The sequence below is a fragment of the Bactrocera dorsalis genome, chromosome 5, assembly GCF_023373825.1.
Source record: "Bactrocera dorsalis isolate Fly_Bdor chromosome 5, ASM2337382v1, whole genome shotgun sequence".
Taxonomy (NCBI): domain Eukaryota; kingdom Metazoa; phylum Arthropoda; class Insecta; order Diptera; family Tephritidae; genus Bactrocera; species Bactrocera dorsalis.
This window is the reverse complement of record NC_064307.1, coordinates 2664082-2736170: the sequence shown is the minus strand read 5'-3', so window position 1 is coordinate 2736170 and position 72089 is coordinate 2664082. Positions and strand designations below refer to the sequence as shown.

Below are 72089 nucleotides of genomic sequence, written 5' to 3'. Positions count from 1 at the left end.
ACTTCCAACCATGTCAATAAGTGCTAAAAGTGTTTGAAAATTTTATCGAAAAATTACAAATATTTATAAAAATCAAAAAGTGAAGTTTTCTAAACCTTAAAATAATAATAAGAGCTAATTAGTGGAAGCCATACCTTTTTTTTGAAAAATTAAAAATCATTACAATATATTAATTATAATATTATTATGTATTTAAATATATATAAAAATATGACTTTTACATTAAATTAAGTTCCAAAATTTAAACAGAATTCAAATAAAGCCTTTTTAGAGATTATTATAATTTTAGTAATTGTTAAATATAAATTATATTGTTTTTATTTATTTTTGTTATTTATCATTTTTTATTTTATGTATTTAATTTTTAGACTCTAATTCTCATTTCCATTTTTTTAACATTATTATAATATAATATAACTTATTTTTTACAATGATTTTTTTTATACAAAATAAATTATTTATTATTAAAATTTATTTATTTAATGTTTTTTTATATAAATTTATTTTACTGTCATTTATTTTCTTTAATTATTTATTTGTCATTTTTTGATGTATATATTTTATCCACATTTTATAATTTTATTTTTACAAGATATTTTTAATATTATATAAAAAAAATTGCATATATAAACAACCACTCAGCATTTTCCCGCACACAATCACATTTTACTGCGTCTCAAAACCCATTTTTCCGAGTGCATCATTAGCATTTTTACTTACTATCATTATTCATTTGCAAAGTAAGTGCTCAATCTTGAGTATATTTTGCAACAGACAGATATGCACATAAAAACAGGGAATTTGTGCAAATGTTTGTACTAACCGCTATTGTTGTTGTTGTTGGCGTTGTTGTCAAAATGCCGTTGTTACTATAAGCGCCATTGTTTTTGCAGTTTATGTAGATTTGAAAAGCGCATGCCAATATCCCGCATATAAAATGATAGTCATTGCAAAAGTGAATTGTTAACGGTTAGTCGAGAAAATTGTTCGAAGCACAAAGCCAAATAAAGCAAAAGCTTAAACTGCAAAGAGTTGAGTTGAGTAAATAGTGAATTCTCGAAAGAATGAAGGCTCTATGGCAAAATATGCAACCAAAAACGAATATTGGTATTTTTGCCAAACAGTGTGTGTAACGGTACATTCCAGTGCGCATATTTGCATAAGAGCATAAATTATGGCGAAACTATCTAAGTAGCGCCGAAACAAGTACACCAAATATTTTGGCTTAATGACTAATGCAGCAAAAGCAACTTGCCACTGAGTCAACTATAATCAGAACAAGCGTGTTGCATGATGACTTGGTGAGTGTGCATTGCATAAAAATGTGTTGCATGCATCAGGTGTGCGTTATGTTGATACTTTGGTGTGGTGTTGTTTGCTTGTTTACCTTTTCGATGTTTTGCATTGATTTATTTCTAAATTTGTATGAATATTTTTTCCAGTTCTATTTTCTGCCAGCATATGTATGTATATACACTTGTTCAGCAAATAATTGCATGCTTGTTACGTATCTGTGCCGCTACTTTTCTATTTGTTCTCAACTCACTTGGTGACTGAAGCCGCACGAAACTTTTTGTTGTTGATGGAATATTGAGTGCAGAATTTGTTTACATCAGGTGAACGTCAATATGTTGAGGGTGCATATATATAGTATATTTATAATTATATTCGAATAAAATAATTGATAAGCTCATTGAGAATTACAGCGGCATTATGAAATGCAAGTGTTTTTGGTTATATGATTTCAACGAATAAATAGCAAATCTATCTATTTTCAAAACAAGTTTTTCATCTGAGATTTCTTCCCATTGTACATCTGATCAAATAAAGCCATTAATGACCGCCTTTTACAAAATTAATTTACATCGGAACGTCCCATGTCTTTAGGTGAACAAAATGATTTTAAGAATTTTTATTTATTTAACTCTTTCTTTAGTGTTCAAAAATTGCGCTCCTAAATGTATGCCATCCTTTTTTGGTTTCAAAATATGTTCATAACTTCACTTCACTTTCATTTTCTCAATTATTCCGAAAGACTTCTTTAGAACAGAAAAACTTTTCAACCTCAAGTTTTTACAATTCAAAAGTAACAAATATAATAGCAACAACCACTATTAGTTTTTGAGATAACACACACACATTTCATAGCTAAAACTGAACCAGCTCAGCGTCTTTAATTTCTACTTGGGTATTACGAAGCGAAATTTTCTCATCACGCCCATTGAAGCGCTACATTTTCTGTTTATCAATGAAATATCTTCGAAATGTTAGTCATCAATTAAAATTTGCTGATTAATATTTATATGCGATTTAGCTATTGTTCGACTTAAAGCGCTCGAAAAGCTCAAAAAATAGAAAATTATATAAATATACAGGTTTCTCCTAATACTCCTGCTTGTTGTTGTTGCTGACGATATCTTTACTTAATACAACTGAGTTTTGTTAACACATGTAAAAATTAATTTCCACTGTCTCGTTTATCTTATCGCCAGCCGAACTTCGTACATGATCGAACAAGCAGCGTTCAAAAGCCGAACTAGCCAAGCGCCCAAGCGGCAAACGCAACGAAAGGTGTCAACTGATTTTAAAGTTTTAGTAATAAATTTTGTTTTAAATGGTTTTAACACGTAAGCAAACAGGAAAGAGAGATAACACATTTGAATATACATTAATGCGCTGCCTATGTACATGTGTGTGTGTGAGTTAGGTTCACAATGGTCTATAGAGCGTTCTGCATATGTGAGTTGGAGGAAAGAGTTAAAAGTTCACGAATAGGCGAGAAAAGTGTCAAAGAACATGTGTTAAACTCCAAATGGATGACCACAGCTTATAACTGTGCTGTTGCACATAAACAATGTACACACATGTAGTTATGCAGGTGTTAGTTTTTTACTAATGTCTTCACATCCATTAATATTAATTTCAATTGTCACCTAAATAGGCTTAGACATCGGCAGGGCCGCATAAATTTCCTCAAGACTTGCACGTGTTGAGGGCTGGGGGTCAATGCTGTGAACCTCAGCTAATCTGGAGCATGTTTTTTGGGTGTTATGGGAAATGTTACAACCTTTTTGATTGTATTATATTTATTTGTTCTATATATGTATATTTATTTTTTGGAGTAATTTTTTTCTGCCAGAAAATATATACTATATATGCGAATTTATTACTAAAAAAATTTGAGATTATTAATTAAAAATTAAACAAAAATTAAAAATATATTTCAGTCAAAAATTAAATTTTAAATTAATTAAAGTTAAAAATTAAATTAATATTTTCATAATTAATAAATACTATAATTTTCATTAATTAAATTTTAATTAATTAGATTTTAGTTTTTAGTTAAAATAATATACTATTTATAAATTTTTAATTGACGCAATTTTTATTTACTTTCGTTTACAATTTTTAATTAAATATAAATATTCAATTCAAAATTTCAAGCTAAATTCACAATTTTTAATCAAAAAAATTTTAGCTAAAAAATTACAATACTCAAATTGATACTTATGTATGTATGTAAGTTAGTAGTTTTTTGACCTGAAAATTTTTCAATTCAAAAATTTTGATAAAAAAATTGTAAAATTTATTAACAATTGAATTAAAATTAATATATTAATTTAATTATAAATTTATAATTTATAGGTTTTAAATTAATTAAGTTTTAATTTATTCAAATTAAAAATTTAATTGTTTAATTTAATTTTACATTAATTAAAGTTTTAGTTGGTTAAAAATTTAAATTTTTTAAATTTTGATTAGTTTTGTTTTTAAATTTTAGTTAGATTTTCCATTCTCAAATTAAAAATTTTTTAATTTAAATAATTGGAAATTTGATTATAAATTTTAATTTATTTTATTCCTTTTAATTTAAGTTTCATTTTTACATTATGTATTAATTTTATTTAAAAATTTTAATTCTTATTTTTCTATAAATTAATTTTCAAATTTTAATAAAGTATAAAATTTTTAAATGTTTAATCTAAACTTTTCACTTTTTACAAGAAAATACGCTCCTTTACTGTAAACTCAAAGAAAAAATAATATAAGTAAGTCTTATATTACTTATAAAAAATGTAGAAATTGGCCAACAAAATCTCTAAAGCATAAATTGGAATTATAAAGATATTGGCTCTGGTAGAATACGAGGTGCGGCAGCGAGAAAAAATTTAAATTCAAAAACACTTTTTCTTTAATTTTTTAAATGTAAACTAAATTTCTTCTTTTATAACACAAAACTCAGGGTATGTTAATTTCTACATTTGTGACTTGTGTGATTCCAAAGGGTTAGCCTATTAATCCTTAAACAAACAGGATACCAGGTATTAAACAAAAATATTTTATAAAATCTTCACCATTTATCACTTCCCTCCTTCAAACCTTCATTTATTTATCCATGTAATTCCCGAACACCCCAACTCCTGCTGCACGCATATGGCAGCTCATCCTTTTAACCTCAATTCACATCTACTCAACAATTTATCAATTTCTCCGCTGCTGCACTAATTAATGATAACGTCAAAAATATGTCCACTTCATCACACGTCGCACGCACGCTATGTTATGCAGCGCTAGGACGCATTGTTAGAAGTTAACAAAGTCATTAACCGTATGTCATATGCGCAACATATCAGCGAAGAAGATCGGAAATGTTCCACAAAAAGCGTAAAGAGCAGTAGGGAAGGAGATTTGTATGTATGTGTGTGTATGAGCGCACATTCAATTTACCCTAATTGACCTCTAGTCGACATGACTATCCGCGTAATCACCACCGAACTGACTGAACTGGAACATTATCCTTTGCGCATGTGTCCTTTCATGTTGCCATCCATAATTTCTGCCGTAGCACCAGTTCAAATTAAATTATGTGGTCGCGTGCCCACGTACGATTTACCTTTCGTTTATTATTACACTTTTGTACTTCTTTCATTTCTTTGTTTTTTATTTCATTTTTTGCTTTTAGTGGACTGACCACTCACTCGCCCCGCTGAATAAGTGGATATAAAAAATTGCCGAGGGCGAAGGACTACCGACAGCCGCAAAGAGTCCATAAGGCACAATGTGGATTTAAACACACTCACCCACACAAATGCAGGTATATAGCCGGCCAACTGTCTCGCGGCGCGCTTGTGACTGACCGTCAGTCATTCACGGCCGCTAAAAGGATGAGTCGATTAATGGTCGGACATTACACGTTTGTTTATAGTTCACATAAATTTTGCGTTTAGGGCGCATTTTTCCATTCCGCACCAAAAACACATGTCTGAGCATAAGTATGTATGGATATGTATGCGAGTATGTGTGTTTGACTTCATGACTTGAACTTTGCAGGCAAACAAATATTACTCTGCTGTCTGCTGTCTGCGTTGTTGTTGTTATTATAAAACGATAGGCTTTCAGTCATGAACTGCTGCCCGCTCCCGTCGTTCCACTGTCCTTGTTGATTTTACTACACACAACTCCGCTGCCTCCCCTACTGTGCCCTGCTCTGCCGTGCTGTGGTGGCCCGACCGCTGTGGCTGCTGCTAACTCGAAAATGCTATTAACACCGTTTAAACAGCGCATAAACGTGTGCACGCGCTAAACCAACAACAACAATGACAACAACAACCATAAAAATCAGTCAACAAAGTAATGACACGGGCGAAGAACAGAAAAAAGAAGGCGAAAATAAATATGGCAAGTCGACAGGATAACGTTTCATTGGCGTAAAAGGTGCTAAATGTGTGGCAGGATATGGTTTGTGGTGGCGACGGCACAGAAGATCCCCAAAACATGGGTAATGGCGATGGCAATTGTTGTTTTTGTCCGAAACAAAAAATTAATGAAATGTTGCACCACTAATGAAATGAAAGAGCAGCGAAAGCCCAGCAATGACGTCAGCCCAAATTGCCTTCTTCCACCACAAAGCTTCGGCGTGTAGGTGTTGGCTTGTTACCCGCCAGTATACAGTATCTCTTCACAACTGTTTTTTTTTGCTTATTATAAAGTTTTGTTTCTGTGCCGTTGACGTCGCCTTTCGAGGCTCACTTTGTGGCACAGCCTAAGTGTTCGGGGTAACCGCTGCAATTCTGCAAAATTTATGGCATGATTATAGCTGTTGTTGCATTGTTGTTACTGCATGCTCGTACAACTTAAAATAGTTCCTATTTGTATGCTTCTGCCTCGGCGGCGATCGCGTAGTATTCGTTGCGCCTGTGGCAGCCGGCACGCGATGCCGTGTGCTGTTGCACGGTCATGTCGCGTGCGCATACATTTGATAATAAAAAATTGGTGAAAAGTAAAAAATCCAAATCGACTTGGTAACACTCACACACAACACCAACAACCATAAAAAGGTGAAATGTCAGAAAAAGTGTGGCATATGGTTCTTCCACTCAACATTGTGTCGGCCTAATAGCGAAGCGACTGCATTCCTTTTGTGTTGAAGCAAAAAATAACGAAAACAAAAATCTATCTTATTATTATTTGTTGTTGTTGTTTTCTAGTTTTCCGTTCTTCTTTAATGTGCGCTGACTTTGTCGTTTTATCACTTTTTCAACATTTCTTCACACACACATACCCAGAGCCATATGCCGCGGCTTACTGCATTTTTATGAGATTTCCAATTGCTACACACGTCATTTTTCACATTTATGTCTGCGAAGCATACATTTACTCCCTATACATATGCTTTAATAATATGTTTCCCAATCCGCTTGGTTTGAGGTGTTGATGTTTTGAGCAGTTACTGACGAGCAGCTGATTTATTAAACTTCAATTTGAGGGTGTCGAAAATGTTCTTCTGATACAATATAATTTGCTTAGACATTTGTGTATCTTCTTGACTATTTTGACGGCTGCACTAACAATTTTCGTTAAGTAGTTATTTATTAAAAGTTCAGGGTAAGGCAAGCCCCTTGTTAGCAGCTGCTTCCTTCTGATCTTCACATAAAAAAGCTGCGTGCTTTTCAGCTTGATTGAAGATGTTTTAGCTATAGAGTATGGTTTCACTCCATCAGTCGGCATCAAAATATGAGTAAAACATTGTATATGTGGACTGATACGTATCGACGCGCTATCGCCGCTGTAAGCAGAATTTATCAAGCCTTTCTTATTTTGCCGCCAGACAACTTTTCATTAAAACTGTTTATCTTTCGATACTAAAAGCGGTATTTGTAAGCCTTGAACTTCGCTATGCTCAGTATTTATCTCGGCGTAAGAAAGAGATAGCCATCTATTATTTAACACAACTAACTATATAAGCTATCGATGTCAGTAAAAATTTATGAAGTGTGAACTGTTATATCGTATTTTTCATTCCTTATAGGTTAGTGAAAGCTTTTTTCCTATTCTTATTGATTTATTTTATGATGTTATAGACAAATTATAAAATTTATCGAATAAAAAGGTAATCAATAATTATATAAATGATTATTATTACGGATGTTTCATTTGTTATAGACGAATCTCCATCACTAAATTAAATAAGGTTTCTCTAAACAGTTCGTCTACTTTAACAAAAGAACCACATTTACTAATTAGTCTGAGTGTAATGATCTTGTCCGCAATGTGGAACTTTCAAAATCTAAGGCTCAACATTTAGGTTCGAGATTGCAACAATGGAGTTTGTTAAAAAATTGTACAATTTACTAACTTTTCAGACATTTTCCGTTTTCTCAATTGTTTATTTCACTGATCCTCTAAAACTTCTGCAAGAATTACAGCTGCTTGAAGGTCTTTCGGCTTGGTGGCACTGTGATATTTTAACCAAGGAAATATCGTTCATTTTTGCATGGGAAAATGTTTGCAAACTTTTAAGCAATTTGATTCAATACGCCAAAAAAGCCCTCTGTGTTAGAGATGAAAGCCAGACAGCTGTGCTCTTGTAATTAACATTTGTTGACATAGATCTCTAGCAGAGTCCAAAAGACCATATGGTCTTCTCAAAATCTGGAATAATGAAATTCCGTATATTTTACTGAACTAAAAATTCAAAATGAAAAAGTGCCACTGCATGCCGTACATAGCACGCCCACATGCCTACATATATGCACATAGCACATAAATGAATATAAAGCGAAAAGAATCAAGCATATTTTTCTGTGCATAAATTTACATGAAATTTGGCGCTGGTCAAAGCAGCTAGCAAGGAGCCAGAGCAAACAACAAAAACCGTTATGAAAAACCCGAAAAGGAAAAACATGAAAACGTCAAGTGCAATCAAGCATTTTGTCAGTGGCAACACCAGAAACCAGTCAGTGACAACAGCAACACCAACAACACAAGAGCAGTGCAGAGTTTGCGGACACAAGGCGGACGAAATGATAGACAGCTAGACAGTTGGGCAGTCGGCTGCGAAGGCGAAATTGCCAAAGTCCACGTTGAGTGATGAAAATTGGCGCAATTTCGAACGCGCTGCGAAAATGTTTATTAAATACAGTTTCAATTAAAATGGGTAATAAACATAAATCATGGCTTTTAAGACATTAAATTAGCGCGAACAGCGAACACCGGCAAGCATGAGAAAAACAATAACGGTTGTTGCGCAAATGACAATGGTGGCGTGTATTTTCTGGTTAAAATGGTCAAAATGCGTGAATATGGCACTCAAGTGCTAGTTAAAGTGTCAGCTTGACGAATGATTTAAATAGCTTGATTTTATCATTGGATTTTATCGCTGAAAAATGTCGAAAATCTGCGCTACTTTCAAAAAAGATGCTTGTTTTGGCAAATACTGGAGTAATTAAATGAATAAGGCATTACTTTTTAAGTGAGCTTATCGATCATTTCTATTTTATGCATATGAAAATTCGCAGGTAAATAACAAAATATAATACTCCAATATGCGCTGCAATATGCAAATGCGCTTGCGCACACACCTGTTCGCCTTTGCAGCGTGTGTACTCTCACCTGACAATATCTCGTTATAAATTGACACAATTGAATTTCAGCAAAAAAAGCTGATATTTTAATTCACATATAAATATACTTTTCGTAAACACACTTTCACACATACATATATAAGCATGTATACACATACATATGTATATAGAAAAGTATTGGCATGCAAATGAGCTTCGGCGCTGGCAATTTAGTCGCTCTTGCCACAGTCATTATTCAAATATTTTTACACATGATTATTGTTATTATTGTTTGCCAAGTTTTCCTACCACCCTTCCTGCCTCGCTCACACGCTTGCGCTCCCGACGTGCCTGCCTGCTGCTGAAACCGTTAAATTAAAATAAATACTAAAGCGGCGTGTGGAAGTGATTGCGACAACAGCTTCTGAATCGCAATTTAAAAATATCCACTTTTCTGCCGGTTTGTAACCGCATAACAACAACAAAGGCAACCGCAAATGGACGAGTGCGCAAAACGCGAGCAAGCTGGACGACCATTTGCGATCAATGAGAGGAGTAATGATGCATTCAGTGTGTGTTATTGCTGTTATGTCTCTGTCGCTGATTATTATAATTTTTTGTTTTCGTTTTGGTTGCATATTATGTAAGAACTTCGGTGGCTTTTGTTTTCCTGTTAAACGACATTTTTCGCTGCCGAAACGCGATTTTTAATTATATCTTTACACATTTCTCCTTTCCAAGAGCTCTTAACGTCTCTCAAGTGGCGCTGCTCTCTTGCGTATTGGATGAAAATGAAAGCAGTTGCGGAGTGTGAGCGAAATTAGTTAGCACGCTGGTTCGTTTTGCCGCTTATATTGACTGAGCGCAGCTGAAAATAAATAAACTTAAACTGTGTTTAGACATGGCAATTTTTGTTGACCAACATGAAGTTTATTATAACTGTTTTTTTTTCTAGTAAAGGTGCTAAATTGGTACTGCTCTTGCAATAGTCTTTATGTTCTCATTCGTCTGAGTTCGATTTTGTTACCAATCAATAAGCTTTTGACAATGCGTGAAAAGGTATCCGCGTCTGCACTCGACCTCATAAATATGCGGTGTTTGTGTTGTTTACAAAGCAATTAGTGAAATGTTGTTTTGAAACCTTAAAATATACTGAATGTATGTATACCCTCATTATGCGGTTTTAAAACACACAGAATAAATTTTACACTTTAATTTGAATTTTAAATATAAGAGACTATAAGACACTTAAAAAATTTTGATCTTTTCTCACTGTGCAAAGTATGCAAAATTTTCAGTGAAAAAAAATTAATAACTAAAGTCATGAATATTTTGGGCTCGTATTCTATGGTATAGAAAAATTGTACATATAATCTCATATATACAATTTGGATCATACAACACCAGATATGATTTCACTGGCAGAAAATTCATGAATGTTCAATGAACTATATGGGATAATTGCTATCCACTTATTTATCGATATGAATTGATGTTTTGGATACAAAATATTATTGTTATTGTATATTAAAAGAATTTAGTCAAAATAATGTTGAAAAATATAAAGCCCATAAATAAAACCGGCTTTATGATGGATCTTATATTTACGAATGAGTACTAAAATTATCTGAAATAATTCTTCCATGAGTTAACGCCTTCTTATGTCACTAGCGCAAGTCATTTAGCAGTCATCAAAACAGACTGACAGGCAATCATTATTTGAAAAACAAATTACAATTTTGACAAAATTTAGAATCACCCTGTATGTATAAATATACCCTTAAAATTCAAAATTTGTTTCAAATTTCCAAAATCACGTGTGTTAATCTGACATATCAGGTGTGTACCTTAACAAATATCGTTTACAGGTATTAAATCCATAACTACGGCAACTTGAAAAACATTTAGTTCTCAATAATTCTTTGAAAAATTTATATTTCTTCAATTTTTACAGTTAACTTCTTTCATCCTTTCTCTGGTGAGTCCTAAGCTTGAAACCGAAACTTGAATTTTCGCCGTGTACTGCTGCGGGGAAAGTATTATGTAATCACTTTGCGATTAATGGAAAAAACCACTGTTGCATTAATTAATGAAAATAAAAGTTATATTTTTAAAAGAAAATAAACGATACCAAGTATTACTTAATATTGCCAGCACTTCACTTTCTATAAAAAGACTGCCAAGCAAATAAACAGCGACAAAAACAAAAGTCTTACATATAAAAATGCAAATTAGGCGACAAAAGAATACGAGCAAAAGCAGCTGGCACTCAGCGACCATCACGTGCTATGCCAATGGAGCAGCGGAAATTGAAGGAGACCGAATCAGAGCGCGAATTATTGAAAATCTCAGCCCACAGACACACACCGGCGTAGCACCAGCGACTCGATCTTAACGAGTGCGCGCCGCTGCAAGCGTTCGATGGGCGATTTAATTGGGGCAATTGTGGATGATTTTACGGTAATTCAACTAAATATGCGCACATTTAGGGGAAATAAAATGAAATGAAGCATTGAATAAATAGACCGCATGAAAAGCGGTGGGTAGTGGATGGCTGACTAAATTGCGCAGCTGTGCCACATTTGTGCCAAAAAGCGATAGATGAGAATTGTCGGCTGGCAGATTGCAAACTTCCGCTTTCAATTATGGGCAATCGCCAAAAACACAACCAACAACAACACACATTTGCAATAAGCAGCGTGCAACTCCACTGACTGACTGACTGCTAACCACGCGCATGCGCAGTAATACACAAATTAAGCACATCGGAAAATTTGAATTTCGATCGCATGTAGCACACACACACGCGCCTATAAGTATAGCTGTGTGTCTGTGTGTGCATTACTATCAGCAAAAGCGACACGGCAGAAGGCAGGCAACCATTTATTTTTGATATCTTCGCAATTGTACAATTGTATTGCACAATAGAACCTACACACGACACACAACCGTACCCGCGCTTGGCAGCCAATCATGCAGCTGCGCAACTGCGCCAAAATCAATAGACTTAAGCAACGAACTCGCTGATCTTTGTGCTTCCTTTAAGTGCGCGCTGCGCGGCTAGCGGGCTGATTGTCGCATGCAACGACCGCATTTGAAACCCACAACTTAACGATACATGCCATAACAATAACAACAACAAAGAGCGCCACAGTCGCCGTGTATGTGGCTGTGACTCTGGCCATTTAAAATGCCAAAAACATATGCACCAAAGCACCGAAAACCCGTGCAACCCAACAGCCAGCCAGCCGCGTTGCGCCGCGCTGGGTGACTCATATTCAACGGCAAGCGGCGCGGTCGATTGCACGGCTGCAAAGCGTTTTGCAATGCGCGCTGCGTTGACGCGCCACCAGCTGCCAACGCTTTGGTGCGTTTAGAACAAATTACACGAGCGCGCGCTGTTGCGCCCGTGTGTGGCGGAACGGCTAGCTCCGCGCGCCTCAAACAACCAACGGAAAATTGCAAAATAAAAATAAAAATGTATAAAAATATTAAAAGCGCGCACGTATGGTTATATAGCTTGCCCCGCGGCGCATTTATTAAAATGGAAAATTTGCGATTTTGCGTTACCCTTTTTACCACTTACGTTGGCTGCGAACGCGGCTGCGCGCCAAGCCACGGCAAACACTTTGAGCTTTTGCTGCCAGTTTTGCCGTTGCACGCGCAACATAATAATAATAGTAATAGCGGCAATGTACGCTCGTACAGGCACAAAGCAAACAAGAAATTGAAATTTGACCGCGCAGGCGCACAAGCTATAAATGTGGGAAGCTGCACTGCCGGTGGTGTGCGGACAGTGGCTGGCTTGGTCTTTATTGAATTGCCATGTTGCATGGTTAATGGGCATTTGCAACGCGTGTGTTTGCACCACAATGCTTGCTTAGCGAAACACTACAATGATTTCTGTCGAACCTCCACACACACATACATACGCACGCGCTTGTGCGCTTTTTTGCTCAACATCCTTTTTGTCGCAAGCAAGCAACATTTTTCACTGCATTTGCGTAGCATGTGTGGGATTTTTGCGCAATTTTGATTAAAACATCATTATTATTCGTTGTGTACTTGCAACATAAATGCTGCAACCCGCTGTTGCACACTTTTCTGGCGTGCTGCTTATGACCATTTTAGTCGTTCTATTCGCACCGTGCGCGCTCGTGTGTGGGTTTCGCCAAGTGTTGAGAAACATTCTTTTCACAAACACACACACTCGCGTACGCGCACATGTGCACACAAAATATATGTATGGCTGGGAAAGCCGATAAAATGAATCATATGAAGTACGGGAAGTCATTCGTATGCTTGAATTTAAAATGTTAGGGGGATTACAGCCACTCGCAAGTTAAAAAAAACGCATTTTTTTATTTTACTTTCGCAGAGGCATTTTATTTAATAATTACTGATTCACTGATCTATTATTTTGAACGAATATCTTTAATTTTTATTAAATTCAAAGTAAATTATTTGCCCATAAAATTGGTAACCTCCAGTAATTTTTAATGTTTGACTTCAAAAAATGTTTGATAAAAGAAAAAAGATTTTGAAAAATATTGAAATATTGAAACTATTTAAATATGACAAGTAAAAATAATATACATATTAATATACATTTTTATATAGGTGGCAACTCTCCGGGATTTTTAGTCGATTTTTACTTTACAGCTTTCACCAAATTTGTATATTTTTGCATACTTCATTAAAATAAAATCGGCAACCCATATATTGAACTACACTCTTAATCCGCAATATATATTTACTCCCTTTACGAAAAGAAAAAAAATGTTCTCTGCTGTGAATTTTGTTTATTCCTGTAACACAATACCGTTTTTTGCGACCGCCTAATCACTCGCATAAAATTATTATTACTTTAATGATTAAAATATTACAAGTTTTATGGCATTTAAATGTGTCGCTGTTGATACTGCCGCACAACAACATATTGCTGCTGTTTTGGAGTCACACTGACACCGCTTGTAAACAACAACAACAACAGTAATAAAAACAACAATCATTAAGACTCCGAAGTGGGCGTTTAAAAAGCGATTAAGCGACGTCTCTGCCTGCCAGCGCCATAACTGTGTGTCCCCATATGGGATTCGCAAGCAACTATTAGAGGCAGTGAGCAACAGCTGCGCGTGTGTGTGTGTGTTCAGCGGCTATTTTGCATACAAGTTTATAAGAATTATAAACATTAAAATATGGCAATCAAATTAAGTGCGCGATAGTTGCAGAGGAAAATTGGCGGTTGCGGCGATGGGCGAGCAAAACTAGCACTCGTTTATGCGTTTGTTCGCACATTTCAAATGAACACACATACACATGCGCTTGCATGCACTGCCTACTAGTTGCACAAGCGCTGTTGCCCACACACTAACGACCGGGTGAAAATAAAGCGCGAGGAAAGCCTGCATAAGCCAGTGCAAGGAGCCGAGTTGATCGTCTTCGTTGTTGTTGTTGCCAGCGGTTGTCATTTGCCATTTGCTGCTTCCGCGTGACAGTTTGATGCGAGTTCATTAATTAACATTTTGCCAACAAAAAACCACAGCAACAACAACAAAACACAACAAAAAGCGTAAACGTTAAAGCGCATGCGCTGACAAGGCGGCACTCAGCAGCGACTTGCAGCATGCAACTGCCACCGCTGTTGTGTCTGTGGCGATCGGCTGCCGTTGCCTCATGTTGCGACTGACTGACTTTTGGCAAATCTGCCGTGGCGGCCGTTGCAACAACAGTTGCATTGACTATAATGCGACACCGTCAGCGCTACTTAGTGCAACAGCACAAAATGAGGGGCTTGTCTGTATGTCGACGAAAACGCACAGCAATTAATCAAGCGACTGCTGTGCGACGCAAGTTCGTTCGTTGTGTCCGTTTTTTTTTTGTTTCGTGCAACACGTTGAAGGCAAAAACACCGAGGTTGTTGTCAACAATTTCTATGCAAATGTAAGTCCTTTTGGAGTGCGTGCGGCGGCAAGAAAAAGATATAAATAGGCAAATGGAAAAAGCAAAAATAACAACAACAACTTGTAACAAACCAAACAAGTAGTTGTATAAATGCAATGACAACCACAACAACACACACAAAACGGTTATATTGACATGGTTTTGGTTATGCTTGCGTTTACTTTATTTTCCATGTTGTTGTGTTGTTGTACTTTGTTTCGCCCGCTGCGAGGTTACACAAGTGCACTTGAGCAGCCGATTTGTAGCAACGACAACTACAACAGCAAACATTTTTTTTGTTTTATGGAATAGAAACGTAGTTGAATGAAGAAAGTATATTATTTAAAATAGAGTCTCAGGATTTTAAAAAATTTTGGAAAATTAAAAAAAAAAAATTAAAATTTAAAATAAAAATTTAAAATTTAAAATAAATATTTCAGCACATTTCATTCTAGAATCAAAGTTTGAGCATGAAAACAGAAATCCCCCCCAAAAAAATTGTGTTAATTTTAGTATTGCAAATTGAAGGAAAATAATTTTTTTAGATGTTGATTAAATTAAGAAATGTTGTGTGTGGAGTGAAAACTATTTTTGACTTCTAATTTGTTGATATACAACTACAACAAAAATTATAAGAATATTTAATAATTTACAACAAAATAATGTATTTCAGTTGAAGTAAACATTTTCTTATTTGCGCTAGACACTCTCTAAGATAATTCGTAATATCAAAACAACAACAATTGCCAGAACGACGAAATCTATAACACGCGCTTGCAGGGAGTTATATGCAACTTCTACCGCCCACAGTCCACCATCATCACTACCACTAACGCAGAAGCATCAGCATTTGATCAGCGTACAAGTTATGTCATGTAATTGTCACCCGCTCTGTCACTTTCAACTGTATGAAAGTTATACAATTACAACAACAATACAACACTTAAGCCAGAAGGAAACAACGACTGCATCCCAGGGCTCTTCATAAAGGCTTAAGTAGTCTTTTTTCAAGCAAAATGTTCGACTTGATTATGAAGAACAAAAACAACTAAAGCGCTCAAAGGAAAGAGCCACCAACAGGCTTTGTTGACAATGAAAAAATTGCAACTCACAGTGTGTTTAAATAAACTTTATTGACAAGCGCGGTTTGTTTCCGTTTCTACGCAATAACAACCTTTAATGACCTAAACATACTTTCTGTTCGCGATGCTTCGTCGGATAAGCGACTTCCCTCGCAGAGAGTAGGCAAACAGAAAGCGCGACAGAGAAGATGCGACACCCACGCCAAGAAGTTAACATTGCGTAATAAAACGACAAAAAAAGTCTATATTAACTAGTAATTGTTGAATGGGTTTAAATGAAGGACATGCTTTGAGATGTAAGAGTGTGTGGTTGTAGACAAAGTTTTTAATTAAATGAAAATCAAAAAAACAAAAATTAATAAAATAAAATTGTCAAAATTTACAAAAAAAAAATTAAAATTGTTGAAATTTTTTTTAATTTATGTAATAATAATAATAAAACTGTAAATTAAATAAACCGTTTTTACATAAAAGTTGAATTTACCGTCTGATCAAATTTGACTCGGAAAATAAATTTAAATGCATTTTATTTCTTTATATAAATATATATCATACTTTATTGAAATATTTGAAAAAAGTTATGAAAATTCTTAATATTATTTTGCCTATTTCAGAGTGAGTTTCGTAGCACTTGTGCCAAATGTTCTCAAATCTTCAATGTATATTGGCTTTATTGACTATATGTTATCAATATTTCACTTTTAGCAATATTGAACACAAATCCAGATATATAGTAATATGTTTTTCTGGTCGCAGAATACCTCTTAAACATCTAAAACACACTTAGTAGGATTCTTGCCGAGCATTGAAGTATTAATGTGGTGGAAATCGAATCAACGTCGATATAATTGATTTGCATTACATTTCATTATTGCTTTAATAATACTAATAATAATAAACAATTCATTAATTATATGCAATACATTAATAATATATATAATGTATTAGTGACAATATTTATATTAAATCGTTCAATATTTATGCGCTACGATCATGTTTTTGTTTCATGATCAAGTCAAGTATCATAAGAATTAAAAGCAAGTTGACGTAAAATATTTCAAGAGGCTTTTACCACATTCTGTTGTTTTATAACATTCTCAATTTATGCAAAGTTTAAAACTGTGTTGCTTTTAATCCGAACTTGTTGAGAAATTTTCAATATTCTAACTAAAAAAATTTCTTTTTAGCAATGCAAAATTGTGCCGACTCCCGCACACCGCCAACAAAAGTAATTAACTAAGCACTCGCTTAGAGCTTTATATGGCTTATAATATTTTATTTATAATTTCCATTAGTTTGCTTCATTATAAAACAGAATTATGTGCACAGACTTCTTAACTAGTTCATCCAATTACTTAAGTTATTTATGCAAATAACTATTACTGGCACCTTTTTATACGGTTATTTGCATATATAATTAACTGCTATGTCTGTAGATGCCTGCTCGCTAACACCCCCACCACCCCCAATCGCATTAGCTGCTCAGCTAATTAAACGCATATATTAAGTACAACATTGTATGGGCACCCTCAACGCCCGCACACTACCACACACGCATACACGAACACAGATTCATGTATGTCCGCTCACATTTCTTGCCGTCAAGTCGCAAACGCTCGAGCTGAGTCACTATTTTGACCGTCCGATCAATGGTATCGACACCCAAACTCAATGCGCCACAAATAAATGAGTGCATACACACACACACACACACTCATACATACATATGGAGGTGCATGCCAATGCGAATGCACAAGACTTTGGATGAATGCGTTTGACAATCGCGGCTGCCGCGAAGTCCAATGCACCAGCAACTGCTGCCGGCTTCTGTCACTTCAAGTTGTCAAAAGCAATGAAGCCTCAATTAAAACGCCACCAAGAGCAAGGGAAAGAAGCACATATATGCATGTGTATGTATGTGTTTGTACATAAAATGAGGCAAACGCACATTCACTCGCAGTTCACATTGGCCGCCAGCATTAATGCAGGTGTGTGTGTTTGTGTGTGTTGTCAGCGACTTTCGTGCAACTGGCAACCGGCGCATAACTGCACTCACGTACACACACATACATATACATACTTACATGTAGTGGAACGCAGTTGTCTTGCCATTTTAGTTCGAGCACTTGAAACCGTTAATTAAACGATTAATTTGTCATTTGAGTGCCGGGCAAAATGGCAACGACGAGTCTACTAACTACTAGCCACTAACCACTAACAGCATATCTAGCGACTTTTAAGTAAAGTAGAAAGAAGATAATTAAATATAAAGCAAATTAGCTGAGCGCATTTGCATGCGTTTCACCTTGACCAGCGAGCCAACTATTATACTGAAGCGAAAACACACACACGCACACATATGTATATTACCTGCTTAGCTGCATTATATTTGCTTAGTCAATATTTTATTTAAATGAAATTTAGCTCATTTTATGCACGAATGTGCGCTGACGTCGTGTTTATCTGTGAAATGCACAATCGGAATGCTGAGCTGCACATTTGCTAAGTTAAAGCTCTTAACACTAAGCTAAACAAAAAATGAAATTAAGCTAATATGACAGCTACGCTGCGGCAATGTGTCTGCCCCGCCACTGACAGCTGAATTACTTAGATGCACAGACTATCTAATGCACATTTCAATAGTGAACTTAATAATGCAAATATTTTTTGTTTTGCTCGATATAAGCCCAATGCTAATTAAATTACTTTTAGCTGAATGGCCAGTCAAAATATGTGCCTGTAGTGTCGTAATTAGCGCAAGGTGTGCTCCGGTACTTTGACGAGATAATGTGACAGGCAGTCGAGGCGTAACACCGATATTATTATATTATATATGTAAATGTGCGTGTGTATAAAGAAAACTACTGTGTATATGGTTTTGTTGTATTCCTTTTTATTTTATTACTATTATTTTAATTTTTGTTTTCTTATTTCTTTTTTATTTATTTATTTTAAAATTATTATTTACTATTCTTTTTATTTTGTTTTATTACATTTGACATTCTATTGTTTCTTTTCTTATATTTGTATGTATTATTACTATTTTGCTTTATTTTTTTATGTCATAAATATAATTCTTTTCAGGTTACACCGAAGTTACATGCACTTAAAATATTTCGCAATAAGGTATAAAAAGATCTTTAGCTTTATTTTGATCGACCACACTGTAAGGGCTGGGCTTTTCAATAGGACGCTACAAAAGTACACCGATAAGGACAGCAGACTGTTCTTTTGACATTTCTCTTCAATAAGGTTTACCATATTATCGTGGAAAGATATACGATCCAACAACAAGCCAAAATTATTAAAATTTACTACTGAAAATCGGAGTCAGTGGCTTCAACTTTAAGAGCGCTACATCCAAGTTATGGTCGTCATAATCGTTCTTTCAGATCAACAATTAAGCGTCAAGGGCACAGTACAAAATGTTCCCGTGCCAGTGAGACAAAGTGCCCATAGCGTCGAGAATATTGCTGCCGCTAGCGCATCAATTGAGGAACACCCAAATCAGTCTTTTGCACGTCATTCTCAAACTTTGGGCATATCTGTGACGTCGATGTGGAGAATTTTGCGAAAATATTTTGGCCTATATCCTTACAAGACTTGACGCGAGAACGTCGTATGTTCGTGAATGGGCTGAGTAACAACTTAAAAATGATCCGAAATCGAAAAATCACCTTCAGCAATGAGGCTCATTTCTGGCAAATGACTTCGTTAATAAGCAAAATATTCGTTATTAGTTTCGGCAGACTTAAGCTTGAAACCGGAGAAAATTGGGTTCAGCGTGTGGACTTCTACAAGCGTACCCGTGGTGATCATGCAACCGGAGTTGAGTTCCATACATAATGGCATCGAATGTACTCTCACACCTATGTAACGCTCTTAATTGAAAACCCGTTATATGTTATAGAGATCCGATCTCAGCAATATTTTCGGAGATTGTACCGTCACCTTGCAAAATAATTCATACCAAATTTCGTGAAAATGTCATTACAATTAAAAAAGTTTTCCATAAAAAGACCTTATTTTGACCGATCGGTTTGTATGTCAGCTATATGGTATCTTATAATGGTCCAATATCGACGAAGCAGCTTCTTGGAGAGAATAGAACGTGTGATGAATTTTAGATAAATATCTCAAAAACTAAGGCACTAGTTTTCTCTACAATATAGACAAGGACAGACAAAGACAGGAGCATGGCTAAGTCCAGTCAGCTTGTCATGCCGGTCATTTAAATATATTTTTATGGGGTCCCGATCCTTCCTTGAGGGTGTTACAAATTCATGCCATGTCTTATCAAACTCAATACACTCTATTTTGGGTAAAGTAATAATGTACATTTTTGTATAAGGGGTTAGACATTAACGTTTGAGTTAAAAAAAATCGGCTAAAAGACCAATCAAGGTAATTATACACTTTGTGAGGAACTCTTCTAGCAATGGTGGTTTAAGAAAGTTGATACTAAGAGGTAGTAGGATTTTATAACCCTTAAACGCCCTGTTGCCTAAGAAAATTATAGATTTTTGGAAAATGCGAGACTGACCTAACCCCTTAAAACGAACCTTCAACATCCAACGTTGCATTAAGCCTGAACCTCCCAGTTTTTGGTTAGTCAGCAATAGAAGAAAATTTAGTCACAAGTGTAAGCACTATTATACCCGCCTCTCTTTTGAGTGGTTCATTCACATTCCATAGGCATTTTATTGAATATTATTTCTACATAACTGTTCATCACCTACAGCTGCGCATATTTGTGAATTTTGATTCTGTCTGTATAAAACACAATTATACTGGATGAACTTAGGCGTACATACACGCACATGTGCTTCTATGCGCATCCAAAGCATTGGCTACGACCACACCTCACGCTGGCAAAGAATCGGCAAAAGGCCAATATGCTACGCTGGCGACGTCTGGGCCTCAATGTGTATCGATTCAACCCGTTTGCCACCTTTTTCCTGAATGATATTTTTTATACGTATGTTGTTGCTGTTATTGTTATTATTATTGGCCCGTGTGCGTTTTGAGAACGCGCGTACGCACAGCGTGTTGCCAATGCGTAAGTTGTTAACAAGATTGCCACACGTACCATATAAAAATACATACATACATAGAGCGCTTGTGCGTAGCTTTGTATATATGTATAGTATTAAATCGGCTACAAATAATCAATACCTCTGTAATCGTTCTTTAACCGATTGCTTGCTGTTTTAATGTTGTTATTGTTTTGATTGTAATTCCTGTCTGCTAGGCGTTGTCACGGCTTGTTGTTGTTGTTGTTTAAACACCTCTAAAGCTAGCTGCGATTTTTGTGAATGAATTTCGTATGAGAAACGCCACAGGCTGAACAGGCCATTGTTGTTTTTGTTAATTTTGTTTTTTGTTGATTCTTGTTTGCTTAATTTCTTATTTTTATATGTTTTATGTTTTTTTCCATTTTTTTTTTTAATTTTTTATATTATTATTATTGAACATAGGTGCTTAAGCTCGCTCATGCGGTTGTTGGCATTGCTGGTATATACGCACAGCCATAGACACATATGTACATATGTATGTGTGCATGCCGCTTGAGTGGATTTCTGAATGAAAAAACAACAATATTTAATTTACATAATTTTATTGATTTTTAAGAGTCTTTTTCCTTTGTTGACCAGCACAGCCGGCTTGGCAGCCCCATTAAAAGTATCACCGCTTGCTGGGAGTTGGGCTCTTGGCTTGCTGCACGGCCTCTTGGTGCTTGGACAGCCGGCCACAGCCGGTCGGTCGGTTGGTCGATCAAGTGGTCGTCTCTTGCCCGTCGGCTGCTAGCTTTTCGATTTGAAGTATTAAAATTTTCGGCATAAATTTCAACTAAGAAGAGTGTCAACGCAACATTATGGCTCTGACACTGTTTTCGAATTTATGTGTATGCGTGTACGCATATTTACATGTACACATACATGCATACTTGTATGCGTAAAATATTTGTTGTTTGCAGGTTTCTTCTAGCATTTCTCCATACAAAGTAGAAGCGTTTGAAGAAAAGTTCAATTCTACAGCGCAGCTGTCACATTTAACTTCTTCTCGCTGCCTGGGTTGGCGAGTAAAATACATTATTTATTGCCAATTTTCGATACGTGAAACCGGTTCGCAACAAAATAGTTGACAGAGGAAAGTGCCAAAATTATGAATTAGATGTTGGAGAAGCTGCTAAAACAAAAACTACAAAAACAACAACAACTAATTTCACTTACGTCAAATAAAGTCTGCTTGCCCATTTGTACCGTTGTATTACTTACGGCCACTTTTGATTTGCTGTTATTTTTACTGTTGTTTTTCAAAACATTTGTTTTATTTCGCAAACTTTGAATTACATTGCTTTATTTTTTAATGTTTTAGATTTTTTTGAGTTTTTTTTTTTTATATTTTAAATTTTTAAATTTTTTTTAATCTTTTTTTTTATTTTTTTTTTTAATTTTTGTTTCACTTGTTTTCCGTTGGATTACAACAATTTGCTGCAATTCGCTGTTGGCCATCACGACGATCGTCGCTGTGTTCGTCATCTGACTGACCGCTGCCATGGCTGGGGTTGGGGTCGCGCTGGTGCCCGCCAACACGTACAGCATTTGGAGAATTGCAATTCGCATGTCTACTAATTTATTATCATTATTTTCTTGTTATTGCCTGCGCAATTTTTGTGTGTGTAAATGCTTTATTGCAACTGTTATTGGTTTTGAAAATCGTGCGCATATGTTAATTACCCTGAGGGGGTGTTGTGCTTCTCTGTGCATAGTTGCCAATTTGGTGTCTAAATTTTAGTTGCGAAAAAACAACTGTTCCGCACATATATCTTAGATATGTTGCAAGTATATTCAAATTATCGATTGTAGCTAATTTTAGCCAATTGTTTTTGCTTTCTAACTTAGATTGCTGCAAGCAAGAAGAATGGCAATGCTATAAATTCTCAGCTGTGTGCCATTTTTTTTTTTCAATATTACTCACATACTTTGTTAGGTTGTAGAATCTTCAGAGATGACTTTAATGAAACGTTTAACGTGTACATACCTGAAAGAATATGAAAATATGGATTATTCGATTTTCTTATTTATTTTTAAAAGAGTTTTTATAATAAGTGAGAAAAAATTTTATTTTCGACATTTTTAAAAAGTTGAAAAATCATTTTTCTGAGGTTTTATTTATTATTATTATTTGCAATTTTTAACCACATACTGCTTTTAACTACAAATTAACTAAAACTGAGCAACATTTTAATCATTCGGATAAACAAAATATTGCCATATACCAAGGCCTAAATGACATTTTCGGGTAAGGGAATATATCACTATAATACCTTGTATCTGAATTTCAAAGAAATATAATATAAATACATTACAACACCAAAAATACAACAAATCATGAGTGGCGTCTCAAAACATCAACTCATTTTCAGTATTTTCTGGCGATTTTTTTTTTAATATAAAAATATTATTTTTGTTAATTTTGTTAAAATATAATATTCGAAACAAATATTTTAAATTCATATAATATTATAGGATTGAAAATCGGTTCAATTTCGGTTGTCAATATCGATTTCTCAACCTAGAACAAGAATTTCAAATAAAATTCGAACTAAGGAAACATCTAAACAAACTCTTGTTAATAGTAAATATTATTTATACTCTAAAAATTTTAGTGTTATGTAATAATCCGGCTAGATATCTTAATATTAAAAAGGTAGACTCCACATGTTAAAATTCAATATTGAACACAGAAACTAAAGGTTAGTATTAATATACCCCTCTAAAAAACTATAATGTCTTCAACTTTTAACTCAAGCTATCGCAGACAGACTCAAAGGAACTGTTTCCATTATAGATTGAATTGAACTGTATAATTAGTTCATAAGCCAACATCTTCATTGGTTTTTTCAACTCCAAAAAAAACTGAATAACATTAACGTTTGATTCTCAAGAACTCAAGAAAATCAGCATTCGATTTAATCCATAGCGTGTCTGCCTTTCTTTTTTTACAGTGCAGAGAAGACAACATTCTCCTATGATTCATTTTCCCTACAGGGCAACTGTACTGTACGAATATATACCAAATTGTACATATCTATTAGCTATACATAGGCATTGCGCGCACATGTGTATCTGCACGTTCTCAAATTGCGGTCGCTCGTCATGCGCAAAGAAGCAGAACAGCAAAAACAACACAGCAATGAAGTAGCCAAAGCAATTATTTACCACCACTAATGTGAGAGAGCTTGTTTAATAGCGTGTAACAACATTTTATAGTAGCAGCAAAAACAAATATAATAAAATGTCGCAGTGCAACAACAAAAACGCCATGGCTTATTAAAGCTAGGGCCAAAGCCTTCATAACGCCATCGTCAGCGCCACCACCAGCGTCATTGATTTCAATTGTTATTGTTGTTGTTGGTTTTTTTTATTAGCTTAACCACTTATATGCATACAGTTAAGTATATGTACATACATATATACTTATATGTATGTAATTATATAGTATAAGTATATATTTTTTAAAGTTAGATACTGTATAGGAGTTAGTTATCTATATATTTGTTAGCGTATATATATTTAGTTCGTCATTAAATATAGCAAAAACAACAACAATAATTATTTACCATTACAATAGTGAAAACAACAAATTGACAAAACTAATAGCTAACATTTCCCTATTTGTTGCTATTGTTCTTGTCATTGTCACTGTCTGTTTATTGTGCTATGCTGTTGGCAATGTTTGTGTTGTTGTTATCGTTAGTTGTTATTTTGTTGCTTTGTTTATTTTTCGTTTTTCTCAAATGCGTATATCACCGCTAGCAAATTATTCGCGACTACAACCATTTATAACTCTATATATGTATGAAAAAGTATATGTATATGTAGTATGTTTATATGTATAATATGAGTTCCTTCATTATATGTACATACTATGTATGTATATAAATGCACAAGCATAGACACAAATGTTATTTACGCGCGTTTGCAATTATATTCGCTCGATAGATGAGTTTATATGTATACAAGCTTATATATCTTTATGTACATATCCACTATATAGTTGAATACACAAAACATATATTCAATTCTGTGTGCATATGACTCCGTCCAACCGCTGACTTTTGTTTCGACAACTTTTGTCTCGCTTCTTCTACATTTGTTTTCCGCTGTCGTTGTTTTTGCGGTTCACATTTTCTGTCATTTGCTGTTGTTGGCATGTTTTTCTAATTTTTTTTCACATACAGCAATGTATACACATACATATGTTTATGTATATGTGCGTGTTTGTGTGCTCGCGCTTGCTACCACATTTTATATTTCACGCTGCATGGTTGTTGCTATTATTGTCGCTTTTTGATTGTGTTGTTGTTATTGTTGCTTTTGTTGTTCGCAATGTTTTAGAAATGAAATTTGATTTGCTGCCGCTTTGCATGCTCTGCTGCCTCGCTATTAATGTCGGCATTGCCGATTGTTGTTGACGTCTGACGGAAGGGGAGCTGCTTCGGTCTCATTCCGCACGCCATTTTTCTACTTTTCATATCGCGTCTGAATGCGACATTAAGTTTTTGCTCGGTTTTTTTTCTACTCCAAAGCGCTTAGGTTCCATGAGGCGCTTTTTCATTTTATTTTTATTATTTGTTGGCATGAATTTAAATAATTTAGATATTTTTATGCAAATGTTTATCATGTGATAAATAGACTGGTGTATACACAGATGTATAAATATACATATACATATGTATATACGTATATCTGTATATAAAAACAAAATATGTATATGTAATATACATATGTGTAAGCATGTCACCTTCCGCTTAAAGGCGGTTTTATTAGTACATGTGTTTGTTGTTAATGCGCTTATATATAAGTATACTATACTTGAACTATTAAATATTTTCCCATAAAAATTATCTGTCTATGTACACACAATAAACATATAGCATAAATGTGTGTATGTATGTACCATTACTTACATTTTTCATACAGCTTTTTATCTTGTGTAGTGCGCATGACTTTTAAATGAAGAGAAAAACGTTTATGTATTTACTTTTTATATACTACATGCACTAGTGGAGTCTGCTCTGGCAATATGTACACCATTTTGAAAATTCTATTTGGTTTTCAGTACGTGTTTTGAGGTAGTTAGCCAATATTGGAAAATCGTTTCTTTAGCGTCGCTTTTTGTTTGAAGTTTCTTTACGTTATACATACAAATTTTTTTAGTGACTAATATTTTTTTTTTAACATTCAAAATATGTTGTAAAATGGTTGCTATAAGGAAGAAATTAAGAACATAAAATAATTCTCAAAAATCAACAAAAAAATTTTCGATCACAACAAACTTTCTCATACAATTCAATAAAGAGCAATAATAAGGGGTTTTTCAATGGAGATGCTACAAAAGTAGACCGATGGGTACCCAAACCAGTCTCTCACATGTCGTTCTCAAGCGCCGAGCATCTCTGGGATGTCATTGTGGCCTACATCCTTACAAGATCAAATTGACGCAAGAACTGAAGCTGCTAGAACACCAAAATCGTCGTATGTTCGTGAATTGTGCTGAACAACCACTTGAAAAGGATCCGGATTTTCATCGAAAAATCACCTTCAGCTATGGCGCTTATGTTTGTCTGAATGGCTTCGAGAATAAGCAAAATATGTGTTATTGGTCAGGCAGCAATCCACACGTGCCCATGGTTCACCATTGCATCCCCAAAAAATTACGATTAGATGATCAAGACCGGCACGTTACTGTGAATGCGAATCGCTACCGCTCAATGATAACCGAATATGTTTGGCCCGAATCGGATGATATGGACTTGGAAAATATGTTGTTTCAACAGGACGGCGCCACAAGCCACACAGCGAATGTCACAATCGATTTATTGAAAACCAATTTTGGGGAAAGTGTTATCTGACCGCCTTGGTCGTGTGATTTGACGCCGTTAAACTATTTCCTGTGAAGCTACGTCAAGTCTATGGTTTATGCTAACAAGCTAGCTACGATTGATTATCTTCGAACGAATACCAAACGTGAGATGCAGAGTATTGGCCGATTTATGCTTGAAAATCTGCCTTCTGCAAGCATGCCAGCGGTGGCCAAGCAAAAGAAATGGAGTGCCATTTATGTATAATGCGATCAAATGTACTATTTTGTTTGCTATTATTTATTAAGAGACTTTTTTTTAAATAAAATGTTGTAAGAGTTTCATTATCGAGGCTTCAAATATTCTTTGCATAACCGTTTTAAAGACAATTAGTTTTGCTATAATATTCGATATTCCCATTTATAATCACTCCTAAAACCACAAAATGCATCTGAAAGCCTTTCATTTCAAAAGCTTTAATTTTCGACAATCCATCGAGCACAATAACAACAACTGCAAGTCTCCTTTGAGAGCTGAAATGATTAATGGCGCCGTTGTTCAGAAAATGGATTTTAGCGCAACTGCCATACGGCTACTCGAATGCATAAAGCGGTGTCAAGCACACATGCCACAAACACCAAGCACACACACATTTACAATTAAAACTGTTTTAAATGAAAAATGCAGCTACTTCAAAGTGTTTCTTCTCGCCTCAAACGGGAACTATTGGTGGCGATCATCTCTTTATATAACCACACAAACACACACATACGCAAGTGGTTACATGTGTGTTTGGGCGAATGCGATTAATTTTGGCGCGGGTCATGCGTTGGGTCAGTCGGCAATCACAACGGCAGCGGGGTAGCGCTTTAGCCATAGTTGGTCATAATAGTATGGCTACTACAAGTTCGGCTACTTGGCCGATACCAACTGACAGTCCATCATTCACTCAAACGCGTACTCATCAGTGCATTTAATACGACGCTGCACACACACACATACACTCACGGGGGAAACACTTGATGTGTGTGTTGAGTGATGGGCGCCGAGCAGGAGGTCCACTGGCAGCCACAGCAATAAGCGGCAGCTTCCAGCGCGCAAATTCATCACCCGCAACGGCAACGAAGCTAAACAGTTGCATATGCGAGTGTGTATGTGTGTGCAGGATGTATGAACCTGACTGCCGGACTTTTATTTGTGAAGTGACCGCATTTTTGCGCTCGCTTGTAAGGTTCTCTAATGATTTCTGATTAAATGAATTGTTGCGCTTTGCCGTTTGGCGTTTGGCGTTTGGCATCTTTGATTTTCGCTTAAGTTTCATTGCTTTTCGTTTTCGTTTTCATTTTTGTTTTTGCAGTGTCAAAGGTGACGCTTTGTTGATGGTCTACGCAACTGCCAGTATGTCTAGTGTTTAGTGTGTATGGGGCTAAGCGTGCTGGCAAGTAGCAGCAATTGCTGCTCATAAATGTTTGCTGGCAACTCTAGCATCTCGATTGGTCGCTACCAGTTTGTGGTCATGTTGGCTGCTGTTGGACGCTGAGATTTATGCGCGATAGCGGTAGCCTTTTTGAACCGCATGAATTGCCATTTAATAAATCAACTCAACTACTCACGAATTTCAAATGAGTAATTGCATAAATTTCATACATGTAAATGCGAGTGCTGCAGATTTAAATACCATAACGCATACACATACATTTCCATGCATACGAATATTTGTACATACATAAATTCAGTTGCTGATAATTTAATGCTGTTGGTTTTAATTGAAATTCGCGAAAAAGAGGTGGAATGCAGTAATCGAACATTTTCTGAACGCCCTAATTTGCCACCTGTTCGCTGAGGGTGTTTCGAAAATTTACCGAAAATTATTATAAATAGATTTAACAATATATCAAAATGAGAGGCATTTCAACTCTTGGTTTAAATGGTTATTTTTTGTTATTGTTATAATGGATTTGAACATTATTTCGAAATATATGTAAGTATATCTTCATTATGTATATTTTTGGATAAGATTTATTCTACATTTGTCGAGACTAACTACATATTTTCCTGAAGTAAAAATTTAAAGGAGAAAGTATATAAAGCCAAATGAATATGTATACATATACATACGTAGGTTACCTTTTATATTTCGTGTTTTTGCAATTTGTTGTTGCAATCTGACAACTCATAACATTATTGTGAAGTTTGACATTACTTTCTTATGCATACTCAGAACATTTTGACATACGAACGACAACACAAATGGTTTACAGTAACTTAAAATATTCATTTTGCCCAAAAATGGATCGCGAACATTTTAGATGATTTTTTTCACATATTTTTTTCGACTTTGGAGCTCAGCAACAGTGCATTGATGAACTTAATTATATTTTTGTCGATGAAGCTCCATCAAGCACCAGTGTTTATCGATTGTGTGGTGAATTCTATCGAGGTCGTAGATCACTCCATGAAGATTTGACTCTAAAAAACTCTTTAAAGGAGAATATTCTAAAAAAATATATATTAATACTTGTCTTTGTTCTCCAATCCCGAAATATAAAATCAATTTCGAAATAAATTTTCAGATCCTACAACTATAGCATATAGCTGTCATATAAACTGAAATAACAAAATAAAATTCTTGACGAATTCCTTCTCCTGCACCTGCTCCTGCTTCTATATCCTTCCAGAATTCAATTAGTTTTAGAGATTAGTTTTAATTATTATAGATTATCATATTACCAACTTATTGTTTTATGAATATAAAATAAGACTAAATAAGCTTAAAATCTAATAACTAGTTCTTTCTAAAATAAAAGCAAACATCTCACTCAGTTTACTGCTCTCATCCTTTATTTAATTTTAATTAGATTCACCTTTTGTCACTTTTGCATCGATATTTCGTTTTCATTCAGCCTACTCCCCCAACTTCTCCGCATATTTGTCTATTATATCATTGTACATGTGTAAATATGTATTATAAACCTAGTGTGTGAAAATCAAACAAAATTTTGTTGAGTAAACTAAGTAAAAAACACTCGTGCCTGTGTGTGTGTGCACAAGGAAGCGAAGAGGAATCAACAGCAATTAAGGTTTCATAATTTATGCACCGCATCGGTGGTTGTCAAACAATGGAGGGTGGCTTTCCCACTCGATTATTGCAGATATTGAATTACAAACGGCCAAAATACCTTTTCTCACCAGCTAACTGCTTGGTAAGGCCATAAAATAGCGACTGCTTGTTGATTCAGCATAATTTTATATAGAAAGGAATATATCTCTATGTGCGTGTGCAAAAGTGTGTTGCTGCTATAAACACTAATAAATGGAAATTCGAATGTGAATTATAATTTTCCGGTGCGATCGGAAGTTCTATGCGGGAGTCGCCAGTTCTCAGTTCAATGAAAATCGATTTGCGTTCAAGCGCGTTATTTCCTCTCGCAATAAAAGCGAATCGAATTTTTCGATCTTTGTCGCTGTTGACCAACTGTGCTGCTCATTGAAGCTTGACGTGGTGCGCAGTGGCCAAATTTTTTCTGTGTTTTTTGTGATTATAATAAGTTCTCTATTGACTCCCTCGGCAGCGTAGCTGTTAAGCAAATTATTCGGTTTTTATTTTTCTTTGTAAAAATTTTATGTTCATTTGTGAAATGCATAGTTCTGAGCATATTTGAGCTGGACGACAGGATTTGCGGGCAATTAATTTGTGTAAAAGCCAAATAGCTGGTACCCGTGTGCTGGTATTTGCTGCGAGGGTCACAGCGAAACTTGTTGAATGCGCACTTTTCGAGAGCTCAGCTGTGCAGCACAGCGATTTAATTGATGAATGAAGTCATGCATGAGATATTTGAGTGATCGCCGATCGCCGATCGCGATGCTCGAACAAAAGTTATTATAACTGACTAAAGCGAGAATATACATATACATATATAAATGCATATTTAGAGGGGATAAAGCTAAACAAATTATGAGGGCTTACATGTAAATTTTGATGACCAACGGAAGTAAAGAAGTTACTTTACAGAATTTAATGGCAAAAAAATTTATTTATGTGTATATACATACAAGTGAAAAATTACATTTTTTATATTATAATATAAATATATTAAAAATATTTAAAGCATTATATGAAGAAATCTGGAAAAAAATCAGTTCAAGAAAATTAAAATTTCCGCAAAATCAGCAATAAACAATTTCGACATTATCGAAACCAAAAAAGTTATTAAAGCAACAGCATAAGTTATGTATTTTTGAATTTCGTGAAATATATTTTATGCATAAATATGTAACAGCCATTAAATTAATAGCAAAAATTTAGTAGAATTGCAATTTATTCAATTTGTTGCATACATTAATCAAAGCAAAATCATCTTTGTTGAGCGAAATTAGCGCCATAGGCAGCTATTAATCGGCGCAGTAGGGCACAGCAGGAAATTAAAGCAATATTGTTACAAAAAACTAAAGCAAATCAAAACATAAATAACAACAAGCACAGTAAATACGCGTGAAGAGTAACTTTTAAATTTAAGGTTTACTAAACTACATAGATTAAATAAAATAGGTAAATTTTTTTCCAGGTTCACGCGAACTCCAATGGCGCTAAAGAAAGGCGCAGTGATCTGGCCCACCACGTGAAGGTAATCAAAACTTAAAATTCTAATGAAAGGTGTTATAGATATTATACAATAAATACTATTGGGATAATATTATTTGGGACAATGTCAAACAGAAGTCGTCATTAGAAGGGCATTTAGACTTAAAAATGTGAAAAGCACATCGAAAGTATGAACTTAAAATATAAAAATAATTATTTTTAAAGCAAAACCATTTTGTTTTTATCATTTTGTATATAAATAAGTATGCTATCAATATTATTAACGGTTTTTTTTTAATAATAATTTAACGCCACATATTATAATCAGTTCAATTTAGCGCTGCTTTACTGTGGTGCACCAGTATTGACCTACTATTTGAACTACCAACCCCATTTTTGTTGTAACACCGACATACCATTTAAATAACTACAAGGTATTACATATTTTATTGCTATTTTACGCTCGTGCGATAAAGGAAGGAGGAGAATCGAGAAGAAAGTAAAATTAAACCAGTACTCAAATGTTTATTTGCATATACATACATATGTATGTACATATATACTATAGATGACAGATCAACGCTTTCTTTTCACAACACAAGCATCAAGCGAGTGTTTAGAGTCTAAACTTTAGACACTTGTTGTTGTTGTGTGTTTTCAATTTCATTCATCTCTATCTCTCTAAGTATGTTGTAGTAAATGCACAGCCAGATCGCCGCAGCAGCTTTTGAGATTTTGTTTGATTTGATTTGCTTGTTTAACTTTTATTACCAATCAATGAACATAAGCCATAATAATAAAAAAATCGAAAAATCGAAAATAGAAATCGCTAAGCCAAGGCAGTAATAGCCGCAGTGGATAACTGGCAGCAGCATCAGATGTGTGAAGCGGGCAATAAGCGGTAGTAAAGTAGTGTGTGGCTGCTGCCAGCCTTCCAAACAAGCCTATCGCCATAAACGCTCGCCGTATTCACGCCGGTCATTTGCCTATGAATGTGGTCCAGTCAAGCGTTGAACGCTCGTAGCTTTTCGCCCATTGTCTAGCCTCGTAAGCCCAAAGAGCGGCTGGCTGCCTGGTGACGCTGATGCCGGGGACTGTGGTGATGGCTTGACTTTTGCCGAACTGCTCGCTGTTGTTACATTTGATCGATCACTTATGGTGATTCGAACATTAACGGCAGTCAAGTAATAAATATGTGTGTGTATGTGTGTGTTTTACGAGCATTTTTGCTCAGCTTTTCGGAAGTAGTAGTGGTTAGTTTTTTGGCACGTATACCAGAATGTTTATTATATTTATTTACTTATACTTATGTATATTTAAGGAAAGGTTACAGCGACATCTTTATCCGCGGAGGGATTTTTTTACTGCCAATATTGTATTTTCATTACTCATGGTTTTTTTATTTTTATTCTTTCTTTTATTTTTTCAAAATCATTGTCTTTTACAACAATTTACAATTTATTGTTTCTTTACAGTAATCGTCTTAGAAAGCGTGTCCATCAGCATCAGACTGCCTTTGTACGTTCACATGAGCTTCATAATAAACAAATTTTGTATTTTTTTATTATTTTTTATTTTATTTTTTTAGTATGCCTCCTAATTTGCTAAGTATACAGACATTTTCGGCAATAATCTTGATAATTTTATTAGCAAATATGTCTCGAGGGCTGGACATTGCCATAGTTTACAGGCCAGCCATATGACATAACACAACATAGCCTGAGTTGAAGCTTCACTAGACAGGTCATGACTAACGTAATCTTCGTGCATAATTCAAGGCAAAAAAGATTCTCGTGAAATCCGCCTAAAGCTCAGAGACAAAAACTTTTCAGAAGGAATTGAAACTGTTTTTTCTCTCAATATCAAGATCCTTATATTTATTTGGAAGAACAAGAAAAAAACGTTAATTTCGACTACAGTGAAACTATAATATCCTTCACAGCAGCACTTTTTATAGTATAAAATGATTTCTATACTTATTTTGATCGCTCAGCTTGTATGACAGCTATATGCTACAAAGTTCCCACCTGAACAATTTCTTCGAAGGTTGCATTATTGTCTCAGAGTCAGAGATATTGTGAAGACATCTTGTCAAAGCCATACTAGCACTATATTCCAATCGATCAGTTTGTATGACAGATGTATGGTACAGTGATCCGATATCTGCAGTTCCGACAAATAATCAGCTTCAGGAGATATTTTTCTTCCGGATTATTTTTGTGTTATACTTATATAAAGGGAAAAGATTTTCAAGAATCTAAACTCTCGTTAATAGAGTTTGCAATAAATATAACAAATGCAAAATACTCCTATATCAGCTCAGAAGCCCTTCTAATGATAAAACGATTCTAACCTATTTATTTAACATCATATATACTATATAAGGATGTAAATATACACTAGTATATACATATGTAAGTACGATCTCGCATTCACCTCCAGTTGATAATCGTGTCAATCTCAGATGACGTGGTATAAAAGCTTTAATCAATTTCTGTATTCATAAAAAATAAAAGAAGTAATTCTTCACTTACGCATCACTTATCTAATCTAAGTGACAGTGCTGTCATAATCGAATCGCTTAAAATCTAGCGCACCGTTACTTGTTTATGTGGGTATATAGTATACCCATATACCTCCAAATTGCTCAAAATTCAATGAAGTGCGCTACAAATCATTGTTTTTCTCGCCTCGGGACAAGCATAGCTTACCGATCCTTACATATGAGCACCTATAAATGCATATGTGCCGATGTATGTGTGTTTGTATGTACCTTTGGATAGGCCCCGACGTACGTGGAAGACCTTTTCCACTTCAATGCACCTCAATGCTAATAAACTTGTATGGGTTTTTGTCGCTCTAAAGTCGGGATTATAATGAGCTCAACAACGGTATTCACAATGTACCGCTTCTGCTTTTGGACGTTTGGTGTGAAAATAATAATTTAAGATGTAATTTTTAATGAAATGCTCTTAAAAATAATTTTCGATTTTTAAAGCTCATCCTATGAATATGAATGGCACAGGTGAAGTGAAGAGAAAGGATAAATATTGGGGGATTAAAATAAATAACAATTTGTTAGTTAAGCATTACAAACGAAATATTAATTAACTAGTTTCTAAATAAATGAAAAATAATATAATACAAATAAGCTGATCTCAGCTCTCCGGCAGAAGAAAAACACAAAAAAAAAATATTTAAAATCGGCTTTTGAGTAACCAAATAATTTTATTTTTGTGAATTTACTAAAATTGAGATTCTATAATTTTATGTAGTTTTATATTTTCTCTGTTTTATTCTAATTTTTTACACAAAGTCAAAACCAAGTTGCCAAATTTGGCTGTCAGTCTCAATGTAGGTATGTAAATGCAACCGCTTTGTGTGAGTGCGTTCAAGAATTTATCAAATAAATTAATGCAAAAATCCGCATCGAATTCAAAGTAAATTCACAGCAAAATATTTTCGTGTTTTTCTGACTTAGATTTCAAGAAATTTCATGCAGATTTGATTTCCAAATCAAATAATTGATCTTAATGCGGCGTCAAATGAGGCTTTGCAGATCACGTTGCCGGCGCAAAACCTAAAAATCAACACACCGACGACAGCAACAAAATCCACCAACAGTTAGAGCGTATCGGAATTTGTGTTGTTGTTGGTTTTTGGTTCACCACCGCCAACTGGTAGCGCAACAGCTGGCGGCTGGAGGACTACTGCATGCATGCATAGTTGGGGCTGTGATGACGTGACCGTAAATTGTGGATAAAATGTTAAATCCAATCAAATGTAAACGTAAACTGCCACAACAACAATAACAACAATGTATGGCATGGCAGCATTGCAACTGAAAAGCGATAAATAAAATAAATAATGAATAAATCGGATGCAGCGGCTTAGATCTCGTTTACTAGGCTTTCAGCGGGAGCTTAGTTAAAATTTCAGTTGGAGATTCAAGCTGTTAGAAGAACATGCTACTAAATAAATACTTTTGAGCCAACAAGAGCAGTAGCAGGTGAGGTAACAAGCTGTTCATCACAAATATTTACTTCTAAAGAAACTGTGGGTCAAAAAATATAAGTACTTACTTAAGCCTGCCCAGAATCGTTTGAAATTGCCTAAATTACTTTAAAAAAAATTAAAATTTCGCCATATATTATAAATAAATATTTAGAGAAATTATAAAAAATATTGAGAATTCTCGGGAATATTTGCAGCCATTAGTAGCAACAAAAATCACTACTAAGTAAAACATGCACCCGACACGTTCTGTTGTGTACAAACTAGCCTCCACACACACACACACACATCCTTATCGAAAACAAAAAGTCGAGTCACTTCACGTGCTACTTTCGTTCGGAGTAATGCTGCAAGATCACTTTGCCTTGCGCATGATATTGAAAATATTCACATTGTATCATATTGCCGTTGTTGTTGCTATAGCTATTGGCCGCAACGAAAGTGTGAGTGATTGATTTTCATATAATTTATGGCAATGCGGGCAGCTAAACGATCTTTTTTCTTTTATTGCTATAGAAAAAAATTAATTTCGAATATTCCAGTTTTGTGTAGCAAATTTTTTCGCACGAATTCCAGTTAACTCGTTTCTCTGACTTTGCCACAGTTGAACTAGACCTATGGCGCACATTAATTTTATTTATTTAAAAATATTAATATATTATTTTTTATTGCTTTGTTGTCGTTTCTTACATTTTTGTTGTTGAGATTTTAGTTTTTGTTGCTGCTGTTTTTTGGTTTTCATTGATTTTTTTGCCATTGAACTCGTTGCCTAACCTCTAACGCAAGTAAATTCTCATACGACGCTGTTCGTTGGCATTGCAACATTCGGCAAATGATCTTCATTAGTCCGCAACATTGTTGCGACACATGATGCTGTGGCCGCCCGCAGCATGCAAAGCAACCTTGTCAGCATTTTTGGAGCAATTTTTTATGTGTGATCTGTTTCGCTTTAGTACATTATTGATATTGCATAATTTCCAAACAATTGTTGTTGCTGTTTTTGTGCGCGCTGCCTAGCGGGGTTTTCTCCATTCATTGCCGCATTTCGGCGCTTGCTCTTTGACATGGCCAATGAGTTGGCTAAAACTAGACCGCTACACATTGCTTTGTGGTATTTTTGTTTCCATGTGAGCGCGTGTGTATGTGTGCGTGTTTTATTTTTATTGGTTTTTGTTGAAATGAAACTGAAAACAAACGGTAATTTTCGCTTTTTCCTCTATTTTTCGCAAATTATTTGAAAAATTGGCATTTAATTGATTTGTGTCCTGCTGTGCACGGGTTCTCCTTCCTTCAAGAGGCTGCGAACTTCTTTGATCGCCGATTTTCGCTTCACTTCTTTCTCATATGCAAAATTGTGGGTTTCTTAAACTAAATTTAATGAGGTTTATGTAATTTCTGTTATTGTCTTGTGTTAATGAAAAGTGAAACTGTTGCCTTTGTGCACTTGCTGGCGGATTATTGTTTTCATTTTCATTTGCCTTTGCGTTTGAGCTTTTGTTTTCATCTCCTCCTATGACCTAATTTAATTCTTTATGATTTTGAATAATTGCCATTGAAAGCGTGTCAATGGATGCGAATCAGCAATTGTTTGTTTGTAATCGTTTTCTATGACGTATGCATACATACGTTCATACATAAGTAAATAGTATATAACGGGTGATCCAAGTAGAGGTAATTTTTTCAATAGCCTTTTATGATAGATCACGCGTGCGACGTGCCAAGCTATCATATTATTTTTGTTCAGCATTGTTTGGTGTTTCATTATGGAAGTTTTTTACGAAAATTCACTTTCTGTAAAGAATTTGTTTCGCATGCTTTGCTCAACTTATAGTCAACGCAATCGGCCCACAGAGCTTTCCATTCACAACACCATCACCCATCTTGAGATCAAGCAATATTTATTGGATAATTTTCGACCAAATAGACCTCAGCACACAGTAAAAAAATAAAGCAGCCGTAGCTGAGAGTGTACACGAAGACCGTGGAGAGTCGATTCGGTGCTGTGCGCTGCAACTCGGACTGACGTATGGAACGACTTCAAGCATTATAAGTCGAGATCTTAAAACGAAAACGTACAAGATACATTTGGGCTTTTCAAAAGTTCCACGAACATGAGGCCTATTTCAGGCTCAATGGGCATGTAAACAACCACAACTATATCATTTGAGACGTAGAGCAACCTGAAGAGATTAAAACAATGGTTTGGTATAGTTCGTGGACCGGTGGAATCATCGGTCCATATTTCTTCAAAAATGATGCCGATGAGTACGTAACCGTTGATGGCGACAGTTATCACGCCATGATAACCACATATCGCATCGATCAATGGATTTACTGAGAGAACACTTCGGTGATAGATAATTTCATGTTTTGGATCGGTGGGTTGGCCACAAAGATTGTGTGATATCACACCGTTAGACTTTGTCTTGTGAGAATATGAAAAGTCTAAAGTTTATGCGAACAATCAAGCTTCAATTCAGACTTTGTAGCAAAACATCACGCGTGTTATTCGCCAGTTACCAGTTGAAATGCTCCAACGAGTCATCGAGAATTGGACTCAAGGGATGAACCGTGGGAGACGTTGCTGCGGCCTACATTTTAAAGAAATAATCCTCAAAAAATAAATGTCAAAGAAGGTTCTTTTAAATGATAACAAATATGCTCCACTAAATTTAAAGTTTCTGCGTTTTTTTCTTAAAAACAAAAGTATGGTACTTGAAATTGATCACCCTTTATATATATTTTTTTAGCAATTTTGCTGCAACTCTTTGAATGATGACATTGTTATACCGCGTTTAACCAATTTCGATTTGTGTATATACATGTATGTATGTGTGTTAATATGTGTGCAAATGCACCCACAGCGCTTTTGGTAATGGCAATGGTTTTCAATTTTGTGTGAAATTAAAAAATTATTGCTCAAGAAATTTATTTTTTAAATTCATACAAAAGCGATTCTTTACAGTTAATTGTGAAGTGCTTGTCTGCTGATTATTAATAAATGTTAAACATTTGTTTCTTATTGAACGCTTTAAAATTACATACATATGATATTTCATAATTAATATAACACATAATTATTTATTTATTAAAAATAGTAAATAAGAAATAAAGAAACATTAAATATAATTTTATAGTTTATTTAGCATTTGATGACTTTGAATGTAGTTTTGAGCATAGTTTTCACATTTTTTTTTTAATTCAGAAGAGTACAAATATGTGTCTATATTATAAGTATGCCGAAATGGTACCAAATAACAAGGGAACTCCAAACACGCTGAACAATAAATTATTTCCAAATATAATTTTCTTTTTATTATAAATGAATATCAACAATCGGTCTCAAAACAGATCTCGGATATCAATTTCTTGTAAGACTGGGACTCGAAAATATATTATTTATCTAATAGTCTAGCATAAAATTAACAATACGGTAATTACATTTTGCTGGCAGGTGCAAATAACTCAAAACATGACTCTTTAGAGGATCAGACATAGAACCGGTTGAATGAACCATGACAATTTATTTGAATATAATAGCGGTAAAATACCAGTGTAAATACCAAAATATTTATAAATATTATTTATATCAATATTAATGCTAATAGGAAATTTTTCATGCTAAAGAAAACTTACATTTATAATACTTGGACAACTCATATCAAAGGAGCTAAGCAATACATATAAATATACGTGAAATTGTTTGCTCTACTATTTAGTATGAATATCTACGAACAATGAGACTTTTATCAATTTAAGAATTAGAGACCAATAGTCTAAGAATATTATTGACAAATACATTTCTAGCTTCTGGTTGATTCCTGTTATGTTTGCCGACTATATTTTTTACTATAATGAGTATAAATATATACCAATAATGAGTGATAGAAGTGATTATGATGCTGTCATTAGTGGGTCAAAATAGTTTTATCGAAAAAATATAAACATAATTGATTCTAGAAATGGAAATCTGGAGTTTAACTTCCATGCGAGATAATTTTATGCAACTATACGAGTGATTTTTACCAAATAGTATATATGAATCCACTTATTACTTTCGAAGTATGTTTAGGAAATTTGCTGTAAAAAAGTATTCCCTAGATTTAGAGATCACCCTAGTATTCTCAGACAGACTTGAACCCATAGCATCTCAGTGACCTTAACCCAGCAACCATTACGTAATTATCGATTAAATATAGTCCAATAAAAGTATGGCTGGCGCAAGTTAAAGGAAACCATTTAAGCATAGCAGTCCATTATACCAGTTCTTATTAATATAATTAAAATCAGCAATGCATACAATTAAGTGCGCTAATTAAATTTCTAAATTATACAAAATCATAGCAGCTCGTTAATGCAACTACATAATGCTCCAGAACAAATCGTCCCTGCAAGCGATTGCGGGTGGACACCTCGCGAACACGGAACTGGCGTGGAAGGTGGCAACGACAAGCTGGTTTTCGTATTGTTATTTTTATGCATTTGCGCTAATAATACTTAATGCTTTTGTTGTCATTATTGTTGTTGTTGTTGTGACTTAATGGTTGGTTGCATGTGCAGGTAAGGCAAAAAATTGCTTATAAATCAAAGTTATTAGATTATTACTAACTGATTATATACATAAATTATCATTTATATATTGTTTTGTTGTACACACACACACACATACATATATATATATACGCGTGTATACATAAATTTATATAAATAAAATCCAAACTTATTTGCTAAACAATCAATTTAATGCTTTATGACTTGTTTGCGGCACTTAGCAGCATAGTTACATTGCTGATTGCTGATTAGTTGGCAATCGCCGTACATAAATGCATAAAAATTTAAAGAATTGCCGCTGCTCCACGCTCAAACGCAAGCGGATGTGTGTATGCGCGTTTGGACAACTATTAGAGGAATATGCAGCTATTAATAAAGTGTAAATGCGAAATCTGCGATGTTGTCGAGTCTAATTGGCAGTCAAGCTATGCTCGATTGCGTCTTCTTGTAGAATTTATGATGTACAAATTGAAATATAGGTGAGCATGTGTATATTCATATACATATATATGTAATCTGAGCAAATTTGAACTGAACTGACAAATATTAAGTAAATTTTCACGTAATTTAAAAGAAATCTTCATTATCGCCTTCAAATTTGCTCTCCTTGCGATATAAGCCAATGGTGTGTTCGATTCGCCACATTCCCGGATTTGAAGAATCAAACACAGCTGATTATAATTTACAGAGCAAATGTGTTGAGAGGCCGCAAATTGCGCCAGGCACACATTTGTACATATCATGGCGCGCTCTTACACATTTTGTGGTATTTTTCAGTTTTCTACAACAACAAAAATCTCTATTGTACCCCACACAAGTAAGAAAAGTCCAATTTTAAGGGTGGAGTTGGCTTTAAATTTATTACTATATAATTATTGAAGTTCTTAAACAAATATTTGGGGCTAGGTGGGCACAGTATGCGTTTTGAAGTACCGTAGCGACAATTTATTTATGTAACATAAATTTTATTTACATTTTTATATACAACTAATAACTTAATTGCAACGCTTTCGCGACATAAACTCTTTTGGGACTTGTTTCGTCAATTCTTCTATGCAGAACAAGTGTATTTATTAATAAAAATATATTTGTATTCAAATAAGAGATAAGATAGCGGTTTTTATTGGTGGTAACAAAAAGTTTATGGCCTAAAATATATGCTTTTTGGCACAGTTGACAAGTGGAAGATCAAACTGCACAAAGTTGAGCGTTGTTTTTTTTGTAGAATTTCTGAATGAGACGATTCGTTTCATTTTATTTACAACTAGGCAATTAAATAAATTATTTGTATATGTTATTGTAGAATTAGTTGATATTTCACAATGTTTATGGGTCGAGTGGGTCGAATAGGCCGTCACCACGTGGTGGAGCATCCTCAGTGTAATAAAAGTTGTTGAAAGCGAAATATAAATTTATCAAAAATTCGAAGTGCCTATGTATGGTTCTATTCAAGTGTCCTATTTAGCATTAATTGGCTATTTTTAATTGGGGCAGTTAATAATTTATGACCTTCTTATTTTTGAATTTATTGCACTTTTTAGCGAATGATGGTCACAAGATACGGAAAAGGTTGGGTGTTTATGGCCTACAGCTCCAGTTTCGGTAGAAGAATATTTTCTTTGGTTACTTAGTGGATTTTTGTGAAACTTTTTTTTGAAATAGTATTTATAATTTATAAGGGAACAGAACTGATATAAAAATACATTTCAGAAATTTCACAAATAGACTTTTCAAAACACATCTGCAACATTTTCTACAATTCCGTAACTGTGATTCCATTGGAAACACAAAATTTCAAGCTCACTGTTAATTTTTTTCCGTGGTAGTAATCGCCATACAAAACATTCGTGTCTTAAAAAACAGCTGCCAAACACACATGAATTGACATATGGAGTTCAAAGATCCTACGGACATCTTAATAGAAAGGTTGTTCCAATCTTAGAAAACAATTTTTATCGATTTTTTTTACGGAGCTTTATTTACCTTTTTTTCCTTGAATAATATTCTAGGCGCTTGACCTTCTTAATGGTATCCTCTACATATAGGATCACCTTCTCTTGCCAATAAAAAATAAAAAAATTGTTTCTATATTCTCTAAAGTTTTTTTGGGCATTAACTATATTATGCAATGCTTTTAAGCTAGTCTTCATTAATTAAATAACTAAATTCCTCAAAGCACACTTTCATTTTACCTCAATTTGTAAGAACAAGAATTTCCACAAAGTGGACAGCAATTACGCGTAAAAAGTAACTTGTATTATCAACTAACAGTTTTCAGCTCATGTTATTTGTACAAACATACATACATATGTACTATGTATGGATGAATTTTCATAAAATGTCATATCAGAAGTTGCTCTCAAAGCCACCCACATAGCGAGCAATAAAATTTGAAGAATGTGAACATGTGCATATCTCAAACAGACAAACAGTACTCAAACTAAAATGCATCTTATCTAGATGTTAGTATGCACATACATGTACATATATGTATGTATATATTTTAGATATGTGCAATCACGCAGACAGCTAACTTCATAAAATTCCAGGAAAGCCCTCATAAAATTCACAGTCTACAATCACAAGCAAATTTCCATGCACAGAATAAAAAGTGACATACATACATACACACACTGTGATGTGTATGAAAGTCTGGCGTGGGAACCTTTACATTGCACAACAACAATATGAGCAAACGCACGGAACTGTAAAAGCCACAGCACATCAACTTCTTATCTCAACCAACTTTAATTTATAGAAATTCTCCCTGCAGATAGGCACCACACTTTTGTAAGAATTCTCTTTGTATTGACATTGCATTAGCTTTTTCCCCGCGGGCAGCCGAAGCCATATTCAGAACGCCAAAACAACGGTACCAGCAATGGCAAATGCACAAACGGCTCATTGGTCATATCAGCGCCACACACGATGACAATTGCCGTATTGACAGTTGGCACACACACACACTGCCAGATGGCACATGCATACAACTCGTATATATGTACGTAACTCAAAGCAGATAGCTGTTTGTTGTTGTACACACTTGCAGTATGTATGTGTGTATGTGTGTGTGTGTGTCAGCGATGACTTGTTGCGTTTGCGGGCAGTCCGTCCGTCTGTCTGCCGTTCATTGAATGGCTTTTGTAGTTTAGCGGCGCAACGACGAAAACAACAACAACAATGACGAAAAGTAAATATTTGCCAGCAAAATGGTTAATTAGTTCAACAATTGTTAAGCGGTTGTAAAACTTTTAGCGCGCAAGCAAACGGGATGTGACACAGAAAAGGAAGTGTTCCGGCGGAGATGTGACAGAAAACATTGAAATTACTAACAAACCGATTGTACTATTCTTGAGCGCCTAGAGACACGAGAGAAACGGGCTTATCGCTTGCTATTTACTTTCATTATTGTGTAAACATACATACATATGTACATATATGTGTGTGTGAATGGCAAATGTGGCACATGTCGTAGGGCCTTCGGGGAATACCATCGCTTAGTCATCTGGTTGCAATCAACTAGTCGTTGTTGTTGTGTTTGAATTTGTGTGTGTCAGTTATTTTGAAATAACTGCTTTCGGTATAAAGATGATTATAGTAGTTATAGTTTATGATTAGATTCTATAAGTTCAATTTGTTTATCGCAGAGTAAAATTTAATTAATTTCATTCGAACTGATTCCATTTCGTTTCTACTCTGAGTTGTTCTTCAGAGAATCTCCTCACTGATAGGTCATTCGCTACTTATAAAATAGTAAATTGTCCTTTAAAATTTCTTACAAAAGACTTTGATCTGTGATAGTGTTCAAATTAAATACTTACTTACAGATTTTTGTTTTTATCAATGAAACCTTAAACCATAAATTTTAATAAGCCGATCCAACCGAACTGTTATGGTAGAACTTCGTTCTGCGCAATTACAATATATTTAAACATTGGGTTTTTGGCAGCTTCTATAAAGCTATATATAAACCAATACAATGGTCCAAAGTACTATGACATTCATCAACCAGCAGCTATGTACATATATAAATAACACTACTCAACAACTCCGAAAGAAAAGTTTTCGATTGGTGTGCTAAGGAGTCTGTGGGGTATTTGAGATGATCCGATTACGGATTTGAGTTCAGAAATTCTCTATCACGTACAGCTATTTTTGTCATTTTAGTAAATGGTGGTGGTTTGACCCACACCCCTTGACTAAAACACAAAAAATTCCACGTGTTAAGAAATTTTTACTATCATTTTAGTTTTAGCAATCCAAAATTAGCAAGAAATGACCTCTAACATCACAGTCACATGACTATTGGAATTAATCTAAAAATTTCAAATTCACAGATATTATTTCATTATTATTTTAACAACCATAAGCTTTTAATATTGCAAGGAAGCAATCTCAGAAAAATTCCAATATCGGCTCTTAGAATTAAGCTAGAACTTTGTTTTGGCAAAGTTATTTAGTCTTCTACCAAATTTTAATAAAATTGGTGGTGTTTTGAGTTTGCTAGATTAAAGATTTTGTCTACTAAGCGGATTACATGTCGAAAACATAAAGCCAAATCTACCAAAACCACAAAACGGAGTTAAGTGAGAGTTAGAATTAAATCTTCATTATGAAAAAAATAAAGAAGAGGAACTATTAGAAAAAGTATCGTACAGCACCCCATAAACACTCAAGATCAAATTTGACTCGAACGGATGGTCTAAATATATAAACTACGCTCAAATCGAGAAAATTTTTTTTTTTAGATTAGTACAACTTTATTTAATGTTGGTGTAAAGTTTGATCTCGACCATATATGCCAATTACTATATATACTTGGCGATTTTTATATAGTAAATCTTAAGACTCATGACGACTTCTGCAAAGCGAATTTTTCAGTTTCCAAAAGACAAAAATCAAGGGGAGTAAAACTTGAAACATATGATGGTTGAACGATGATTCTTCCTTCGTGTTTGGAGAAAAAGGCAATCCCAATCATTTGTTGCGAATCTAGAATTGACACGCTTCATGCCCAAAACATTAACCAAAATAGATTTTTTCTTTGAGAATCTGATCGAAAATTCTACTGCAACATATTACAGGAAGAGTGAGTACCAAAAATCAAAGTCACAGAATGTTTTATATAAATATAATGATTTTTGCTCTGACCAGATGAGAACTGAAACCTCTTTTTGGATTATCTTGACTAGCACGCTATTCATAACTCTTTTTGACCCTGTAAGTACCGGTAATTATACTTATTGCCAATATTACACACCACTAATTTTCTATTCGATATTTCATAGCAAAAGCTGAGAGTTAAAGTAAAGCCAAAGCATTTCTTCTTATATACTAGATCAATTTTAAAAAGGAAATGTAACTAAAGAGAAAAGGCTGTCATTTTTGAGTAAATTTTCAAAAACAGAGCGATTTCAAATGAAAATCCATATTTAAAATGTCGGTGGGTAAATAATTAGTGTGGCAACTTTTGATAAGAGTTTCCTGTTAAAACCAGTTTTAAGAGAAAATATGCGAGTGTATATCTTATATATTGATTACTGGCATTATTTGCGAACTGCGGACGACCCGTGGCCTTATAAACGCAAAACACATACGAATATATAAATTCTTATATACACATGTATATATGTACTTGGCCTGTTATGAGTGCAGGCAACCCATATTTACGCACGATTCATATTTAAATAAATAATTAAGTGCCTTTTGTCACAGGAAACCGCTTAACAAGCGCGATAAGTAAATGAAATATTAACACTTTTAAATTTATACCTTTTTCGCGAACTTCAAGCGTTACACTTACAACATTTCATTTCGCATTTATTTTTGTTGCTATTTTCGCGCTTCATTTGGAAAGCGACAAAAGAAAATAATAATAAACACAGCCGTACAACAACAACCGTATTAAAGCAGCAACTAAAAGGATGTCCGCTGTGGCAGCAGCAACAGCCACCAGAGGTGACCGCGCTTTGCAACATCGCAGTTGGCATTAAAGAAGCATTAATATGACAAGTGTGACAATGGAGCAGCGAGGAATAAAAAGGTAGAAAAGATCTCAACGCTGCTTTCCGTTTGCTGCCGCGCAGTTGAATGAGAAAAAAGCGCATGAGGCAACGGGCTGCAGTCGTAGATACCTTGCCAATGTTCAACCGCCAGCCGGACGGACGAGCAACATTTACGCGAAACGTCGCGAGCAAATGCACCAAGCAACACGTGTAAATAAACAAGTTGCCTCTGAGACTCGATGGTCGGGTGAAGACTTCTATATAAGCTAACTTAAATGTAAGTATGTGTGTGGGGGTCTCCTATTCCTTCCATAGGTTTTGCATGCTGGTTTGGCAGGTAAAGGGTGCGATGCGTGTAAGATGGAGTCAAGAGGATTGCACCGCACGCGTTTCAACAATTTAGTGGCGAAGACGTCTGTGTGAATGTGTGCCAGCTTATGTGTTTACAAATAGGACCTGCTTGGCAACAGCGCTTAACGCTTAAGTTGTTGATATGCGCTGACAAGCGATAACGCGCGGACACCTACAAATTGATTCATGTTTTGCCGACGGCTCGGCATATTCGTGAAGATAGTAAATAAGCAAAAATGTTAACTACGGCTACACCGAATCTATAATACCCTGCACGGGTGCATTTTTTATAGCATGAGAGGGTATAAAAAGATATTTATTTTGATTTTGATCGATAAGTTTGTATGCTAGCTACAGCCGAGTCCAATGGCAACAACAACTTGGATAACTTCAAGTACGATAGTGACCATAGTTAAAGTTACTTAGGACACTATTGATATTTAGTCAAATAAAATATTTTCAGTATGGAACTTGAATTTAATGAATAAGTTTATAAAACAGGTACATATACATATGTTAAAGTGATTCAATATCGGCGATTCTGACAAATATCCAGGATTTTGCCATGGAGAGACGTATGCTGAATTTAAGAATCTCAAAAAATGAGCGTATATACGGACAGACCGACTATAACGACCCAGCTCTTAACGCTGACCATTTATTTATATACCTTTTAGGGTATCCCTAGTACCTCCTTGACGTCACAAACTTTGTGATAAACTTAATGTGGAGTATAGAGTATAAAAAGTCGATCACGTAGCAATAGATAAAATAATAATAGATATAAAGCTAATCGCAAATAAGGCATATGTGACAGAAAGCGGTTTTGAGTGGCGAGAAAATCACAAATTATCTCAGGGGCAGCTCTCACGTACAATCACTTGTGTTTTAGGCCAAAAAATTCCACAATTGTTATGAACAAATTATTCTTGCAAAAAGAAGTAGAAGAAGCATTTGCTCGCTCACTTTTTGCCACATTGTTTTTGTAACCAAAATTTCAAGTATAAAATAGCACATTCACCTCACGATAAATAAAAAATAAATCGTTTAACTAGCAAAGCTCTTTTTCATTTAATCAGAGGCAGTATCTATTTATTGCAACAAAAACAAAATGTAAACAAAATTGTACACAGCTTTATGACCACAATTGAATTGGTGAACAAATAAATCTGTTCGCAAAGTACCGCGCTAACGGTGCTAAATGGGGGTGAGTACAGCAAAGTCAACTAAAATACAAAACGACATAACAACAAAATATTCAAAATTGGGTATTTTTATTGACTACGATTCACCTCAGGGCATTACATATTGTAAAAAAATGCAAGCGTCTGATATCATTTATAACCAATTTATAACCTAAATTCTAATTATGTCACAATAGAAGTAGATTCTATTTTATAAAGTTTTTTTTCGTACACTGTTAAATTATGTAGAGTCATGTTACGTTCTTTTGCATTTTCGATAACGATTCATATGCATGTGTGTATGTTGACAGTTATAACTGATTAATTAAGTGATTACCCTATAGTCAATCAAGCTATGCTATTATTGTTTACGTTTGATGGAGTTTTGCTGTGAAATTTGAGAATTCGACTTTATGTTCATTTGCCGACGGAGACACTACGCTAAAATACCTTGACTGGATTGTGAAATAGGTAAGGAAATAATTTATTTCTTTTATTTCTTTGGCAATTTTGAAATTAATATCGCTTTAATTTATTTAACTGCTCTAAGTTTTTTAATTAAAATAATTTTTATAATTTTTTTTTTAAATTGTAATCGAATTGCAACAGACCTTTAAAAATTTATAAACATCTGTTTGCATATTTCAATATAATTTTCAAAATTTTTCTACATATACATATATATTCTTATATTATTTCTTTGCTATATTTATCATTTAATTTTTTTATTATTTATTTTTAAATATTTTTAATTTTATTTAACACTTGATAAAAAATCATATTAAGCGCAGTTTATAATATTTATTTATTAAAACTTAAATTATGTAACGTCTTTTTTTAAATTTATTTTATCGTTTTTATATATTATAAATTTTATATTATGTTTATTTAATTTTAAAACTATTTTTTTTTTAATTTTACTTAAACTTATTTTATTTTTTATTTTATTGTATATTATTTTCATTTATGTTGTTTTATTCTTTAATGTAACCTAAATTATTATTTTATTTAATTAGATATAGTTTAATTTTTTAATTTACTTAAAATTGTTTTATTTTGTAACGGTTTGTAATCTATTTTTCGTTTTTTTCATTTTTGTATTTCATTAATTTTCATTGTTCTTTATATTACAAATATTCTTTTATATTATTTTACTTAAACTTATTTTATTTTATTTTATTTTTTCTTTTTTTTGTTTATATTATTCTATTTTTTATTCTGCTTTGTTTAATTTAGTTGTAATTTTACTGCTTTTGTATAATATCTATTTTAATTTTTAATTATTGAGTTTTCTTATTTTTTATTTAATTTCAATTTATTTTTTCTTTTTGTTTAATTTATATTTTTTTGTTTTTATTTTCTTCTATTTAATTTATTTTTCTTCTTTTGTATAATATTTAAGTTTTTTTTAACTTAACTTTTTGCGTTTTCATTTTTTCCCAATATTAATTTAACACAAAAATTTTTTCTTCACAGATTTAATTTATTTTTATTTGATTTTTACTTAACTTAAACAGTTTTTTATTGTTTTCTGCCGTATGCTATACTTCATTTATTTATTTGTATTTTTGTTTTCTTTTTTCAAACATTTATTTATTAATATTAACAAAATTTTTCATTTTGGTATCACTTTGCAATTGCGTGTTTTTAACTATTTACAACACTCCGTCCTTTGGTTACAATTTTAACAACTTTCAAATAATATTAATCAATTTACTCACCTGCATTACCCAATAATTTGTTGATGGCACAAATTGATCGCCAATTATGATATCCGTATGCATTTAAAACACTTTTCTGAAAACTCCGTTACGTTTGCTTTTGAGCGGCGTCGCAGCAGCAAGCTGCCACTTTGACAAATTTATCAGTAAAATTTATTCTATGTATCTTTATTTTATTATTTATTTTGTATTTTTATTGAATATTTCAATTATATAAACACCAAAGTTGCCACTGCGTTTAATTTTACTTTTATAAAATAAATTTTTTTTAAAAGGCATATGCGAAAGGCACTTGATCACTTAAAAATACATTTGTTTATTTTAAAAATCTTGGCGTTTTTCAGATCACTTAACGCTGTTATGTCAAAAAATTTAATACACACATGCATATAAACGTTTGTTGGTCAGTAGGCACTATTAAAGCACAATCGCTGTGGGGAAAACAATTATTTACAAGAAATTATTACTGTTTAGCGCGTCGGATTTTCGATAATTCGTGCCTCGCTTTGTTGATTTGTTGCTGTCAACATAATTAGTGTATTTCAATTTCAATAATTTTCCATAAAAACAACTTAGACGCGCCGAAGTATTTTATTTTGGTCCGCAAATATTTGCTTTTCTCTTGGCGGCCGTTTAGCGACGGCTCGGAGTCTGCCTGCTCAAGCTCGCCCACGCAAAGCACAGCGCCACACAAATTCGCATCCAACTTCCTGCGTTTACTTTGTCACTTTGCACAATTCATTGCATTTGCTTTGGGTAAATATTTCCTTAAGATTTCTTTCCCCCTTCAGCAATCAGATAACTCACTTTCTTTACTTTCGCAGGCATTCATGCGAATCATGCGAATTGTTGTTGCAATTAATTAATATTTTTCTTTTTACTTAAACGCGACGGCTTGCAGGCGCTGCAGACACCGAAAGCGCTTGTGGAATGTCAATGCGAAATTTCGAAAATCACACAAAAAATATTTCATTAAAAGTTGGAAATTCGTGGGGACGTACGACCAATTGTCGCCCCTGTGCTTGGAGTGGTGGTCGATGTATTGGCGAGGTAAGCGCGTCGAAGGTGTACGCGACGCGATCAGGAAATGAACGAAATGCGAAGAAGAACCAACCAACGAGTCCAACTAAAGCCGAATAGTAAGTCACTCAAGCGCCGCCGTATGTTTCATCGTTGTCGGTAACCGAGTTCAGACTGATTGGACAGCAGTGCTTTGCCGCAGACGAACCTCGCAGCGCTGTGTTGCTGTTGCCTTTTGCCTTTGCTTACCTGCTTACCTGCCGTCAACACACATATAGTAAATGTACATACTGACACACATACACTCGCCTGCATGGCTGGCTGACTAAAGCATATACTCGTATCATGTGCGCTGTTGTTGTTATTGCTTTGTTACTTCTTCTTCGCGTTGACTCAAAACGGTCGCTTCTGCTGTCCGCCGTTGTTGTTGTGCGTTGTTGTTGCTCACCATTTCGATTTTTTATACAGGTGAAACATATACGAGTATTTTAATTTTAACCACAGTAGAGAGCGAGAGTGACCTGACAACAACAGCAATAGCAATTATCAGAGAACGAAGCGATATTTTTAAACGTAGCAGAGTGTCAGAGCGCTGATCAGTTATTGCGCCTCTTACCGGCCGCACAGTTAGCCTACATCTGTAAGCCAGCCTGAGTAACCACCCTAGTGGCTATTTTAAGCCAATCCGTAGTGCAAAGCGCTGCTCACCAGGTGAGTTTGTTTTGATGTACTGTGGGACAAATGGGCAAATATCAGCGCGCTGAGGCTTGAAAAGAGCATGAGAGTACCGAGTATTGGCATGAGAGCAGCAAACTGGTTTCTTTCGGGTATAAGAGAATTCAGTGATATGATAATATATACATCAGTAAATATATAGAAAGCAAATTGTTGAGTATTATCTACATATTTGGACAACAGCTGAGCTTCGTTTATCAAGAGGTCGAAATGATTGGTAGTTGAAGCAGATGAAACGTACATAATTTGATAATGTACATATGTACGTACATATGTATGTACATATGTATGCACAGTTATACATATGTATATTAAGTTGCTTTGGTATTTAACAAATAATTATACATATTTATGCATAGCAAATATATTTAAATTATAATTGTTATAAATTTTTAATAAACGTTGGCTTCTTTATTTCTCCAACAAAGAGAGTCTGAAGCCGAAAAGTTTTAAAATTTAGTTATTTGTGAGTCATTAGGGCGTTCGGCTGACTAAAATTGTGTGGATGCCCTCATTACAATTTGTTTTATTGAGTAAAGTGCTTGAAAGATCAGGTCATTACAAAAACTCTAACTGCAATCTCGCAGTACAATTTCGAAGTCAAAACAAAGAATCTATATTATATAAACTTATTTATATATATGTATATATGTAATATATATAATTTAAATAAATAATGAACTACAAGAAAAGCAGCAAAGTAAACATTAACTTCAGGCATCTTAAAAATTACAATTAAAGTTGACAAATATTTGGTTCCAAAAATATTTCAGGGCCATGTTATCATGCTAAAACAACTAAATACATATATACATACATATCATAACTAGATCTCTCGAATTAGCAATAGCGTTTAGAAATCAAATTTCACACAACCTTGCTTCCATAACTCAAACATCTCTACTCAAGTTTCAATCCATAAAGCAAACTTTTAAATTGGCACGTGATTTTTCGGGATTAGCTACCCAAGTAGAGATTGCTGCTTTCAAATTTTACTATTACAAATGATAATAAGGTGGACAATGAGACTTACTCAGCCGGATTTACGAATATGGTACGACTTCTAGCGCCACGAAAAACGATGAGGATTCTAAGAAAGAAATGATTCAACCGCCATCGAAAAATTATGTAACGCGATTTTTAACAATTTCAAATATTTTGATTTCAAATAACATTCACAATTTGATAATTATGACAACCGACGAAAAAAAGTTATTTTTCTCGTGTGTCTGTAACACAATCTTATTTATCCTAGAATCCAATCTCCAAAATATTCGCAGCAAATACGCAACTCTTTAACGCTGGTTCCGATTACTTGCTTGGAACATACTTATTAGAACATCGCAAAAAATTTGGAATATATTTTATTATATTATATTGCGAGTTTGTCATTACTTCCTACTTTACTTCCAACTGGAAACAATTCTAGTTGTGTATATTCCAATGACTTATTGAAGCCAATTCAAAATTTTTGACTTAACACTTCGTTTTCCAAGTTTTCATGTACGAGGTTTATTCAAAGAATAACGGAAATCTTAAAATTTAAATGATATACCAGCCCCTGACGTATGATCTAATTCACTGTCCACGTAGTCTGTAGCAGGGGCTAAAGTTTTCATGTGCTTGGTAACTTTCGTTTTGTGTTAAACTTACACTTCGTTACAAGAAACAATACTGCGACGATATCTCCATGGCTCTAATTTCCATAAAATAAAGAGAGCCTTGAAGAATCGTTGTTCTACAAGCATACATACATCTGTAGTTGATATTAAAAGCGCATCGCTAAAAGAGATCCTTTAGAGAGCCTAAAATCGAGATTAAGACGTATTTCATTGTTTGGAAGAAGAGCTGGCATAAGTGTATAATATCGGTGGACTAAGCCGACAACAATAATTTTTTTCGGAAACGAAAATTTTCGTTACCTTTTGATCATATCTCTTATATCCAAATAAAACCTTTCCATAGCAACACTTGTCTCACGGTTATCTTAAGCGCTTCTGTCCTAGTTAGCTAATATCCAAGGCTTACAGATGCAGTGTATGTATGTATATACAGTATTGGACAAAACTAAAGCATTATTATAGGACTATTATTATGGGTTACAATTATGTTATATTAGTTTCTTTTTTAACAAATTTCTCGTACATATACAACTTCTTCCATTTGAAAGTTGTGTGTTGAACAGCGTATTATACATATACATATGTACATATGTATATAAACAAGCGGTGCAAATAATTTTCTTAAAGCTCAAAAGTTCTAATTTTTATGTACTTATATTTTATAAAAATTATAAATCTGATACATTTTATGTATTTTACCATTAAGAATTTACTCACACTCCGATTATGTATGTATGTACATAAAAACCTATTTTTTCTCAAAAGTGATTGCGAAGTTGACTGTAAATGTTTAAAAAATTTTCACAAATACATACAACTTTTGTATCTACATATATACAACGTATATTGTATATATCAAAACTTCAAATGAAAAATCGATAAACCGAAATTACTTGTAATCATGCAAGGCAAAATGTGAAGTTAACTATCTCCAAGCGAACTGTCTGTCTGTATATATGTACATATGCATGTGTATTAAAAGCTACAAAAAAGGAACAGACTTTTTCATGAAAGCAAGCATTTTACATATCGGACAAGCTATTAACTCGAAATAATCGCTGGTCTATATGATACATACATACATATATAGTATATCATTAGTATATATCAATGTAGCTACACGCGTTTAACCGCACACACAGCCGAAGTGAAAGAAAAATGGTAGCATTTAAAACCAAAAACAAAACAAATGCGACTAAAACAATGCGAACGAAATGAATGGAGAAAAAATTACACGGAGCAGACGCAGCCAACGGAAAAGTCAATAAGGGAGTGGCCACGCGCGAGCGCTCAGCCAATCGTAGCGACCGGAATCGCACACATGCAGCAAGGGTAAAGATGCCGAAGAGAGGCGGTAAAACGTAGCCACACATACACAAACACGTGACACATACATGCATGTATGCATGTGCGTGTGTTGGCTATTGGCACGTTGTTAGTATGTCTGGCTAAATATTGGGGATTTGTGGTGGCGACCAAGCGATACAAGTGCGCGGCTATGCTAGAACGAGAGCAAAAAGAGCGAAGAGAGTGAGCGAGTGCGCAATAAATACAAAGCAAAGTTTTTAGCAGACAACAGGCCAGCAATAAAACAGCGACAGTAGAGAATTAAAGAGGTTGTGGATGAATTTGGATGGTGGAAATTCGGGAGGCAAAATGAAATTAAAATGAAAGAAAATACCGAAAATGAAATGGGTTGTGTGTGGAGCGTAGTGAGGGTGGTGGTGGAGAGTGTGGTGCCCAGTAGTTGGGGGTTATGTGAGCGGTGTTTGACTAACTGTATATACATTATACATATATACGCGTACATACAAACAGCAAAACAACAGTTACTTAGTATTATTCGATGAATGAGTATAACGGTTGGATGGAAAAGGGGAACACATGGAATGTTAAATACAAATGCTAGTACAGGCTTTTGTAGATACATACACGAGCATGCATACATACATATACATACATATGTATGAACCGATGTATTTGTAGAAAAGTAATGCATATGTAATCGCGTCTATTCACATTTAAGAATATTTGTAATTAAATGTGCGTGCTTGTATGCAATTTATTGTCAACTGTCAAATTGCTGTTGTTGTCGAGCTAACGAATCGAACGCAAAATGCATAAAAACGAAGTAAAATAACAGAAAAAATTGCTCAAAATGTTGCACGTTCACTGGCACTTTACACATCCGACAGATACGTCAGCCACAAACAAATGTGCAGTCTTACTCTTGTCATATAGCAACTACAATTAACCGCTACTAGTATATGGCTGTGGGTCTAGGTACATATACACCAACACATACTAAAGCAGCCAAAGGCGTGTGTTTGTGTTATTCTTACGTTGTTCGCGTCGGCTACCGGAGTTACGCGCCGCGCAGCAGGGCCAAATCAATTTGTTTACACATCCATGCAAACACCAGTAATTTCATATGCACATACACACATACACACGTATAATATGTGCATAGGTACAATGTACTTACAAATGTTTATTAGTTTGCTTTTCTCATTTGCTTGCTACTGGCTTTGCGACGCTCGCTGTTTAATTTGTTCTTCTGTTGTTGCTGTTGTTGTTGTTATTTTCTGTGTGCAGTTTTACCTTCGCTGTCAATTTCGCTGTTCTCCATCATGTTTGCTTGTATATAGTACACACTATTGTTCTTGTTGTTATTGTTGTTGCTTTTACGTGTACTCGCAAAAATGCAATTTGCATTTGACATTTCTGTAAATAATTGCGAATTGTGCAGCACACAAATACAAGCACAGTCACAAAGGCACAGACCAATATGCTTTTATTCTTACTTTTATTCACATATAGACATTCCAAAGTACATACATATGTATGTATATATTTATACACGTACTTGAAACTAATAAATTGTGCCGTCAATATACCGAAATGATCAGCAACACTTCCAGTGTGCCACCCGCCGTAAATGAAGTTGCAGTTTTTGATAAATTTGTTGTTTTTGCATATGTAGCCAGTATTGTTGTTGCATTTGTAGATTTGCCGGCAGATAGTGTGTGTTAATATGAAGGACAGCGCTGCGGAGCGCCACAGAACTTTGGGATTAGAATAGATGGCCCGCATTCCATCTGGCGTGTAACGACGCGTCAAATTTATTTCGGCATCGGAATTTATTTTGCATGTATCCATTACAGTCGGTGTATGGGTGTGCTGGCATTTTAAATGGAGTGTGACCTCGTTAATTAAGCTATTATTTACTTATATTTACCAACTGCAGCGTTAAAATTAAGTATTTTTTGTTGTCGAACTTCCATAAAGCGAATTTCAAGAGGTCAAATATAGAATATTCGTATTATAGATATGTTTAAAATTTTTGTGTTTATAGGCATAGTTTTCTTTGAAATAATAAATAGGCTTATTTTACTACGTTTGTGTTAAATTATTCGATAGAATCTGCTTTCTGAAGCGCAATTTCTGGTAGAGAATAATACCTACATAGATCCTTTGCTATTACACAGACGTTACACTGGAACGGAAATAAGCAATTAACAGCGGGTAAAATTTTCAGTTTTGATAACCTATTTTTTTCTTCAGCTTTAAAAGCTAATTTAAGGAGTTATGTACAGGCAGAAGGCCGAAAAAATGCGAAATTTTCAGAATTTTTTGTGAGAAATCTTTTAAATTTATTGATCCAAAAATTTGTGTACATTTTGCGGTGTCTTTAAACTGTATTTCAAGACTTACTTTAGTAAAAATATTTATTTGGAAAGGAACTACAACTGATCTGAGGAGCTCCCGAATCCTCTCAAAAAAGTCGTTTTGCGGTGAACTTATATCTCTGATCTGGATCCTCTGAAATAAAAAACCAAACAGATTTCGTTAAAACAAAGTTAAATCTAGTACGAAAAATCCAATGAAAAATAAAAATAAATTTTTGTTGACAAAATGGCGGTTTCTAAAAAAATCGATTTTTGACCAAATTTTGGCCTTAAATTGTTTATAAAAAATATATTGATCGGTGAGGAAAAATTCGTTTAATTACCAAAAATATGCTGTTTTCGAGTAATATTGGTCCACTTTGAAATCACGATTTTGAGAGAAACACGGTTAAAGTTCGGCTTTGTACTTCCAAGCACTCTGAAAGGCCGTTTCAAATTTGCGTGTAACTTCGAAAATATAAACCGGAACGATAAGAAAATTTCTGTGTTTATTCTTAAATATATGTACATTAAGAAAGTAAAATAAAAAAAATTCGGTGTTTTAAAAATTCTAACTTTACGAGTATATAACACCTTGCGTGAAAACAAAATAATCATATTTTTATATGTCGCTAGGTTATACCTTTAAATCTGTATTTTAAATAGTTTTTGAGTGACAATCTTCTAAAGTGTAGTCTGTCAGTTTAATCAGCTCCATCAGTTTATGTTTAAACGCTTTTTTTCAAATTTACAAATTTTTAAAAAATTTGTTTCAATGAGATTACTTGGAGACAAGTGATTTGATGAGTGAATGTTCTGTATGTAGTTCATGGTGAAATGCTAGTTTTTATCTGATCAAAAATCGCATTTTATCAGGTCAAAACAACCAAAATTTTGTGAAAATTTTAACCCTTTATTAAAAGCGCCCTGATTTTGTCAATTTTTGGTTTTTTCTTTAGACCGTACATCATGTTATCAACAATATCTTCCATTAGAGTACTTTTTTTTAGGTTTCATCCATGCCACATATTGGAATCACTGCAGGAAGACTTTTTAAGCACTGTCGGATATCGTAAGTATTTTTAAAATATGTAAGGGAAACAAAAATTTACAGCCTTCTTTTCAAGAAAAAAAAAATCCAACTTTTCCGTGGAAGCAGACATTGCGGTTTAACATTGCTAGGAGTGTTGAAATCGTGGGTATGGTCACATGCCAATTTCTTAATACCCTCATTTTGAAATTTATAATTTTACTAAACTTTTGTTTTTACCAGTATTCTTGCAATGTTAATAAATTACTAATAGAGAAACGTATTGTAAAAATATGAATTGAATGAACATATTTATTCATATTCAAAACACAATATCTCTTTATCTTGACAAGTACTAATATTAAGTAGAAAAAATATAATAATTTCCCATAAAAAGAAAGCATGACTTTTAAGTTTAATATCACGTGAGTAATTAAATTCATATTATCACACTTCAATATTATACATACATGTATACATAGATTCTGGATAAAAATGTAATGGAAAATTTATTACGTTAACACGAAAGTCATTGTATCATAAATTTGCATACGTAAGAATTGACCTTATTTGTAGTTTGTGATTTTTTTCTTTTTTGATTTTGAAGTGAACCAATACTTTTGTCAAGCCCTTTTACGTGTATTATAGGTGTTTTCCTTAGATTTTTACCTATGATTAATACTAGACCGGCACCTTCAAAGCAAATTATAAACAAAGAACTGATTTTTATCTCACAATGAGTAAAGGTGGAGAAGCAATTGAAAAAAAAATTTCCCATGGGTTGGATTTATAAGGCTATAGATTTTATTATAAAGATATTATAATTATATATTGAAGTTATAATGCCATAGATTTTGTTATAAATGTGACACGTGTAGGTCTTATTTATTTAATTTAATTACTCACATTATTAACTCACCTTTTTAAATTTGAATTAGAACTTCAGAATAAACTTCCGATTTCATAATTGACACATTTACTCAAAGGAACATTTCTGCTGTACCATATAAGCAATATACTCGTACATATACCAAGATGAAGCAGCAGCCATTAAAGAAACGAGAGACCAACCACCTTTATATACTAACTCTCTCTCTCTCTCTCTCACTAGTAGCCAGTTTGCATTCAGAGTCCTGATATATTTTTTTTAAGGCCGTCTCCTTTTGGATCAATCACAGAATCATACAGTTACATTTCCTGAGACTGATATCCCAGGCTTAGCTTTTTTCTCCTTCATCGTATATGAGAACGAACTTATAACTCCATAGCCTACAAAATAATTAAAAATATTTGGAAAAGTGGATAGTTAAATTGGTGAGGACGGTGGAGGTGTAAGTCGATTCGTTGCCAAGGTGGAAAAGCACTTTTTTCACCCCATCGAGTTCTGTTACCGTTTTGCCTTTCTAAAGGTAGTCTAAGAAAATCACTCTTTGGAAATAATAGACATCAATTTCCAGGCGATAGAACACTATTCACATTTTTCGGCGCAGGCCGGGCGAAGTTAACAGTCTCAACTATATATCGGTCTTTGGTCCATGCCTCGCAATCGTTCGCAAAACGAACTGATAGGATATCGCGGACTTTTGACGCGATATCCAAGACTTCGTCAAACGACGTTGAGCAATTTGTTGAAGCAACATAGCAAGTCGCATGGCGTCTTCGGGCGACGAGACCGAGTACTCATCGGAGCACTCTCTTACTAAAAAAAATCATAAGCACACCATTTTGAACCGCCTTAGATTGAATTAACCAAACGTTTTTGTCTGCCATGTCTAATTGATGAACCAAAACCACAATTGCACCGTTATGACGCCTACGCGCCTACACTTTATAATTTCATCAATGAAATTTCTTCACAAATGCAAAGAATGAAAAACCAAAAATAGGTTTCTTAATAAATACATACGCAACTCAATCAATCATTTAATTTGGGGGATGTGCACAGCTCTCCTACCCAAAACAAATGAAGGAGTGAAAATAAAAGGCTTCGCAGCCCACGTATTTGCCATCAACAGTTGCCAACAAAATAATAAGCAATGCCAATGTGCTTCACAAATGGCAGCGAGTGAGTTTTAACAACAACAACAAAACAAAAAATAATAATACGCCAAAATAAACTTAAATAACCGCAACTCATAAATAAAGCACGCTGAAGAAACGATGGCAGACGGAGCAATAATTAATTATTTTTTCTAAACTTTTTACAAGTTTGCTAAACATACGTGTACATACATATGTATGTATTCATCAGCAATACACGCACATACATTTTGATTTATATGCACTTATTTTCACTCCTTTTTCGAAGTGTTCGAGTGGTGGAGTCTGCACATCACCTAATTAGCGTGGGTTGTCATGACTTTCTCCCGCCGCCAGCAACAGTAGGCCAACAGCAGGCAACAACCCGGCCACCAGTACAACGAATGAAATTAAACAATACATGCGTAACAGGCAGCTTCGGCACCATCATCATCATCATCCACATCAACAGCCTTAAGACCGTTGTAACAGTTTTCATCATGTCTGCATTGTTGCCAGTAATATGGTTTGTGTTGCTGGTGTTGGGCTTTTTGGCCAAAACATGTATATACATATGTGTAACTACATAAATAGATATTTACTTTAACGCATGCCACATCACGCTGCGCCTGCCACACGGCCGCACTGCATGAATTACAAAACCAAAATTAATCAAAAATTAATTTCATTTCAATTGAAATGAGGCGATATTGAAGTGATGCCATTGAGTCCTACAGTGTGCGCGCGTAGTTTGCGTTCGCGTAATAATTGATTGAGTGTGTGCGCCATGCGTTGCCACACATATCTACATATCATTAATTAAGCTTCATAAAGTTTAAAAAAAGGTATCAACTTCATACGCTCGCATTAACAAAGTTTTAGACACAGTTTGCTATTGAAAATTAATAAATTCGTAATTAATGGCTGGAGAAATAACGTATGTAAGTTGTATACCTAGAAATATTGTATAAGAAGGGAGTTCAAAACTACCACTTGATACTCGCACATTATCGAAAATATTACTTGTAGTAGATAAGTAGATATAAAGAAGGCCGCTGGAAAGAAATGCTCGTCGAATGAAGAAGTGATCGCCGAAACAGAGGTCTGTATTGAAGCAAAAGACAAATCATACTACCAAAATGGTGTTCAAAATTAGAGAGTCGTTATAATCAGAGTATCATTTTTGAAGGGAACTATGTTGAATAAAAAACCGAATTTTGCCAAAAAAAATTCTTTTACTACTAAATTGACCTGTTACATGCTAACATGTAACCATAAATATTACAACTCTTTGGCAAGAACTTCCTATAAAATGATACTCGTACAGCAGTATATACATACGATCAAATATGGGCCGAACTGACAAAAACATGCATTTTTTCTTAATACAAAATCATCTTAAAAACCGCGGCTGGGATGGCCGTCAATGTCTCCAGTGAATTTTAGTCTTTCGGCTAATTTTTGGAGATTGCTGAACAGTTCTACGTCATATTCATAAACCCACACCTCGAGTTGATACGTTTGATAAATGTAATGTCCTCAGCTTCGTTGTCAACGTTGTCGTTGTTACACTTTCTTTTCCAATCTAGGAAAAAAATTTGTTGGTTCGGTTAGTGCGCACAGATCGAATATCCTTGCAGGATATTAAGAGTTATTTCTGTTTATCTTATCTGTCTAACCTAGCTGCAGAAGGAATGTTGTATGTCCATTATTTAGTTATGATCCCCGTTTCAAGTGTTCAGTTTGTGTTATTCTGAGAAAGACATTAAGTGTCATTTGGAACACTCAACCTTCTCTCTATCAGAAATGTTCCACTCAGGTCTTTTCAGATTGAAACTACAAATTATTGGAAGCAAAAAGGAAAGTACTATCTTGGTATTGACAGTGAGAACATATTCATGTCTCTATCAAATTACCCATTCAATTGTGATGAGACTCAAAGTATTATAAGTTTCACAGTTTGGAGACTACCTGAATACTGGAATGTCCAACCTTCCCCAAAGATATCAACAAAAAATCCAAAACAACTAAAAACGGCGATAGGTGATTATTTTGTTGATTATACTTTCATTTTAATGCTTTAGAACATCTTTAATTCATAGATTTAGAATCATAGGTTTCAGAAAAAAATTACTTTACTTTCCGCGCTTCCCATCAAAAGACAAAAACAGCAATCGAATAGATTCGCAGAAGCAATAAAATAAGCTTCACTTGCTTTGCTAACAGAGCTTGACTTAGATTATATGGTATACTTGTATAAGTACATCAAGTCCACACCAAGCATTCAATTTTGGCCTCAAGACCATCAGTCTGCACAACGGTATGGCACATCATAACTGCTGCCTCCGTCTGGCTGTCGAACATGCTGAGTAAGCACTGCTACAATAGTAACAACAACATCACTTGTGACCCGTTGCGTAGACGCTCACCAGCCAGCCAACAAGCACCAGCTAAGAGCCGCCCCGCGTTGTAAGTGGGCATAAGTGTTACCAACTCATTAAGCTGCGCTCATTGAAGCCATGTTCGAAAATCTTGCGCGATTATTAACAATCCGATTTCTTCTTCTTCTTCTGCTTTATTGTTAACAGTTTTTTTTTTTGCTCGACTTTGTTTGCCACGCTGAGCGCACTTGAAGTGTCAGCTGCTTTGCTTGCAGATGCCTCATTATAGAATGCTGCCTTACACACACACGCACACACAGATACAAATGCCTAAGTACGTTTTGTGGCTTGTGCCATCGATTGCTAGTTATGTTTGTTGCTGCAGTGTGTTTGCTGCTGGCCCAATTCATTACTGCATGTTGGCAATGACAGTGGTGTTGATGATGGTGATGATTATGTTGGCGTGGGGTGATTTTGGCGTTGAAAACATTTGGCTAACGGGCGGGCCTATAAACTGCAGCAAAGTGTTGGCAGCCGGCTGCGTGTTGGCGTTGCTGTTGCTGTTGCTGTTGCACACCTAACATGTTACCAATGCTGCATTGCCTACAAGCTTGCTTGCATGCGGGCTTCAAGAGCCCACTTAAGCATGCACATGTGTGTGCGTGTGTGTCCATAGACAATAGAAGTAGTGGAAGAATAACATGGAAATGTCAGTTTCTGAGGTGTTGAAGCAATCTGCTATTCAATTTTCCTTTATTTCGTTCTAAAGCTGTTAATCTATTGTTGGCGATGAGTTCGTCAATATGTTTGTTGCTGTTTTCTATGAGTCATTCATTCAGGTGCTGGAAATTATTGATACGATTTGAGCAAAAACAGTCACATGCTCTTGTTTATATAATTTTATAAAACATGACACTAACATTTTGTTAATGGAAGTTAAAAGACTTCAGTTTAAAGAGGCAAAGAGAGGCGCAAAAATCACAAATTAAGTATCAAAATTTCTGTTTTTTGAATTTCACAAGAATAAAAAAGGTGCTAATTCTAAATGCATTAAATGGATAATGGATTAAATTGGATCGCTGTAAGCAAGGAATTGTCTCAGCATCCTTAATTTTATGGCAACTCCCACGCCGAAATGAATGAAATCTGTCAACATCTATCACATCCATACTTTATTTAAGGACGGAAAACCCGGCGATATTTGTCTATATCCCGAATGTTTTAATTGATTTTGTTTTAATATGTTCCTCCGATAAATATCAATACATTCTATATGATAATAGATTCAAATGTGTCATAATATTACTTTACTTTAGCGAAGTTTTTCTGTCACAAAGAGGTTATATCGGTAAATAAAGAAAAGTGCTTGGGAAGGAGAAGAAATGTCACCCTAAGACAGTGGTCAGTTCTGTACACATTAGGGTTACACCAAAATTAAAATATAGATTATATTAATTATTATTTTTAACTATTTTATTTTTTTGTTAAATTTTTAATTATATTTTTATTTTAGCTTTTCAAAACTTTTACAAATATCGAATTTTGACGAACCCCCCTGGGTTGGCTGTTAGGAAATTTAATGCTCTACAAGAATCAGTCTTGTAGAAAATTATATCCTAAACGTTAAAAAAATATTGTACTAGGGTGTGCTAGTATTGCGCCGGCTAAAGTCGGTGCATATAAAAAAAATTAAGCTGAAAATATTTCATTTCAAGGATATTTTTTCTCTGTAACTTCTACGCTTTTTTTTTTTTTCATTGGGGGTGTTTTTTTACGTGGCGGGTCCCAAACTCAGCGCACAACCCTAAGTATGGCTATATGGTGCAGAGGCCTGGACGATGACAACAACCGACGAGTCGACGTTACGTGTTTTCGAGAGAAAGTCTGCGAAAGATTTATGGTCCTTTGCGCGTTGGCCACGGCGAATATCGCATTCGATGGAATGATGAGCTGTACGAGATATACGACGACATTGACATAGTTCAGCGAATTAAAAGACAGCGGCTACGCTGGCTAGGTCATGTTGTCCGGATGGATGAAAACACTCCAGCTCTGAAAGTATTCGACGCAGTACCCGCCGCGAGAAGCAGAGGAAGACCTCCACTCCGGTGGAAGGACCAAGTGGAGAAGGACCCGGCTTCGCTTGGAATATCCAATTGGCGCCACGTAGCGAAGAGAAGAAACGACTGGTGCGCTGTTGTTGCCTCGGCTATAGTCGAGTAAGCGGTGTCTAAGCCAGTAAAGAAGAAGAAGAACTTCTACGCGAGTTAGATACTAGTTAACAATATGAAGCCAGCACTTATCCTTTTTCACTCCTCTCGGAGTAAAATTTACTGTATACGATCAACTAAAGGAAGTTGTTTCGGCTCAATCGGGAAAAAAAATTTTCCTCGCCACACTAGTTCAGGATATGTTTCTGTGACCAAAAATCAAGTGGCATGAACCATTAGAGAACTCCATTTTACAAATTGCGATTCAAGTTCCTTTAAAATGGATCTCCGTGTACCAACTGATAACGAAAAGTTCTGATTGCAAAATTCTTGGAGTAGTCATATTGGAGGTGTCTTCTGAGATATTTATTTAAGGGATTAAACCCATTTGTAAGTAAAAAAAGCGAGTTTATTTTTTTTTTTAATTTTTTTTTAAACACAAATTAAATGAAAGTTTACAGAATTTAATCTATTCCAATAATCGGCGATGTATTTTAAAAACTTCTAGATTCCCTTGATTTTGTTGCCGGTCTACAGTTGGACCTACGAAAAATGGTGTCTGGCTATGGATAAGATTTTTCTGTTTAAAACTATCTTTAACCTTAAAAACCAAAAAAATGTATTACCGCTATACGAGATGAATATAGATAGGATTAGTCATAATTTTTATTGCAGATAAAATGTCGGCTTTCGAAAAAATATAACACTTCAGAGTAGAAAGTGTCACAAATAAGAGGTTTTCCAATAAGACTGATATGATTTCTTTAAAAAATAAACAACGCACTTATTTTAAGGAAATTCGAATGTTTCCTATTTAATGTAAAGTAAAATCGATACAATTAAGTTTTGAGTACAATTCAAATGGCATCCACGACTTCTTTTACAGGACGAATTCGGTGAACCCCGGTGAACGAATTCGGGTACCCGGTTCCGAGTACTTTTTACACTAAATCAAGTCGTATGTCGTGAAAATCACGTTCAACATTGACTTCTAAAGCATGGAGAGAGTCTGGTTTATTGCTAAAGACCAATTAATGTTGCACGTGCTGTGTAGCACGTAGCTCCGATTTGTTTGAACCAAATGTTGTCAAGAACAACTTTTTCTTAAAAAACTCATTATCGTTTCCAAATTGTTCCAAGGCTAAATTAGCAAATTTACCGTGGTCCAATGAGTTCAATTCTTGAGTGAGAACAATTTTATACGCTCCTTTCTCAAACTCCGCCTGGTTGTGATTTGAGGCAGTCGCAATTCTTGCAATCGATAAGTTGTGGTCTAAATATCTCCAAAGCTATATGCCCGTCAACTTCAAATTTTCGATGTACATATGTATATGGTACATTTAATTTATGTATGTACATCGATATAGCAAAAGAAGGTGATATCCGATCAACTTCACATGTCGTAATTAAATGTAAGTGCAATACTTTTTCACAATCATTCTGCTGATGACGTAATTCATTATGGAAAGACTTTACACTGATGATTGATTTAATTATTAATTAGACACTACTCAGTGGGTATTCATTTGATGAGTAAAAATAATATTTTTTCCACCAACAACAAAACTTCTTTGCTTACAAAATACCACTAATAAAGTTCTCATCAGGTTAACTGTAAAAATATGGGAAATAATAATCATGGCAAAGTCACATTGAATAAAGAAATAATTAGTTCCCTTATGGCAGAAGGTGAGACGTTAGAGGGAAACCCATTGAAATATATAAATATATATACTTAGCACACAACTAGCAACACTAATCAGCGCTAATATAATATATTACTTGTTAGCTGCTGAAGCTAGTGTCATGCAAGCGAGAAGAATGCAATGGAAGATGGAATAAATTTCAATTAGCATTAGGATGCGCATAAAAAATCAATTTGCATGCAGACAAGCAATTAATGAAGCGTTCAAAGATGTACAACAACAACAATAGTAATAAATGCAAAGAACGTAAACTACACAGAGCAGCAGCAACAACAACAACAGTTGACAATTGACGACGCCAGCAAATGACTGAATGAGTGTGTGAGAGAATGACTGCTGCGGCGGCGGCGTGCAACAACTGACAGTGTGACACTGACGCCACGACATGTTTATGTGGGTTAATATGCAGTCTATCATGTAATGTGATGCAAATGTGCAACTGGAAGTGCGAAGCTTGTGTGCAAATTAGTGTCTGAATGGCGAACGGCGCAAGAATGAGTGAAAAATGACGTGACAAACGGATGATGACTAAATTTATGCGTTCTGCCGCAGGAGATGCAATGCAGATTATACAGTTTTACGAGCACGCAAGCAGAATACATTTTATTTACAACAAAACCAACAAATAAGCAAAAATTTAGAAACATCGAAGCAAATTATTATTTTGAAGTCCACGCATCCGTCCAATATTTACCTAAGCGCCAAGGACTTCCACAGCGATATTTGTTTTGCCATAAAATACGACTGGCGCTGAAGCTACAATATAAGTGCGCAATAAAAATGCTTTATAATTTTATGACACCTTAAAAACACTAAAAAGAGTTTACGATTTTTTGAATGTCAGTTCTGAGAAGAGCATAGTTAAGCATTTTACAAGGGGAGAAATTTGCATTGTAATCGCTAATTGTCACCAACGCTCAAGCCACAAAGCATGGCACGTAAACTCTCCAGTGAATTTCAAATTTTCTCCTTTATCAGCGGCAACAACAACACACAAACGAAAATTTTGTAAAATCGAGCGAGAGTAATGCAGGTCCCTTTTATCGGCGAATTAAACAGAAACCGCGCAGACACACATATGACATACTCGACGTCGCATCACCTTTTGTTTCACACAATTCGGTTATTGTGTGTTCGAGTGCCGAATATCTCGGGGGAAATGTCTTGGAAATCAATCACGAATGCACTTAAAGCGAAATCTCAACGGCAATCGCTACTAATTTTTTGTTCCAGCCAGAGTTGAAAAATTATTTAAATACGCTTGTGTGTGTGTGTGCTACTGCCGGCGCATTTTGGGCCAATTTGGCTTAAATTGATTACGCACTCACACCGGCACACAAAGCATCCAGGCTCGGGACCTGCGCGCATTATAACCATCGACGCATGTTGCTGCTGTTGTTGTTATTGCATAAAAAATAAACAATAACATACGCGCTCATGTTGGCGTGAGCAAAGTGCCCGCTCGCCAACAATAACGCACCACAACAATCGGGCATACGCGTGCATTTAGCGGCGGCAAGATCGATGCATTTACGAAGCTATAAAAAATGTCATGCGACAGATTTGTAATTAATCATCTGCCAAGCCGCACACATACATACGTTGCAACACACGATTCAGCGCTTCGATTCCGCACTGGCGGTAGCCACGGCAGTCCGTCGCTGACGCGTTAGAGCGGCACCAGATTGGAGTTATTATCACTTCGATTTGATTTTAACATTTAAGTCAATGGTTGGTATGTAAGCAAATAAAGGTGGACAGTGAACGACAACATTGCCGACTTCTTTTATTTTTTTATTTTAATTTTTTGAAGAAATTTTGTGTCCTCACGGATTACACAATCAGAATCAACCCGTCAATTGGCCCGCTCACCGCTGGGACTTGACCTGGCAGTTGTCAAATTTACTTGGAAAACTTGTTAAATGTGTGTGGCAAAATGATTTTGATTTTTTCGAAAATTATTTTAAAATGCTGCTTCATTCAGTATGAAAATTATTATTCTGGGAAATATTGCTTAGCATATCTATAATAAAATATATATATATATACATGTAATATGTGTGTAGTGATACTTAGTTTAAGAGCATGGAATAAGAAGAAGAAAAAGTAAAAGAAATGTCTATTTAAATATTTCTCTATTGTAAGCCAAAAGGTTGAAATCGGTAATAATCAGCCCCCCATACCCCATTAAAGGATCTGCATTCTTCCGGTTGACTTTATACCGTCTATTTAATTTTTGAATAGCATATTTTAGTGAAGAAACAAGTTGATACTGATTTATATTTATTTGTAAAAAATTTTCTCTAAGCTTTCACATACCTTCCGATTGTTTACAATAAAAAACAACATTTTTACATATTTTAATAGTTAATTTTATTATCGCCTTCAAAATGGCCAGTTGAACTAATAAAGCATGCCACTTTTAACTCAATTTCTATACCTTTGGTACAAGCCTGGATTGTTATGGCTTTTAGTTCCTTCAGGGAAATATAGTTCTTTCAGGTTTTGGCTCATATTTGAAAGTAAATTCGTTAGACCGTTAGACAGTGTCGACATATCCTCATTAATCCTCTCGTTTCGTCACCAGAGAGAAGAGAATGAGGTTTTTGATGATGTAGGGTTCTCATTTACGTTGTCAAGTATGGAATAGAGGTCGCAATATTCGATGTCTTTTTGCAAACGATTCAGATCTTTCGTTATGAGTCTAGCACTGACACGATAACTACCCAAAACATTAACCAAAATGTGTTGAGTCTATCCATAAGAGATGTCGAGATCCTTTGATATCTCTATGACATCAAGCAACTATTTTCAAGCACTACTTCTTTCAGTTCTTCGATGTTATTTTTTGTTAACAGAGGTGTATTGACGGATCGTAACAGAGTAGATTCCCTAAAATAGCTTTGTCGAAATAAATTTATGGTGTTGTTCACAAAATTTGGTCACTTGGTTTACTGATCTTTTTTTCATACAATCATCTGGTCGATATCAAAAATTCATTTCAGTCCACTTTATACCACATTCATAGCTCAAATGGAAAACATGTTAATTAAATTGGCTGCATATATCAATAAAATAAAAAACGGCTTGCAATAGTTACCAGTAGTTATAGTTTAAAAAATTACCTTCCCTCCTTTATTAACTTAATTTTTGAAAAGGCTAGGTTATATAATGTTATTATAATGTATAAATATTATTCAAAAATGCATTCTCATCAAAGGGAACATGTCTGTAAAGTATTATGAACATTTGGGCGCATTTCTTTATCAAATTATTAAAATCTCATATTCTTGTAAATATTATAAACTTTATTATATACCGATTAGGGTGCTTTCTATGAAAACGATAATGTCTTCGGTTATTCAAATATGAGAAGTCTACTGAAAAGCCGACAAAAAGCCATTGAAAATTTCCTGGTGCCTAATTGGCGCTTAAACATTACTTTTTATGGCAAGTGTTTGCTTAAATATTAGATTGTATTGTGTGTGAATGTTGTTATTTATATAGATAAATGCATGTGTATTCATGTGGGTAGAAATATATGAGCAATATCAACAAATTAAACGATTTTGTTATTAAATAGCATGATAGTACATAGCAAAAACAAATATGCTGCTCATATTTACATACATCGTGTGTATGTATTTAGATGCATATACATATCTACTATTCAAAAGTGTAGATAATTTCACTAATAATAATAAATGTAATAAAAAGCTTAAAAACTTTTCCACGACCTGGCATTACATACACACACATGCATATGTAAGTACATAAGTACATGACTGTACAAAACGGTGATAGAAATCACAAAGAATAAATGCCTCAATACAAAACGCTAAGTAAACGCATTCCCCCTTTTTGCCGAAAATTATCATTTACTCGAAAAATATTTGCCATAATTCACTTTTACGACAAGTGTGGGCGCCATACATCGGAAATAAGGTAAAGTGAAATGAATAGAGAATTTGAGAAAGTGCCGGAGTATATGCTTACATACATACATACATACATACATACATATTTACCCTTGTACATGCGAGCTTTTTTAGAACATTACGAAAAATAATCGGTGCACATAGCGGAGAAGTCGTTAAATGGACAGAAATGTACAAGCACGTGGAAGAAGTACAAGTATAGCGAAAGCAGGAAAAGCATATCAGGGTAGCAGTTAAAGGTTTCATTAACTAATGGAGCGCCAACGAAATGATTACTTCTCATCCACACTTTGGTCACGCTAACATCGGACTAGACTAAATGCCAAACTAAATTTTATAGTGTTACCAAGCCAAGCTACTACAACACATGATAACATTTTTATTGTTATATATACGGATCATATTGTATATACTTACTTACTAAGTGTGGCTATGTCCCTCGGGATTATTATTAATCCTTTTTAATGGGAAACACTAAAATGTTCCTTCATAGATATGTATTTACGATATGTTATGATTTATGCTTCCAGTCGGGGCTAAAAAAATGTTAGACCATACTTTTGTAATTAAAATACATAGCCCTGAAGCATAATTTTCAGATTTCTAAGTGACACCTTGTTGCAAACTAATAGGCCTCTCTTGCTTAATATTAGAGGCGTTTTGATAACCGTCTAAAAGGGCAATTGACCTCTCTACTACTGTGCGACTAGACAATACGTACATAATTTCAGTCTGCTGATAAGTTTATAGTTCGGTTTTTGGTTTTCAGCTAAGCTTTTTTTCAAAAGTTGATATATTATTAAAGAAGTGCCCATCCGAAGCTATAACTTTTCCCATTTTTCTGGCTTGGTCAGCCAATTTTAGACACCTTATTCTGATGTGAACAGTATTCCATTGAGGGCACTCTGCATCGACCGAAACCAATGATAGTCAGGAGAGGCAAAGTTTGACTTACAGGTGGGGTGACGAACAACTTCCCTCGTCTCGTTGTTTTTCAAGTAGCTTTTAACAGGTCATACAACATGAGGCAGAGAGTTGTGATGCTGGAAAATTATTGTCCCTTTTGGCTTGAATTCACATCTCACCCAATCTAATTTCAATCTTTACTTTCCAAGGCACAATCACTCTTCACTATTTCAGAAAAAGCGATCGAAATTTATATGCTCACCATATCAGCTTGTAACGAAAAAGGCTTCCTCAGCTATCGAACAATTGATAGAAATTGAAATTTTTGCAAATTGGTGGTGATCAAAGGATCATTATCAAATTTATCTCGAATGCACTAAAGTTAGTTGCACAACGTTAAATTTTTCTAACATTTCTCAATTAGCCTACAGTCACCTCACAATTATTTCGACAGCGTTCTTATTCATTTCTGTTGATCTAAAAATGTGTGTAAAGTACTCAAAGCCAACACGCGCTCTAAATTGAATAGTTTTTTGAATAAATGAATTTCTAAGGTAAAAGTTAAAAGCGTTAATATATCACAAATGTCTTCTTTGCACTCTGAACTCTTTTATATGGCAAATACATAGTATGTATATTTAATTATGTTCTTAGTAACCCCATAAACAATTGCCCCTTCAATAATTCTATAACTTAAGATTTTAAAAAAGTTTCCTCTTTTTGAGTGTACTTGCTACTTTTTTACCAAAATGGGACTTCCTAATGAAAGAGATTGGTCTGCTCTTTAAAATTTTTTCCCCTTAAAATTTCATTAATTTATTTTACATGGATTAAATTCGTAGACATTGTTTTTAAGCTTCTCATTAATTTATTGTTCTTTAGTATTCTTGCTTACTTGGAAACCACCACTCTCACTATTGCTAGTAAGGCATGTGCGTGCTGGCAGCTATCAAGTTTTACTTTCCAACAGAATTCGATAATTTATGAGCAACAACAGTTAAAATTCGTATAAAAGCAGTTAGTTGTAGTTGCTTGTATTTTTATGAAAGTAAGCACGCTTAGAACATTTCATCCTTCCTCCTTTGAGTATGGAAAAATGTAATTTGCATAGTAGTGTCTGGTATGGAGGTGTAGAGTCATAATAAGAGGACAAATTGGTATATGTATTTACTTGAGGGTTGTTTTACATGTCCGTGGTTTTACCCTTTTATGTGTGAACTTGCAGCTTTTAATCCCTCCGAATAATATCACGGAAAGAATTCATGAAGATCTCTATTTTTATGGGTGAAAAGGCCATTTCGTTTCTAAAAATGCTCACCTCAAATCAATACCAACTTGGTTTTATAGCTATGAATAATATTTATAGAAAGTTTTAGAGCCAGTGTATGAAAGAACTTCAAGCCTTCTATAGGGTGATTTTTTAAGAGCTTGATAACTTTTTAAAAAAAAAAACGCATAAAATTTGCAAAATCTCATCGGTTCTTTATTTGAAACGTTAGATTGGTTCATGACATTTACTTTTTGAAGATAATTTCATTTAAATGTTGACCGCGGCTGCGTCTTAGGTGGTCCATTCGGAAAGTCCAATTTTGGGCAACTTTTTCGAGCATTTCGGCCGGAATAGCCCGAATTTCTTCGGAAATGTTGTCTTCCAAAGCTGGAATAGTTGCTGGCTTATTTCTGTAGACTTTAGACTTGACGTAGCCCC

General features: G+C 34.6%; 1 non-coding gene across 1 annotated transcript; it reads right to left on the bottom strand.

Moving 5' to 3' along the window:
* Positions 1-22292: 22292 nt before the first annotated feature.
* On the bottom strand, positions 22293-51103 carry LOC105232699 (uncharacterized). Its single transcript, XR_007422850.1, has 2 exons — positions 49147-51103; positions 22293-22912 (listed from the first exon to the last, which is right to left on the bottom strand). It is a non-coding gene; the product is annotated as an uncharacterized LOC105232699 (transcript).
* Between the last annotated feature and the right edge of the window lie 20986 nt (positions 51104-72089).